Source organism: Heterodontus francisci, chromosome 1, assembly GCF_036365525.1.
Source record: "Heterodontus francisci isolate sHetFra1 chromosome 1, sHetFra1.hap1, whole genome shotgun sequence".
NCBI classification, from domain to species: domain Eukaryota; kingdom Metazoa; phylum Chordata; class Chondrichthyes; order Heterodontiformes; family Heterodontidae; genus Heterodontus; species Heterodontus francisci.
Window position 1 is genome coordinate 29,674,681 of NC_090371.1, and position 72,089 is coordinate 29,746,769.

Genomic DNA, 72,089 nt, shown 5'->3' on the forward strand with positions numbered 1-72,089 from the left:
AAATTGGTGGTGTCCTAAATAGTGAGAAGGAAAACCTTAGATTACAGGATGATATAGATGGGCTGGTAAAATGGGAGGAGCAGTGGCAAATGGAATTTAATCCTGAGAAGTGTGAGGTGATGCATTTTGGGAGGACTAACATGGCAAGGGAATATACAATGGATGGCAGGCCCCTAGGAAGTACAGAGGGTCAAAGGGACCTTGGTGTACTTTTCCATAGATCACTGAAGGCAGCAGCACAAGTAGATAAGGTTCTTAGGAGGGCATATGGGATACTTGCCTTTATTAGCCGAGGCATAGAATATAAGAGAAGGGAGGTTATGATGGATCTGTATAAAACACTAGTTAGGCCATAGCTGGAGTACTGTGCACAGTTCTGGTCGCCACACTACAGTAAGGCTGTGATTGCACTGGAGAGGGTGCAGAGGAGATTCGCCAGGATGTTGCCCGGGGTGGAGCATTTCAGCAATGAAGAGAGACTGGATAGGCTAGGGTTGTTTTCCTTAGAGCAGAGAAGGCTGAGGGGGGACATGGTTGAGGAAATCAAAATTATGAGGGTTAGACTGGAAGAAACTTTTTCCCTTAGCAGAGGGGTCAATAAGCAGGGGGCATAGATTTAAGTTAAGGGGAAGGAGGTTTAGAGGGGATTTGACGAAAAAAAAATTCACTCGGAGAGTGGTTGGAATCTGGAACGCACTGCCTGAAGCGATGGTAGAGGCAGGAACCCTTACAACATTTAAGAATTATTTAAATGAGCACTTGAAACACCATAGCATACAAGGCTACGGACCAAGTGCTGGAAAATGGAATTAGAGTAGTTCGGCATTTGATGGCTCGCACAGACATGATGGGTCTAAGGGCCTCTTCTGTGCTATATGACTCTAACCTGGAATGTGAGCTCCCCCACCTTCAAAGTCTGGTGATCAAAAGTCCGTTGTGGGTTGGGAATGTGTCAGGGAATGGTCCTTTGTCCTTTCTGAGCACTGTTTGTTAATATGCAAATGTCTTGCCAGCCAAGGGTCCACTGTGGGTTGAATGTGTCTGGGAATGGCTGCTTTATCCTTCCAAACACTGTCTGTTAATATGCAAATATCTTTCCAGCCATGGCTGATCTGTTTAACAAGTCCTTTCTTCACTCCAGTAACAGTTTAAAATCAATGTTCATGACAAAATTCATGTGCCTCATTCTTGGCAGGTGGGGCCCTACGTGACACAAGTGATATTTATAGTGGATGTTATCACAGGTCTCAGAGATACATCTAAGTACTTTGCCGTAAACTACTTGGAAGTGACCTTTTACTCAGGTAAGCCTGATGGCCATTCTTTGTAAAAGTAAGATCCCACAAACAGTAAATGATAGTTCACTTGGTATTTGGAATAATACTGCAGATGCTGGAAATCTGAAAAAAGAACAAAAAATGCTGGAAATACTTAGCAGGTCTGGCAGCATCTGTGGAGAGAGAAGCAGGAGAGAAGAGCAGAACTTCTTCAAGGTAGGCATTCCTGGAAGAGAAGTGGCAGTGAATTAAACACTAAAATAAAAGCAAAATACTGCAGATGCTGAAAATCTGACATAAAAATAAAAAGTGCTGGAGAAGCAGCTTCTCTCTTCACAGATGTTGCCAGACCTGCTGAGTATTTCCAGCACTTTTTGTTTTTTGAAAGTATTTGGTGAGTTTGGATGAGAGACGAATGTAGCCCAACACAACAGTAAAGCTTTCTTTTAAGAGTGCTGTGGGAATTTTACATTTCCCCTGAAAAAATAGAAAAGGCAGACAGAATCTCAGTGCAACTTGTGATCCAAAGGACATCATCTCTGAGAATGTGTCATTCCCTCAGTATTGAAATGGAGGGAGAACATATTGGTTTGATGGCAAATGGATGAGTTATTGGCGATTCATCTGGGTGCCTACCTGTGGGTGACAGGCTGGAGGCCTGAACCACACCCAGTGGGTGTCTGCTGCAGCTCGCTAGTTTTCCTATCGTTACAGCTGGTCAGCTGGCGAGGCCTGTTGGGAGGAGGAGTATGTTGGGGCTGTGGGGTTAGTGTGGCGGTGGGGCACAAGAACAAGTCTGTAGAGCTGGACCCCAACAATATCTTACTAAACAAAACTCTAAAATTGTACCTTTTTGGAGAAACTTCTGATGGTCTATTTAAGGGCTACCTGGAACTCACTACCTAACAGCACCATAGGAACACATTCACCACAAGGACTGCAGTGGTTCACAAAGAAGGCACACCACCACCTTCCCAAGGGCAACGGGGGATGGCCAATAAATGCCAACCTTGCCAGCGCAGCCCATATCCTGGGAATGAATTTTTTTTTAAAGTTAGGCCTCTCAATGTCTGGAGAAATGGGAGTAGCATGCACCATGCTTGCTGTACCCATTTCTCTTTGCAACTTGTTTATTAGTTATAAAAATATTGGGCATGTGACTAAAGCTGCCTGACTGGCAGTCAAGAATCACCCAATTAGGTCATGAAGAGTCTGTTCACTTGCCATGAGAAGGTGGTACATCGTGTGTATGGACATGTTGAGTGACTAATGGCAAGAGTGCAGGGCGGGACAGTTGGAGGCAGAAGATCATATGATGACATCTCTAGGAATATGTCCAACAAGAGATGGAACCCTACTTGTGAGTGATGCCCACTTCTCGAAAATGAATTAAAAAGAAAAGTCAAATAGACTGCTGACACTCAATGCCTTGGCTTACACATGGAGAATGGCCATTGGGATCCCTGTAGAGCAAAGAAAATGTAAGTGGAATATCTAAGTTGGCCATTTTATCTGATATCTCTGACAGATGAACTTTGTAATACTGAACTGCTGAGGGTGCAATCAGAGCTAAGCTGCAAACTAGCACGAGCACAAAATCTTGCAAAACGAGCTGGCTGTTTAACCACAAGGTGCAAGGATGACCTTATTTCTGATATAGAACATAGAACATAGAACAGTACAGCACAGTACAGGCCCTTCGGCCCACGATGTTGTGCCGACCCTTTAACCTACTCGAAGATCAAACTACCTACATACCCTTCATTCTACTATCATCCATGTACCTATCCAAGAGTCGCTTAAATGTCCCTAATGTATCTGCTTCTACCACTGCTGGCAGCGCATTCCACGCACCCACCACTCTCTGTGTAAAGAACCTATCTCTGACATCTCCCCGAAACCTTCCTCCAATCACCTTAAAATTATGCCCCCTGGTGATAGCCCTTTCCACCCTGGGAAAAAGTCTCTGGCTATCCACTCTATCTATGCCTCTCATCATCTTGTAAACCTCTATCAAGTCACCTCTCATCCTTCTTCGCTCCAATGAGAAAAGCCCTAGCTCCCTCAAACTTTCTTCATAAGACATGCCCTCCAGTCCAGGCAGCATCCTGGTAAATCTCCTCTGCACCGTCTCTAAAGCTTCCAAATCCTTCCTATAATGAGGCGACCAGAACTGAACACAATATTCCAAGTGTGGTCTAACCAGGGCTTTATAGAGCTGCAGCATAACCTCGCGGTTCTTAAACTCAATCCCCCTGTTAATGAAAGCCAACACACCATACGCCTTCTTAACAACCCTATCAACTTGGGTGGCAACTTTGAGGGATCTATGGACGTGGACCCCAAGATCCCTCTGTTCCTCCACACTGCCAAGAATCCTGTCTTTAAGCCTGTATTCCGCATTCAAATTCAACCTTCCAAAATGAATCACTTCACACTTTTCTTTTTGCAGCAGCGACAGGGAGAGCGAGGTGGCAGCTGGGTAAGTGAGTTTCAATTTATATAAACTTACCTTTTTGTTTCGGCAGTTTCTTTTTGCAGCGGCGACAGGGAGAGCGAGGTGGCAGCTGGGGAAGTAAGTCCTATATATTTGGGCCGTTTCTGAACCCGAGATACTACACCTGTAGTGTCTGCCACCCGCCCTCCTCCTCTAACCAAAAAAAAAAGGACTCGGTGGTGTGTAGATAAGGTAAGGCTTTTTCTATTTCTTTTTTTTTCGTGTGATTGGTAAAAACTTATTGTTCCTTTTTCATTTATCTAAGTTAAGACTAAGTTAAGCTGAAGATTAAAAATGGCAGGAGATCTCAGACCCGTGTTATGCTCCTCTTGCTCAATGTGGGAGCTCAGGGACACGGCTGATGTCCCTGACTCCTTCACGTGCTGGAAGTGTATCCAGCTGCAGCTCTTCTTAGACCGCATGACGGCTCTGGAGCTGCGGATGGACTCACTTTGGAGCATCCGCGATGCTGAGGAGGTCGTGGATAGCACGTTTAGCGAATTGGTCACACCGCAGATTAGGATTGCTGAGGGAGAAAGTAAATGGGTGGCCAAAAGGCAGAGAAAGAGCAGGAAGGCAGCGCAGGTGTCCCCTGCGGTCATCTCCCTCCAAAACAGGTATACCGTTTTAGATACTGTTGAGGGAGATGGATCACTAGGGGAAGGCAGCAGTAGCCAGGTTCATGGTACCGTGGCTGGCTCTGCTGTTCAGAAGAGTGGAAAAAAGAGTGGAAGGGCTATTGTCAAAAGGGGAGTAGATAGGCGGTTCTGTGGTCGAAAACGAGACTCCCGAATGGTATGTTGCCTCGCAGGTGCACGGGTCAGGGATTTCTCTGATCGGCTGCAGAACATTCTGAAGGGGGAGGGTGAACAGCCAGTTGTCGTTGTGCACATAGGTACCAATGATATAGGTAAAAAACGGGTTGAGGTCCTACAAGCAGAATTTAGGGAGTTAGGGGCCAAGTTAAAAGTAGGACCTCAGAGGTAGTAATTTCAGGATTGCTACCAGTGTCACGTGATAGTCAGAGTAGAAATGAAAGAATAGTCAGGATGAATGCTTGAGAGATGATGCAGGAGGGAGGGGTTCAGACGTTTGGGACATTGGGACCGGTTCTGGGGGAGGTGGGACTATTACAAATTGGATGGTCTACACCTGGGCCGGACTGGAACCAATGTTCTTGGAGGTGCTTTTGCTAACGCTGTTGGGGAGGGTTTAAACTAATGTGGCAGGGGGATGGGAACCAAATGAGGAGGTCAGTGGACAGTAAGGAGGTAGTAACTAAAGCCTGTAAGGAACTAGATAATGAAGTCAGCGTGACTAAGGGGAAGAGTAGGCAGGGAGCAGATGATGAAAGCAAAGGGACTGGTGGTCTGAGGTGCATTTGTTTTAATGCAAGAAGTGTAGTAGGTAAGGCAGATGAACCTAGGGCTTGGATCAGTACCTGGGAGTATGATGCTATTGCTATTACTGAGACTTGGTTGAGGGAAGGGCACAATTGGCAACTAAATATCCCAGGATATCGATGCTTCAGGCGGGATAGAGAGGGAGGTAAAAGGGGCGGAGGAGTTGCATTACTGGTCAAAGAGGATATCACAGCTGTGCTGAAGGAGGGCACTATGGAGGACGCGGGCAGTGAGGCAATATGGGCAGAACTCAGAAATAGGAAGGGTGCGGTAACAATGTTGGGGCTGTACTACAAGCCACCCAACAGCGAGCGTGAGATAGAGGTACAAATACGTAAACAGATTATGGAAAGATATAGGAGCAACAGGGTGGTGGTGATAGGAGATTTTAATTTTCCCAACATTGACTGGGATTCACTTAGTGTTGGAGGTCTAGATGGAGCAGAATTTGAAAGGAGCATCCAGGAGGGTTTTCTAGAGCAGTATGTAAATAGTCCAACTCGGGAAGGGGCCATACTGGACCTGGTGTTGGGGAATGAGCCCGGCCAGGTGGTTGAAGTTTCAGTCGAGGACTACTTTGGGAATAGTGATCACAATTCCGTAAGTTTTAGAATACTCATGGACAAAGACGAGAGTGGTCCGAAAGGAAGAGTGCTAAATTGGGGGAAGGCCAACTATACCAAAATTCGGCAGGAGCTGGGGAATGTAGATTGGGAGCAGCTGTTTGAAGATAAATCCACATTTGATATGTGGGAGCCTTTTAAAGAGAGGTTGATTAGCGTGCAGGAGAGACATGTTCCTGTGAAAATGAGGGATAGAAATGGCAAGATTAGGGAACCATGGATGACAGGTGAAATTGTGAGACTAGCTAAGAGGAAAAAGGAAGCATACATAAGGTCTAGGCGAAGCTTTGGAAGAATATTGGGAATGTAGGACCAATCTGAAACGAGGAATTAAGAGGGCTAAAAGGGGTCATGAAATATCTTTAGCAAACAGGGTTAAGGAAAATCCCAAAGCTTTTTATTCATATATAAGGAGCAAGAGGGTAACTAGAGAAAGGAATGGCCCACACAAGGACAAAGGAGGAAAATTATGCGTGGAGTCAGAGAAAATGGGTGAGATTCTAAACGAGTACTTTGCATCGGTATTCACCGAGGAGAGGGACATGACGGATGTTGAGGTTAGGGATAGATGTTTGATTACTCTAGGTCAAGTCGGCATAAGGAGGGAGGAAGTGTTGAGTATTCTAAAAGGCATTAAGGTGGACAAGTCCCCAGGTCCGGATGGGATCTATCCCAGGTTACTGAGGGAAGCGAGAGAGGAAATAGCTGGGGCCTTAAAAGATAACTTTGCAGCATCCTTAAACATGGGTGAGGTCCCGGAGGACTGGAGAATTGCGAATGTTGTCCCCTTGTTTAAGAAGGGTAGCAGCGATAATCCAGGTAATTATAGACCGGTGAGCCTGACGTCAGTGGTAGGGAAGCTGCTGGAGAAGATACTGAGGGATAGGATCTATTCCCATTTGGAAGAAAATGGGCTTATCAGTGATAGGCAACATGGTTTTGTGCAGGGAAGGTCATGTCTTACCAACTTCATAGAATTCTTTGAGGAAGTGACAAAGTTGATTGATGAGGGAAGGGCTGTAGATGTCATATACATGGACTTCAGTAAGGCGTTTGGTAAGGTTCCCCATGGTAGGTTGATGGAGAAAGTGAAGTCGTATGGGGTCCAGGGTGTACTAGCTAGATGGATAAAGAACTGGCTGGGCAACAGGAGACAGAGAGTAGCAGTGGAAGGGAGTTTCTCAAAATGGAGACATGTGACCAGTGGTGTTCCACAGGGATCCGTGCTGGGACCACTGTTGTTTGTGATATACATAAATGATTTGGAGGAAAGTATAGGTGGTCTAATTAGCAAGTTTGCAGACGACACTAAGATTGGTGGAGTAGCAGATAGTGAAGGGGACTGTCAGAGAATACAGCAGAATATAGATAGATTGGAGAGTTGGGCAGAGAAATGGCAGATGGAGTTCAATCCGGGAAAATGCGAGGTGATGCATTTTGGAAGATCCAATTCAAGAGTGAACTATACAATAAATGGAAAAGTCCTGGGGAAAATTGATGGACAGAGAGATTTGGGTGTTCAGGTCCATTGTTCCCTGAAGGTTGCAACGCAGGTCAATAGAGTGGTCAAGAAGGCATACGGCATGCTTTCCTTCATCGGACGGGGTATTGAGTACAAGAGTTGGCAGGTCATGTTACAGTTGTATAAGACTTTGGTTCAGCCACATTTGGAATACTGAGTGCAGTTCTGGTTGCCACATTACCAAAAGGATGTAGATGCTTTGGAGAGGGTGCAAAGGAGGTTCACCAGGATGTTGCCTGGTATGGAGGGCGCTAGCTATGAAGAGACGTTGAGTAGATTAGGATTATTTTCATTAGAAAGACGGAGGTTGAGGTGGGACCTGACTGAGGTGTACAAAATCATGAGAGGTATAGACAGGGTGGATAGCAAGAAGATTTTTCCCAGAGTGGGGGATTCAATTACTAGGGGTCATGAGTTCAAAGTGAGAGGGGAAAAGTTTAGGGGGGATATGTGTGGAAAGTTCTTTACGCAGAGGGTGATGGGTGCCTGGAACGCGTTGCCAGTGGAGGTGGTAGACGCGGGCACGTTGGCGTCTTTTAAGATGTATCTAGACAGATACATGAATGGGCAGGAAGCAAAGAGATACAGACCCTGAGAAAATAGGCGACAGGTTTAGATAGAGGATCTGGATTGGCGCAGGCTTGGAGGACCGAAGGGCCTGTTCCTGTGCTGTAATTTTCTTTGTTCTTTGTTCTTGTTCTTTTCCAGGTTGAACTCCATCTGCCACTTCTCAGCCCAGCTCTGCATCCTATCAATGTCCCGTTGCAACCTACAACAGCCCTCCACACTATCCAAAACTCCAGCAACCTTTGTGTCATTGGCAAACTTACTAACCCAGCCTTCCACTTCCTCATCCAAGTCATTTATAAAAATCACAAAGAGCAGAGGTCCCAGAAAAGATCCCTGCGGTACATCACTGGTCACCGAGCTCCAGGCTGAATACTTTCCATCTACTACCACCCTCTGTCTTCTATGGGCCAGCCAATTTTGTATCCAGACAGCCAAATTTCCCTGTATCCCATGCCTCCTTACTTTCTGAATGAGCCTACCATGGGGAACCTTATCAAATGCCTTGCTAAAATCCATATACACCACATCCATTGCTCTTCCTTCATCAATGTGTTTGTCACATCCTCAAAGAATTCAATGAGGCTTGTGAGGCATGACCTGCCCCTCACAAAGCCGTGCTGACTATCTCTAATCAAACCATGCTTTTCCAAATAATCATAAGTCCTGTCTCTCAGAATCCACTCCAATAATTTCCCCACCACCGACGTAAGACTGACTGGTCTGTAATTCCCAGGGTTATCCCTATTCCCTTTCTGCAACAAGGGAATAACATTTGCCACGCTCCAATCATCTGGTACTACTCCAGTGGACAGTGAGGACGCAAAGATCATCGCCAAAGGTGCGGCAATCTCTTCCCTCGTTTCCTGTAATATCCTTGGGAATATCCCGTCTGGCCCCGGGGACTTATTTATCCTCATGTCTTTCAAAATTTCCAGCACATCCTCCTTCTGAAAATCAACCTGTTCGAGCATATCAGCCTGCTTCATGCTGTCCTCACAAACGACCAGGTCCCTCTCACTAGTGAATACTGAAGCAAAGTATTCATTAAGGACCTCCCCTACCTCCTCTGACCCCAGGCACAAGTTCCCTCCACTATCCCTGATCGGTGCTACCCTCACTCTGGCCATCCTCTTGTTCCTCACATCAGTGTAGAATGCCTTGGGATTTTCCTTAATCCTACGCACCAAGACTTATTCATGTCCCCTTCTAGCTCTCCTACATCCATTCTTCAGTTCCTTCCTGGCTACCTTGTAACCCTCTAGAGCTCTGTCTGATTCTTGCTTCCGCAACCTTAAGTAAGCTTCCTTCTTCCTCTTGACTAGCTGTTCCACATCTCTTGATATGGTGGATGTGACTCAGACAATCATATCAGTTGGAGCGAGACCACAATATCACAGCTGAGATGTCTGACTCCAAAGGTAAGGATATGGACCAGGTGGATTTCACTGAAACTGACTAGCTGCAGAAAAAAAATATAGAGATAGATGTCAGATTGCCAAATCATGACTGTTCAACTGTTAACTTGTGCAAAGGGTATAAAAAGACAGCAATCTCCAGGGTTCACTGTGGCAGCCGACTAAGGGTGTGAGCCTAGTCAGCTACCTGAAGATTACAATAAACGCCCACTGACCTTTCGCAGGTAATTGTATGTCATATCCTTTTCGGAGCAACTGGTGAGGCATTGTACTACAATTTTATCGTGGAATCTCTGTATTGGGTATTAGATTGCAGAACTGCTTATTGAATTGTTAAACAAACCAGACGATTGATTAACTGGAATGACTTGGGTCTACAAAGTCATTGTTTCTTGTAATTCTCGGGGTCGAATTCAATTCGGGATAACAGAATGCATTATAGGCTGACAGCATCCGTGGAGTCATGGTTACCAGTATGTGGACTATTATATTAAATAACATATTTCTTATTTTACTTTTCTCAAGAAGCAATACCTTTTATTATTTATTATATTTGCACACAAAGGCAAAAGCTACCCAGAGATTGTATTTTGTATGCCTTGGTCAGATCACATTATTTACAAAGACAAACAGGCGTCTAAGATAAATGGCTTTTCGGATTATTAATAGCTTCTATCTCGCTGTGCGCTTCATGCACTGTGTCATTTTTTTGCAGCACTGCAGCACACAGCTCACAGAGCCAAGCACGGCTGTAAATGTGTAATTCCAGATTTATATACAAGATGTGCCTTCATATTTCACAAACAATGTCACCTTCTCCTACCAGATTCACGTCTCCACCCCCTAATATTCGTGTAAAATAAGCCCATTTTTTCAGGAAAAAATCTGCAAAACTAGCTACTGTATTACTTGATGCATAAAGTGATGACCGAGATTAATCCGAAGGGATATACCCAAGGATATTACGGGAAACGAGGGAAGAGATTGCTGTGCCTTTGGCGATGATCTTTGCGTCTTCACTGTCCACTGGAGTAGTACCAGATGATTGGAGGGTGGCAAATGTTGTTCCCTTGTTCATGAAAGGGAATAGGGATAACCCTGGGAATTATAGACCAGTCTGTCTTTCGTCGGTAGTGGGCAAATTATTGGACAGGATTCTGAGAGACAGGATTTATGATTATTTGGAAAAGCATGGTTTGATTAGAGACAGTCAGCATGGCTTTGTGAGGGGCAGGTCATGCCTCACAAGCCTTATTGAATTCTTTGAAGATCTGACAAAACACATTGATGAAGGAAGAGCAATGGATGTGGTGTATATGGATTTTAGCAAGGCGTTTGATAAGGTTCCCCATGGTAGGCTCATTCAGAAAGTAAGGAGGCATGGGATACAGGGAAAGTTGGCTGTCTGGATACAAAATTGGCTGGCCCATAGAAGTCAGAGGGTGGTAGTAGATGGAAAGTATTCAGCATGGAACTCGGTGACCAGTGGTGTTCCACAAGGATCTGTTCTGGGATCTCTGCTCTTTGTGATTTTTATAAATGACTTGGATGAGGAAGTGGAAGGCTGGGTTAGCAAGTTTGCCAATGGCACGAAGGTTGCTGGAGTTGTGGATAGTGTGGAAGGCTGTTGTAGGTTGCAACGGGACATTGACAGGATGCAGAGCTGGGCTGAGAAGTGGCAGATGGAGTTCAACCTGGAAAAGTGTGAAGTGATTCATTTTGGAAGGTCGAATTTGAATGCGGAATACAGGCTTAAAGACAGGATTCTTGGTAGTGTGGAGGAACAGAGGGATCTTGGGGTCCATGTCCATTGATCGCTCAAAGTTGCCACCCAAGTTGATAGGGTTGTTAAGAAGGCGTATGGTGTGTTGGCTTTCATTAACAGGGGGATTGAGTTTAAGAGCCGCGAGGTTATGCTGCAGCTCCATAAGGCCCTGGTTCGACCACACTTGGAATATTGTGTTCAGTTCTGGTCGCCTCATTCTTAGAAGCATGTGGAAGCTTTAGAGAGGGTGAGGAGGAGATTTACCAGGATGCTGCCTGGACTGGAGGGCATGTCCTACGAAGAAAGATTGAGGGCTCTAGGGCTTTCCTCATTGGAGCGAAGAAGGATGAGAGGTGACTTGATAGAGGTTTACAAGATGATGAGAGGCATCGATATTGTGGATAGTCAGAGACTTTTTCCCAGGGTGGAAAGGGCTATCACCAGGGGGCATAATTTTAGGGTGGTTGGAGAAAGGTTTCGGGGAGATGTCAGAGGTAGGTTCTTTACACAGAGAGTGGTGGGTGCGTGGAATGCGCTGCCAGCGGTGGTAGTAGAAGCAGATACATGAGGGACATTTTAGCGACTCTTGGATAGGTACATGGATGATAGTAGAATGAAGGGTAGGTAGTTAGTTTGATCTTAGAGTAGGTTAAAGGTTCGGCACAACATCGTCGGCTGAAGGGCCTGTACTGTGCTGTACTGTTCTATGTTCTATGTTCTATGGGAGTGAATATTGCTTAATATAATTCACCAACGTGAAGACTGAAAAACAGAATTAGCTCTGAATTACAATGTTGTGAGCTTTTGTTTGATGGTGAGGAGGGGAGCAGGGGAGAAGAACTCTTTGGAATATGAGGGCAAATAGCGAATCGTGAGAATGTGGAACTCATTGCCACTTCGAGTGGATGAAGGAGATGGCATTGATGCTTTTAAGGGAAGACTTGATGCCTGCATGAGGAAGATGGGAATAGAGGGATATGGGGGGAAGGAGGGAAGAGGTAATCAGTGTGGGAGGAGGCTAGTAAGAAGTAAACTGGCATTGACCAGTTGGGTGAAATCACTTTTTGTTTGTGCTATGGATTCTATAGGCTGGAAATTGGTTCTCCTCACGCCCATCTTACATGCGTAAAATGGGCTTAAAAAGGATCAATTTCAGGGCACAACCTGCTGTGACCGAAGGCAAAACTTGTTGTCCCATTTTTCAGGCATCCGGATCGGCACCCTAGAACAGACCAATATGCCAATGAAGGATCTAAGGCCTGTATAAGGACTGTTTCCAGAAATTAGGCTATCCTGAATGGAACAAGCCTCCTCCAGCCACCTTCACTGTTAAAATACAGCCCATTATGCTATTTCCTATTCTATGATTCCTAGCACCTTAATACAAACATACGAATTAGGAGTAGGAGTAGGCCACTCGGCCCCTCGAGCCTGCTCTGCCATTCAATAAGTTCGTGGCTGAACTGATTACTCCACATTTCCACTTAACCCCCGATAACCTTTAACCCCGTTGCTCATCAAGAATCTATCTACCTCTGCCTTAAAAATATTCAAAGACTCTGCTTACACTGCCTTTTGAGGAAGAGAATTCCAAAGACTCACAACCCTCTGAGAGAAAAAAATTCTCCTCGTCTCTATCTTAAATGGGCGACCCTTTATTTTTAAACAGTGACCCCTAGTTCGAGATTCTCCCGCAAGGGGAAACATCCTTTCCACATCCACCCTATCAAGACCCCTCAGGATCTTATATGTTTCAATCACGTCACCTCTTACTCTTCTAAATTCCAGCGGATACAAGCCGAGCCTGTCCAATCTTTCCTCATTAGACAACCTGCCCATTCCAGGTATTAGTCTCGTAAACTATCTCTGTACTGCCTCCAACACATTTACATCCTGTTGCTCTCCTAACTTCCTTTAGTCTTCTGTCCCTCCTACTCAAGTAGCTTTTTTAAATTTAGCTTGGCATCAACTTATCTTATTTACCTCACCTTCTCTCCTACTCCTTTCAAACTGGGTATTGATTTGCACTCAGGGTCATGATGCTTTACTAAGGGTTTTCAATAAATGAAAAGTGCACAAATAACATTTGACTGCTTTATGGTTCTTCGTTAGTTGAGGTTAGTCTAAAGTTTGAATAAGACTATTACTAAGAAGAGTAGCTTACGTTATTTTTTACAAAAAGAGACTGCAGCTTCAAAACACCAAGGTTGCATTTTCTTGGTGAAGTAATCAGAATCCAAATTTCAGGTTTAGGATTTCCCACACTCCAAAGTAATTGTTCTGAATTCAAAAGAATAGTTGTAAATTCACACAACCATGTTTTTATGAAATATCTCCTCTACTCACACAGCTTCAACACATTTTCTAACCATAACCAATATCAGGTGTTTTTAAGCACTGCTCCTAACCTTTCCCCTCAAAAGAACTGAAAATTTAGTTCCCCAAAATAATTTAAGTTTATATCTCCTGTAACACAAGAACACAAAAAATAAGAGCAGAAGTGGACTATATGGCCCATCGAACCTGCTCCGCCATTCAACAGGACCTTGGGCTTAAATTCCACTTTCCTGCACACTCCCCATATCCCTTGATTCCCTGCAAGAACAAAAATCTATCTATCCCAGCCTTAAATAAATTCAGTGATGGAGCATCCACAACCCTCTGGAGTAGAGAATTCCAAAGATCCACAACCCTTTGAGTGTAGTAATTTCTCCTCATCTCAGTCCTGAATGATTGGCCCCTTATCCTGAGACTGTGTCCCCGTGTTCTCGATTCCCTGACCAGTGGGAACAATCTCTCAGCTTCTGCCCTATCAAGTCCTTTCAGAATATTGTGTGTCTCAATTAGATCACCTCTCCTTCTTGTCAACTCCATAGAATATAGGCCCAATTTACTCAGCCTCTCATCATAGGACAACCCCCTCATCCCAAAGACCAATTTAATAAATTTTCGCTGCACTGTCTCCAGTGCAAGTACAGCCTTTCTTAAAAGTGGAGACCAAAACTGCACACGGTATTCCAGGTGCAGTCTCACCAAAGCCCTGCACAATTTTAGTAAGACTTCTTTATTCCTGTATTCCAATCCCCTTGCATTAAAGGCAAACATGCCATTTGCCTTCCTAATAGCCTGCTGCACCTGCATGTTAACTTTGTGTGTTCCTTATACAAGGACCCCCAAGTATCTCTTAACATCTACACTTACCAGTTTCACACCTTTGAAAAAATATTCTGCTTTTCTATTTCCATGAACAAAGTGAACAACATTATACTCCATTTGCCATCTTGTTGCCCACTCACTTAGCCTGTTTATATCTCTTTGCAGCCTCTCTACATCCTCCCTGTAGCTTACCTTTCCACTGAGCTTTGTATCATCAGCAAACATAGATATGTTACTCTCTGTCTCTTCATCCAAGTCATTAAAATAGAGTACAAATAGCTGATGCCCCAGCATTGATCCTTGCAGCACCCCACTATTTACTGCCTGGCAACTTGAAAATGCCCCATTTATGCACAATCTCTGCTTCCTGTCTGTTAACCAATCCTCTATCCACGCTAATGTATTACCCCCAGCACCATGAGTCCTTACCTTGCCTATTAATATTTTATGTGGCACCTTATAAAATGTCTTTTGAAAATCCAGGTATACTACTGGTATTCTGGCAGTATACAGGTATACTGGTTCCCCTTTATCTATCCTACTAGTTACATACTCAAAAAACTCGCATAAATTTATCAAACAGAATCTCCCTTTCATAAAACCATGCTGACTTGTTCTAATCATACTATGCTTTTCCAAGTGCAATGTTAAGACTTCTTTAACAATAGTTTCCAGCATCTTCCCAATGACTGATGTTAGGCCAACTGGCCTGTAGTTCCCTGTTTTCTCTCTACCTCCCTTCTTGAAAAGATGCGTAACATTTACCAACTTCCAATCTGATGGAACCATTCCTGAATCTAAGGAATTCTCAGAGTCAGAGTCATACAGTACTGAAACAGGCCCTTCGGCCCACCCAGTCTGTGCCGACCAACAATCACCCATTTATACTAATCTTACATTAATCCCATATCCCCTACCACATTCCCACCATTCTCCTACCACTTACCTACACTAGGGGCAATTACAATGGCCAATTTACCTATCAACCTGCAAGTCTTTGGCTGTGGGAGGAAACCCACGCAATCACAGGGAGAACTTGCAAACTCCACACAGGCAGTACCCAGAACCAAACCCGGGTCGCTGGAGCTGTGAGGCTGCGGTGCTAACCACTGCGTCACTGTGCCACCCACAATTCTGGAAAAACATAACCAACACATCTACTATCTCTGCAGTTATCTCTTTTAGAACCCTAGGATGAAAGCCATCTGGTCCTGGGGACTTGTCAGATTTTACTCCCTCAAGATTCTCCAATATTTTTTCTCTGTTAATATCAATAACCTTAATTTTCTCCCCGAGGTTTTATAGCCCCTAGGTTACTGTCTATATATGGTATGGAACTTGTATCTTCTACGGTGAAGACAGAAACACAATATTTGTTCAATGCCTCTATTATTTCTTCATTCTCCATGATGATTTCTCTTGTTTCTGCCTCTAAGGGACCAATGTTTACTTTAGCTACTCTCTTCCTTTTTATGTACTTATAAAAGCTCTTACAATCTACTTTTATATTGCTGGCTAGTTTACTCTCATATTCTATTATTCCCCTTTTTATCAAATTTTTGGTGGCCCTTTGCTGGTTTCTAAAACACTCCCAATCCTCAGACTTGCTATTATTTTTTGCAATATTGTAAACCCCTTCTTTTAGTCTAATATTCTCCTTAACTTCCTGAGTGAGCCACAGATGGGTCTTTCTTGACGAGTTTTGGTTTTTGAATGGAATGCACATTTGTTGAACATTTTGAATTATTTCTTTACATGTTTCCCACTGTTGATTTACCGCCATACCTTCCAGTCTATTTACCCAATTAACCTTAGCCAGTTCTCCCCTCATACCTTCGTAATTGGCTTTGTTTAAGTTTAAGATTCTTGTTTGTGATTGAAATGTGTTACATTTCAATGGAAATGTAACATGAAATTCAATGGTATTGTGATCACTATTTCCCAGTGGATCTTTTACTATGACATTGCTTATTAACCCTGCTTCATTACACAATATGAGATCCAAGATAGCTTTATTCCTCGTCGGTTCTACAATGTATTGCTCAATGAAACTGTCACAAAAGCGTTCTACAAATTCACCTTCTAGGCCACTGTTGCCAATTTGATTGTACCAGTCTATATGCAGATTAAAGTCCCCCACAATTAATACACTCCCTTTTTTACATGCTCTAATAATTTCCCATTTAATGTTCTGTCCAATAATATAACTACTGTTAGGAGGCCTGTAAATTTTTCCCACCAGTGTTTTCTGACTCCTGCTATTCCTAATTTCCACCCAAGCTGATTCTGCTTCATGATCTCCTGAGGCCAAATCCCTTCTTATTAATGTCCTTATGCCATCCTTTACTATCAGAGCTACCCCTCCTCCTTTGCCATTCTGTGTAGCAGCATAAGAGTGTACAGGTCCAAGGAGTCTACTGCAATTCCTTGAACATTCCTAAATTTGAATTGATTAAACAATACTGTATCTCAGCACACCCTCAATCCCATCCTTTGTTAAATAATGATCCAAATACCTGCTTAAATTTGCCATTGCCGAGCCATGCCAAATCATGAAGAGCTAGTGCACAGATATGAAAAACCCATGGCTGGATAGTCTTTATCTCAAGGGAGAAGAATACAAAGGGTGTAACTTATGCTACAGTTGTATAAAGTTCCAGGTAGACCATGTTCAGTTTTTGACACAGTGGCCGGAATCTCCTGCACGCTGAAAAATATCAGATCGGGACCATTTCCAGGTCCCATTCCCACACAGGTTAGAGATGCACCAACAGGAGGAGTCTTCCAAGAAGCAGCCAATTAAGAGCCTACCTCCACATTCACCGTACAGTTAAGGACATTGGGTGGGTTTCCGAGGTGGGAGGTCCAATCAGAGGGTCTGCAGTACCTGATGGCCAGCAGCCATATTGGGCGATAAACCTCTCCACAGGAATGTTCATGGCCCAGGCTCCGTCCTTTGCATTCATGCAGCTTAATAATGCGCCAGTGAGATGAGGGACCGATGCCCATCCAGCCTGCTGCCAGGAGGCCCCTCCCAGTTGCTGTCAGTCTCTCAACTCAGCAGGGGGCTGGTCCCAACACTGGGAAAATCCCAGCGGAATTGGCTCTTGGTCCTAAGTGGGTCATAAATTGACTCTAATTGGCTACCTGCCGCTGCTGGGCGGGTAGCTGCTGCCACTTAGAGCCCACCTCCGACAAGATCGCATGAAAGCGAGAGCTTGTCGGGAACCGACCTGACGCGAGACTTTTGCAGTTTTATCCCGGATCTGTCTCCAAACCCACCTCTGCGAGGCCATGAAAATTCCACCCTGCATCTCAGGAAGGATATATTGACTTTGGAGTGGGTGCCACACAGATTTGCTAGAATGATACCGGGGCTATAAAGGTTACATGGGAACATAGGAAATAGGAGCAGGAGTAGGCTATTCAGCCCCTCGAGCCTGCTCCATCATTCAACTAGATCATGGCTGATCTTCTACTGCAACACTATTTTCCCACACTGTCCGCATATCTGTTGTTATATTTAATATCTAGAAGTCTATCGATCTGTCTTGAACATATTCAATAATTGAGCCTCCACAGATTCCCCACCCTCTGTGTGAAAAAATTCCTCCTCATCTCAGTCCTAAATGGCCTACCTCTTATTCTGAGACTGTCCGCTGGTTCTAGAACCCACAGCCAGGGGAAACATATTTCCTGCATCCACCCTGTTGAGCCCTGTAAGAATTTTGTAAGTCACAATGTGATCACCTCTCATTCTTACATACTCTAGAAAATACAGGACCAGTCTCTTCTATCTCTCCTCATCGGATAATCCTGCCATCCCATGAATCAGTCTGGTGAACCTTTGTCGCACTCCCTCTATGGAAAGTATATCCTTCCTTAAGTAAGGATATAGCTAAGGTTGAATTATGAGCACAGATTGCATAAATCAGTTTTGTATTCTCTCATGTATAGATTACAGAATGTTGCAAGTATATGATAGGCTAGACAAAGACAATTTTTTTCTTCTGGTGGGAAAAGGAGATAATTAAATTAGAGGCAGACCATTCAGGAGTGCAAGCAGGAAGCATGTTAACACACAAAGGTTAGTGGAAATCTGGAATACTCTTTGCCAAAAGGCTGTGGATGCTGTGACAATTGGAGCTTTCAAGGTTGAAATCGATAGATATTTGTTTGGTAGGAGTATCAAGGGATGTGGAGTTAAGTAAATGGGCAGATCTAATCGAATCGCACAGCAAGCTTGAGGAGTTAAATGGCCTAATCCTGTCCCTATGTTCCTGATTTTTTTTTAATTTCCAAAATATACTTTATTCATAAAAATCAGTAAAAAATACATTACCAGTTTCAAGCAGCACCAAGTCAAAAATTACAAACAGTCCAAACAGTCCGTTTCCTTCAATACAATCATGAGTTGCCTTATAACCCTTCCATTTCATTTGTCGTGCCAGATACATTTTTACATTTTACAGCACACAAAATTTTTCCAATACAGTTCGAGGGGTTTCCCATGGATCCAGCCCCTCAGTTCAGCTTGGTGGGGGGACCTTACACATATAGAACACTTAGTAATATTCTAGCAAGCAGCAGAGGCACATGATTGATAGTCATAGCTAATGGGTCTACTCTGGTTAATTGTATTGAAGTTAAATATCTAATTGAGTTCCTCTTCTGTCTGATCTGCAGAAAAACGCATCTTTAACAGATAAACAAATCCCATAGAAGGCAGCTGTTACATTACAGGACTCGCATTTACATTTCCATTGTCATTCCCACTTTCCATCATACTGTGTGTTATTTGTGTAAAAGCCTTTCACAGCTCATAAATGTAGCAGTCGCCAATTAACGATCTATTACTGCAAAATGGTCTTGCTCCAAGCAAGTTCCCATCGCATTTTAGACATCACAGTCAGGATTTTTCTCCACTATATTGTCCAAAATCAGCCAATATAAGCAGTAGATTTTCTTCCTCTGCCTGCACCCACATCCTGCTTCCCGTACCAGCAGAGAAAACAGTCACTTGTCCCTTGACACTACTACCACAGTTAAACTACAGCAGGATGGCCAATGTTCCTAACTCCTGCCACAGTACTCCTGATCCCATGCAAGAACTGTATGTTTTTTGTTCAGCTGACTGTAAGAGGTTGCGTTCCTGTACCCCTTACTACAGTTCTTAGAGTCATAGAGTCATAGAGTTATACAGCACGGAAACAGGCCATTCGGCCCATCATATCTGTGACAGCCATCAAGCACCTATCTATTCTAATCCCATTTTCTAGCACTTGGCCCGTAGCCTTGTACGCTATGACGTTTCAAGTGCTCATCCAAATACCTCTTAAATGTTGTGAGGGTTCCTTACTCTACCTTCAGGCAGTGCGTTACAGATTCCAACCACCCTCTGGGTGAAAATTCTTTTCCTCGGATCCCCTCTAAACCTCCTGCCCCTTACCGTAAATCCATGCCCCCTGGTTATTGATCACTCTGCTAAGAGAAAAAAGTTTCTTCCTATCTATCCTATCAATGCCCCTCATAATTTTGTATACCTCAATCATGTCCCCCTTCAGCCTTCTCTGCTCTAAGCAAAACAACCCTAACATATCCAGTCTCTCTTCATAGCTGACATGCTCCAGCCTAGGCAACATAGGGGAGGCGGTGGCGTAGTGGTATTGTCACTGGACAGTAACCCAGAGACCCAGGGTATTTCTCTGGGGACATGGGTTCAAATCCACCACAGCAGAAGGTGGAATTTGAATTCAATCAATAAATCTGGAATTAAAAGCTAGTCTAATGATGGCCATGAAACAATTGTCGATTGTTGTAAAAACCCATCTGGTTCACTAATGTCCTTTAGGGAAGGAAATCTGCTGTCCTTACCTGGTCTGGTCAATGTGGTTGACTCTTACATGCCCTCTGAAATGGCCTAGCAAGCCACTCAGTTGTATCTACCTGCTACGAAGTCAATAAAAAGGAATGAAACCGGACGGACCACCTGGCATCGACCTAGGCACCGGAAACGACAACGGCAAACCCAGCCCTGTCGACCCTGCAAAGTCCTCCTTTCTAACATCTGGGGGCTTGTGCCAAAGTTGGGAGAGCTGTCCCACAGACTAGTCAAGAAACAGCCTGACATAGTCATACTCACGGAATCATACCTGACAGACAATGTCCCAGACACTGCCATCACCATCCCCAGCTATATCCTGTCTCGCCGGCAGGACAGACCCACCAGAGATGGTGGGAGTGGTATACAGTAGGGAGGGAGTTGCCCTGGGAGTCCTTAACATCGACTCTGGACCCCATGTAGTGTCATGGCATCAGATCAAACATGGACAAGGAAACCTCCTGCTGATTACCACCTATTGCCCTCCCTCAGCTGATGAGTCAGTACTCATCCATGTTGAACAGCACTTGGGGGAAGCACTGAGGGTGGTGAGGGCACAAAATGTACTCTGGGAGGGGACTTCAATGTCCATCACCAAGAGTGGCTCGGCAGCACCACTACTGACCGAGTTGGCCAAGTCCTGAAGGACATATCTGCTAGACTGGGTATGCGGCAGGTGGTGAGGGAACCAACAAGAGGGGAAAACATACTTGACCTTGTCCTCACCAATCTGCCTGCCGCAGTACATCTGTATTGACAGTGTTGGTAGGAGTGGAGACAAAGTCCCACCTTCACATTGAGGATACCATCCATCGCATTGTGTGGCACCACCACCTTGCTAAATGGGATAGATTACAGACAGATCTAGCAATGCAAAACTGGGCATCCATGAGGCGCTGTGGGCTATCAGCAGCAGCAGCAGAATTGTACTCAACCACAATCTGTAACCTCTTGGCCCGGCAAATCCCCCACTCTACCATTACCATCAAGCCAGGGGACCAACCCTGGTTCAATGAAGAGTGCAGGAGGGCATGCCAGGAGCAGCACCAGGCAGACCTCAAAATGAGGTGTCAACCTGGTGAAACCACAACACAGGACTATCTGCGTGCCAAACTGCATAAGCAGCATGCAATACACTGAGCTAAACGATCCCATAACCAACGGATCAGATCTAAGCTCTGCAGTCCTGCCACATCCAGCCGTGAATGGTGGTGGACAATTAAACAACTAACTGGAGGAGGTGGCTCCACAAATATCCCCATCCTCAATGATGGGGGAGCTCAGCACACCAGTGCAAAAGATAAGGCTGAAGCATTTGCAACAATCTTCAGCTAGAAGTGCCGAGCTGATGATCCATCTCAGCCATCTCCTGAAGTCCCCAGCATCACAGATGCCAGACTTCAGCCAATTTGATTCACTCCGCGTGATATCAAGAAACGACGGAAAGCACTGGATATGGCAATAGCTATGGGCCCTGACAATATTCCCAGGTATGTCCTGTACACAAAAAGCAGGACAAGTCCAACCCGGCCAAGTACCGCCCCATCAGCCTACTCAATCATCAGTAAAATGATGGAAAGTGTCATGAACAGTGCCATCAAGCGGCACTTGCTTTGCAATAACCTGCTCAGTGACGCTCAGTTTGGGTTCCGCCAGGGCCACTCAGCTACTAACCTCATTACAGCCTTGGTTCAAACTTGGACAAAAGAGCTGAACTCAAGAGGTGAGGTGCGAGTGACTGCCCTTGACATCAAGGCAACATTTGACCGAGTATGCCATCAAGGAGCCTGAGCAAAACTGAGGTCAATGGGAATCAGGGGGAAAACTCTCCGCTGGCTGGAGTCATACCTAACGCAAAGGAAGATGGTTGTGGTTGTTGGAGGTCAATCATCTGAGCTCCAGGACATCACTGCAGGAGTTCCTCAGGTAGTGTCCTAGGCCCAACCATCTTCAGCTGCTTCATCAATGACCTTCCTTCAATCATAAGGTCAGAAGTGGGGATGTTCGCTGATGATCGCACAATGTTCAGCACCTTTCGTGACTCCTCAGATACTGAAGCAGTCCGTGTAGAAATGCAGCAAGACCTGGACAATATCCAGGCTTGGGCTGATAAGTGGCAAGTAACATTCGTGCCACACAAGTGCCAGGCAATGACCATCTCCAACAAGAGAGAATCTAACCATCTCCCCATGACATTCAATGGCATTACCATCGCTGAATCCCCCACTATCAACATCTTAGGGACTACCATTGACCAGAAACTGAACTGGAGTAGCCATATAAATACTGTGGCTACAAGAGCAGGTCAAAGGCTAGGAATCCTGATGCAAGTAACTCACCTGCTGACTCCCCAAAGCCTGTCCACAATCTACAAGGCACAAGTCAGGAGTGTGATGGAATACTCTCCACTTGCCTGGATGGGTGTAGCTCCAACAACACTCAAGAAGCTCGACACCATCCAGGACAAAGCAGCCCGCTTGATTGGCACCCCATCTACAAATATTCACTCCCTCCATCACCGACGCACAGTGGCAGCAGTGTGTACCATCTACAAGATGCACTGCAGCAATGCACCAAGGCTCCTTAGACAGCACCTTCCAAACCTGCGACCTCTACCAACTGGAAGGACAAGGGCAGCAAATGCATGGGAACACCATCACCTGCAAGTTCCCTTTCAAGTCATACACCATCCTGACTTGGAACTATATCGCTGTTCCTTCACTGTCACTGGGTCAAAATTCTGGAACTCCCTCCCTCGATATCATCCTGTAATCTAAGGCTTTCCTCCTCACTATTTACGACATGGTGGAATACTACCTAGAACTGTACTCCAGGGAAAATGTTGTCACTGAGACCGCCCTCAATGCATGACTGTCTCTGCCAGTCATGGATGAGCTGGATGTACAGCCAACAAAATCGGAACTCAGTGATGCCATTGATTCTCCAGCCAGCAGAAAAGCCCCTGGGAAGGACGGCTTTTCCTTTGAAATCATCAAGAGTGCCAAGCCTGCTATACTTTCAGCACTCTACCAACTGCTTTGCCTGTGCTGGGACGAGGGAGCAGTACCACAGGACATGCGCAATGCCAATATCATCACCCTCGATAAGAACAAGGTTGACCGCGGTGACTGCAACAACTACCGTGCAATCTCCCTGCACAGCATAGTGGGGAAAGTCTTCGCTTGAGTCGCTCTAAACAGGCTCCAGAAGCTGTCTGAGTGTGTCTATCCTGAGGCACAGTGTGGCTTTCGAGCAGAGACATCCACCATTGACATGCGGTTCTCCCATCGACAGCTACAGAAGAAATGCCTTGAACAACAGATGCCCCTCTACATTGCTTTCATTGATCCCACCAAAGCCTTTGACCTCGTCAGCAGACATGGTCTCTTCAGACTAGTAGAAAAGATTGGATACCCACCAAAGCTACTAAGTATCATCACCTCATTCCATGACAATATGAAAGGCACAATTCAGCATAGCGGCGCCTCATCAGACCCCTTTCCTATCCTGAGTGGTGTGAAACAGGGCTGTGTTCTCGCACCGACACTGTTTGGGATCTTCTTCTCCCTGCTGCTCTCACATGCGTTCACGTCATCAGAAGAAGGAATTTTCCTCCACAGAAGATCAGATGGCAGGTTGTTCAACCTTGCCTGTCTACGAGCGAAGGCCAAAGTGCGGAAAGCCCTCATCAGGGAACTCCTCTTTGCTGACGATGCTGCATTAACATCTCACACTGAAGAGTGTCTGCAGAGACTCATCGACAGGATTGCAGCTGCCTGCACCGAATTTGGCCTAACCATCAGCCTCAAGAAGACGAACATCATGGGATAGGACGTCAGAAATGCCCCATCCATAAATATCGGCGACCACACTCTGGAAGTGGTTCAAGAGCTCACCTACCTAGGCTCAACTATCACCAGTCACCTGTCTCTCGATGCAGAATTCAACAAGCGCATGGGAAAGGCTTCCACTGCTATGTCCAGACTGGCCAAGAGAGTGTGGGAAAATGGCGCACTGACACGAAACACAAAAGTCCGCGTGTATCAAGCCTGAGTCCTCAGTACCTTGCTCTACGGCAGCGAGGCCTGGACAACGTATGTCAGCCAAGAGCGACGTCTCAATTCATTCCATCTTCGCTGCCTCTGGGGAATACTTGGCATCAGGTGGCAGGACCACATCTCCAACACAGAAGTCCTCGAGGCGGCCAACATCCCCAGCATATACACCCTGCTAAGCCAGTGGCGCCTGAGATGGCTTGACCATGTGAGCCTCATGGAAGATGGCAGGATCCCCAAGGACACATTGTACAGCGAGCTCGTCACTGGTATCAGACCCACCGGTCGCCCTTGTCTCCGCTTTAAAGACGTCTGCAAATGCGACATGAAGTCCTGTGACATTGATCACAAGTCGTGGGAGTCAGTTGTCAGCGATCGCCAGAGCTGGCGGGCAACCATAAAGGTGGAGCTAAAGCCTGGCGAGTCGAAGAGACTTAGCAGTTGGCAGGAAAAAAGACAGAAGCGCAAGGGGAGAGCCAACTGCGTAACAGCCCTGACAACCAATTTTATCTGCAGCACCTGTGGAAGAGTCTGTCACTCTAGAATTGGCCTTTATAGCCACTCCAGACGCTGCTTCACAAACCACTGACCACCTCCAAGCGCTTACCCATTGTCTCTCGAGACAAGGAGGCCAAAGAAGAAGAAGAAGCATTTACGACACCACCAATTTTCATGTCATCTGCGAACTTACTGATCATACCTCCAATATTCACATCCAAATCATTGATGTACACTACAATCAGCAAGGGTCCCAGCACCAATTCCTGTGGTGCACCACTGGTCACAGGCTTCCACTCGCAAAAACAACCCTTGACCATCACTCTCTGCCTCCTGCCAGTAAACCAATTTTGGATCCAAATTACCCCATGGGCTCTTACCTTCTTAACCAATCTCCCATGCGGGACCTTATCAAAAGCCTTACTGAAGTCCATATAAACTACATCAACTGCCTTACCCTCATCTACACAGCTAATCACCTCCTGGAAAATTCAATCAAGTTTGTTAGACATGATGTCCCTCTGACAAAGCAATGTTGACGATCCCTGATTAATCCCTGCCTCTCCAAGTGGAGATTAATCCTGTCCCTCAGAATTTTTTCCAATAGTTTCCCTACCACTGATGTTAGACTCCCTACCACTGATGTTAGACTCACTGGTCTGTAATTACCTGGTTTATCCATATTCTTGAATAATGGTACCACATTCGCTGTCCTCCAGTCCACTGGTACCTCTCCTGTGGCCAGAGAGGATTTGAAAATTTGTGTCAGTGCCCCTGCTATCTCCTCCCTTGCCTCACATAACAGTCTGAGATATATCTCATCTGGGCCTTGGAATTTATCCACTTTTAAGCCTGATAAAACCGTTAATACCTCATCCCTTTCAATGCTAATTTGTTTGATTATATCACACTCCTCCTCCCTGATCGCTACACCTACATCATCCTTCTCCAGAGTGAACACAGATGAAAAATAATCTTTTAAAACTGCACCTATGTCCTCCAGCTCCACATACAGATTGCCTCTTTGGTCCCGAATGGGCCCTACTCTTTCCCTGGTTATCCTCTTACCCTTAATACACTTATAAAATACTTTGGGATTTTCCTTTATCTTGCCCACCAGTATTTTTTCATGTCCCCTCTTCGCTCTCCTAATTACTTTTTTAAGTACCCCCTACACTTTCTATCCTCCTCTTGGGCCTCTGCTGTTTTCAGCACTTTGAATCTGCCATAAACCTTCTATTATTCCCTTATCCAATCCTCTATATCCCTTGACATCTCGGGTTCACAGAACGTGTTGGTCCTTCCCTTCACCTTTACGGAAACATGTTGGCTCTGAACTCTCACTATTTCTTTTTTGAATGACTCCCACTGGTCTGATGTAGACTTTCCTACAAGTAGCTGTTCCCAGTCAACTTTGGCCAGATCCTGTTTCATCATATTGAAATTGGCCTTCCCCCAATTCAGTACCTTTATTTCTGGGCCATCTTTGTCCTTTTCCATAACTACCTAAAATCTTACAGAGTTATGGTCACTATCCCCAAAATGTCCCCCCACTGACACTTCTACCACTTGTCCAACTTCATTAGGTCCAGATTAAGTCCAGAACAGCTCCTTCCCTTGTACGACTTTCTACGTGCTGGCTCAAAAAGCTCTCCTGTATGCATTTTAAGAATTCCGCCCCCTTTAAGCTTTTTGCACTAAAAGTATCCCAGTTAATATTGGGGAAGTTGAAATCCCCTACTATTATTACCCTATTATTTTTACACCTGTCTGAGATTTGCCTCCATATCTGCTCCTCTATCTCTCCCGACTGTTTGGAGGCCTGTAGTATACGCCCAGCCAAGTGATAGCCCCCTTTTCGTTTTTAAATTCGACCCATAAGGCCTCATTTGAGGAACCTTCTAAGATATCATCCCTCCTTGCTACAGTAATTGACTCCTTGATCAACAGTGCAATGCCACCTCCTCTTTTACACCCTCCCTGTCATGCCTGAAGATTCTACACCCTGGACTATGAGCTGCCCTTCCCTCAACCATGTCTCTGTGACAGCAATAATATCATATTCACATGTGTCAATCAATGCCCTCAATTCATCTGCCTTACTAGCATTAAAACAGATGCAATCCTTGCATTATTCGCTTGTGCCTTAACAGGTCTATATTTGCTCTGCCTTCCAGACTGACTCAGTCTCTCTTTTATATTTGACTGTGCATCACCCCTTACTGTACCTCCAATCTGTATCCCATCCCCCTGCCAAATTAGTTTAAAACTCTCCCCAACAGCAAACCTCCCAGCAAGGGTGTTGGTCCTGTTCCGGTTCAGGTGCAACTCATCCAATTTGTACAGGTCCCACCTTCGCCAGAAACAGACCCAATGATCCAGGAAACTAAAGCCCTCCTTCCTTCACCATCTTTTCAGCCACACATTCATCTGCACTAACCTTCTATTCCTATACTCGCTAGCAAGTGGCACCGGGAGTAATCCAGAGATTACAACCTTAGAGGTCTTTCTTTTTAATCTACCTAGCTCCCTAAATTCTTGTTGCGGGACCTCATCCCTCTTTCCACCTATGTCGTTGATACCAATGTGAACCACGACCTCTGACTGTTCACCCTCCCCCTTCAGAATGTTCAGCAGTTGCTCCATGACATCCTTGACCTTTGCACCAGGGAGGCAACATACCATAATAAAAGCAAAATACTGCGGATGCTGGAAATCTGAAACAAAAACAAGAAATGCTGGATTCACTCAGCAGGTCTGGCAGCATCTGTGGAAAGAGAAGCAGAGTTAACGTTTCGGGTCAGTGACCCTTCTTCGGAACTGACAAATATTAGAAAAGTCACAGATTATAAACAAGTGAGGTGGGGGTTGGGCAAGAGATAACAAAGGAGAAGGTGCAGATTGGACCAGGCCACATAGCTGACCAAAAGGTCACGGAGCAAAGGTAAACAATATGTTAATGGTGTGTTGAAAGACAAAGCATTAGTACAGATTAGGTGTGAATATACTGAATATTGAACAGCAGCAAGTGCAAACCCCGTCCCAGGGCACCTTCCCTTGCAATCGCAGGAGGTGTAATACCTGCCCATTTACCTCCTCTCTCCTCACTATCCCAGGCCCCAAACACTCCTTTCAGGTGAAGCAGCGATTTACTTGTACTTCTTTCAATGTAGTATACTGTATTCGCTGCTCACAGTGTGGTCTCCTCTACATTGGGGAGACCAAGCGCAGACTGGGTGACCGCTTTGCGGAACATCTCCGCTCAGTCCGCAAGCAGGACCCTGAGCTTCCGGTTGCTTGCCATTTCAACACTCCCCCCTGCTCCCATGCTCACATCTCTGTCCTGGGATTGCTGCAGTGTTCCAGTGAACATCAACGCAAGCTCGAGGAACAGCATCTCATCTACCGATTAGGCACACTACAGCCTGCCGGACTGATCATTGAGTTCAATAATTTCAGAGCATGACAGCCCCCCACTTTACTTTCATTTTTAGTCATTTTTAGTTATTTTTTCTTCCTTCTTTTTTTTACATTCCTTTTTACATTTTTTACAATTTTTTTTGCATTTATTTCATTTCATCTTAGTTTGTTCAGTTTGCTTACCCACTGTTTTTTTCAGGTTGTTTTTCTTCAGGTTTGCACTTGCTGCTGTTCAATATTCAGTATATTCACACCTAATCTGTACTGTGCAGCACCTGTGGAAGAGCCTGTCACTCCAGAATTGGCCTTTATAGCCACTCCAGGCGCTGCTTCACAAACCACTGACCACCTCCAGGCGCGTATCCATTGTCTCTCGAGATAAGGAGGCCCAAAAGAAATCTGTACTAATGCTTTGTCTTTCAACACACCATTAACATATTGTTTGCCTTTGCTCCGTGACCTTTTGGTCAGCTATGTGGCCTGGTCCAATCTGCACCTTCTCCTTTGTTATCTCTTGCCCAACCCCCACCTCACTTGTTTATAATCTGTGACTTTTCTAATATTTGTCAGTTCCAAAGAAGGGTCGCTGACCCGAAACGTTAACTCTGCTTCTCTTTCCACAGATGCTGCCAGACCTGCTGAGTGAATCCAGCATTTCTTGTTTTTGAGGCAACATACCATCCTGGAGTCACATTTGTGGCCACAGAAACGCCTATCTGTACCCCTTACTATGCAGTCCTCAATCACGATCGACCTGCCACTCTTCTTCCTCCCTTCCTGTGCAGCTGAGCCACCCATGGGGCTATGAATTTGGCTCTTGCTGCTTTGCCCTGAGCCATCGCTCCCAACAAAATCCAAAGCAGTATATCAGTTAGAGAAGGGGATGGCCACAGGGGACTCCTGCACTACCTGCCTTCCTCTACTCTGCCTGCTGGTCAGCCATTCCCTTCCTGCCTTTGCAGCGCTTGCCTGCGGTGTGACCACCTTGCTAAACATGCTATCCACGACGGCCTCAGCATCGCGGATGCTCCACAATGAATCCACCCGCAGCTCCAGCTCCATAATGCGGGTAGTCAGTAGCTGCAGCTGGATACACTTCCTGCACACATGGTTGTCAGGGACACTGGAAGCGTCCCTGAATTCCCACATAGCACAGGAGGAGCATATCACGGGTGCGAGCTCTCCTGCTATGACTTACCTTTAGATTGCTTTGATACTTCCTTTGATTAAAAAATGCTAATTACGCTAGGGCCTTGTTCTACTCCAGGCACTACCACTACAATCTAATAAGCTTTATTACCACCAGTAAACTTTACTAATACTAATAAAACCTTACAATTACTGATTGATTACCTGAATTTTGAAAGATTAATGAGAAAAATAAGAAAATACTCGCCAACCAATCACTTACCTATTTCCCTGTGATGCCACTTTTTATTTTTTTCTCCGAATGTGATGCGCTCACAGACTGAACCCCAGCCCCAGCTCTCGGACTGCTCTCCTCTCAGTCCGCTCTCCTCTCGTGCTGTTTTGAAGCTCTCAGACCGCTCTCCTCTCCCGCGGTTTTGAAGCTCTCGAACCACTCTCCACTCCAGCTGTTTTGAAGCTCTCAGACGGCTCTCCTCTCCCACTACTTTGAAGCTCTCGGACCGCTCTCCTCTCCCGCTGTTTTGAAGCTCTCGGACCACTCTCCACTCCTGCTGTTTTGAAGCTCTTGGACCGCTCTCCTCTCGCGCTGTTTTGAAGCTCTCAGACTGCTCTCCTCTCCCACTGTTTTGAAGCTCTTGGACTGCTCTCCTCTCCCGCTGTTTTGAAGCTCTCGGACCGCTCTCCTCTCCCGCTGTTTTGAAGCTCTCGGACCACTCTCTGCTCCCGCTGTTTTGAAGCTCTCGGAACGCTCTCCTCTCCCGCTGTTTTGAAGCTCTCGGACCGCTCTCCTCTCCCGCTGTTTTGAAGCTCTCGGACCGCTCTCCTCTCCTGCTGTTTTGAAGCTCTCGGACCACTCTCCTCTCCCGCTGTTTTGAAGCTCTCGGACCGCTCTCCTCTCCCGCAGTTTTGAAGCTCTCGGACCACTCTCCGCTCTCGCTGTTTTGAAGCTCTCGGACCGCTCTCCTCTCCCGCTGTTTTGAAGCTCTCGGACCGCTCTCCTCTCCCACTGTTTTGAAGCTCTCTTTTGAAGTTCTTGGACTTTAGGAATTACACAAACAAAATTGTGCACAACGCAGCAGAGCCAACGTTTCAGGTCAGTGACCCTTCTTCAGAACTGTCATGTTGTTTAAAACAAAACCTCCTGCTGTTTGAGGCAATGCAGTAACCACTTGGCTCTGAAGTTGCTGGAAGGTGTGAACGTCTCATCTCTCTGCTCCAGAGGGATGAATCACAATTACAATGGCCAGACTCCAGTACCATTGTCCATGATGCTGGCCTTAATTATCATATCAATGGCATGTCCCTTGTCCCATTGTGCAGGGTAATCAGTCTCTTAATTACATTAGCCAATGGTAGGTGTTGGCTTTTCCTTCAGTACCAAAAAGCTTGGCTTTTTGTATTGTAATCCAAACATGAGGTCAAAGCATGTCTGTGTGTCTGAATTTTATAGTCTATGTAGTCCATGTAGTATTTAGATGAGCTCTTGAAATGCCATAGCATACAAGGCTACGGGCCAAGTGCTGGAAAATGGGATTAGAATGGTTAGGCACTTGATGGCCAGCACAGATACGATGGGCCAAAGGACCTGTTTCTGTGCTGTATAACTCTATGACTCTATAAATTTTCCCAGTTGAAGGGATTCTGATCCTACATCTCCCCCCTTTAATATCTCTTTTATTCTAGAGATATTATTTCCGATGAATCTTTTGCCTTGATGAGTGTATTGTAGGTTCCAGCCAAATCTTACATTTCTTTAAACAGTCTTTCTTTAAAGGTCTATACATTCGCATCCATCATCCCAATCCCTCTCAAACAATCTTTCCGATTTCTCCTTTTTTACTTTTTGTTTTAACTTACATGATAACACATATAATATTACAATCAATTGTGCAATTACTAGTGAACAAAGAACAAAGAACAAAGAAAATTACAGCACAGGAACAGGCCCTTCGGCCCTCCAAGCCTACGCCGATCCAAATCCTCTATCTAAACCTGTCGCCTATTTTCTAAGGGTCTGTATCTCTTTGCTTCCTGCCCATTCATGTATCTGTCTAGATACATCTTAAAAGACGCTATCATGCCCGCGTCTACCACCTCTGCTGGTAATGCGTTCCATGCACCCATCACCCTCTGCGTAAAGAACTTTCCACACATATCCCCCCTAAACTTTTCCCCTCTCACTTTGAACTCATGACCCCTAGTAATTGAATCCCCCACTCTGGGAAAAAGCTTCTTGCTATCCACCCTGTCTATACCTCTCATGATTTTGTACACCTCAATCAGGTCCCACCTCAACCTCCGTCTTTCTAATGAAAATAATCCTAATCTACTCAACGTCTCTTCATAGCTAGCGCCCTCCATACCAGGCAACATCCTGGTGAACCTCCTCTGCACCCTCTCCAAAGCATCTACATCCTTTTGGTAATGTGGCAACCAGAACTGCACGCAGTATTCCAAATGTGGCCGAACCAAAGTCCTATACAACTGTAACATGACCTGCCAACTCTTGTACTCAATACCCCGTCCGATGAAGGAAAGCATGCCGTATGCCTTCTTGACCACTCTATTGACCTGCGTTGCCACCTTCAGGGAACAATGGACCTGAACACCCAAATCTCTCTGTACATCAATTTTCCCCAGGACTTTTTCATTTATTGTATAGTTCACTCTTGAATTGGATCTTCCAAAATGCATCACCTCGCATTTGCCCTGATTGAACTCCATCTGCCATTTCTCTGCCCAACTCTCCAATCTATCTATATTCTGCTGTATTCTCTGACAGTCCCCTTCAGTATCTGCTACTCCACCAATCTTAGTGTCGTCTGAAAACTTGCTAATCAGACCACCTATACTTTCCTACAAATCATTTATGTATATCACAAACAACAGTGGTCCCAGCACGGATCCCTGTGGAACACCACTGGTCACACGTCTCCATTTTGAGAAACTCCCTTCCACTGCTACTCTCTGTCTCCTGTTGCCCAGCCAGTTCTTTATCCATCTAGCTAGTACACCTTGGACCCCATGCGCCTTCACTTTCTCCATCAGCCTACCATGGGGAACCTTATCAAACGCCTTACTGAAGTCCATGTATATGACATCTACAGCCCTTCCCTCATCAATCAACTTTGTCACTTCCTCAAAGAATTCTATTAAGTTGGTAAGACATGACCTTCCCTGCACAAAACCATGTTGCCTATCACTGATAAGCCCATTTTCTTCCAGATGGGAATAGATCCTATCCCTCAGTATCTTCTCCAGCAGCTTCCCTACCACTGACGTCAGGCTCACCGGTCTATAATTACCTGGATTTTCCCTGCTATCCTTCTTAAGCAAGGGGACAACATTAGCAATTCTCCAGTCCTCCGGGACCTCACCCGTGTTTAAGGATGTTGCAAAGATATCTGTTAAGGCCCCAACTATTTCCTCTCTCGCTTCCCACAGTAACCTGGGATAGATCCCATCCAGACCTGGGGACTTGTCCACCTTAATGCCTTTTAGTATACCCAACACTTCTTCCCTCCTTATGCCAACTTGACCTAGAGTAATCAAACATCTGTCCCTAACCTCAACATCCGTCATGTTCCTCTCCTCGGTGAATACCGATGCAAAGTACTCGTTTAGAATCTCACCCATTTTCTCTGACTCCACGCATAACTTTCCTCCTTTGTCCTTGAGTGGGCCAATCCTTTCTCTAGTTACCCTCTTGCTCCTTATATATGAATAAAAGGCTTTGGGATTTTCCTTAACCCTGTTTGCTAAAGATATTTCATGACCCCTTTTAGCCCTCTTAATTCCTCATTTCAGATTGCGCCTACAATCCCGATATTCTTTCAAAGCTTCGTCTTTCTTCAGCTGCCTAGACCTTATGTGTGCTTCCTTTTTCCTCTTAGCTAGTCTCACAATTTCACCTGTCATCCATGGTTCCCTAATCTTGCCATTTCTACCCCTCATTTTCACAGGAACATGTCTCTCCTGCACGCTAATCAACCTCTCTTTAAAAGCCTCCCACATATCAAAAGTGGATTTACCTTCAAACAGCTGCTCCCAATCGACATTCCCCAGCTCCTGCCGAATTTTGGTATAGTTGGCCTTCCCCCAATTTAGCACTCTTCCTTTAGGACCACTCTCGTCTTTGTCCATGAGTATTCTAAAACTTACGGAATTGTGATCACTATTCCCAAAGTAGTCCCCTACTGAAACGTCAACCACCTGGCCCGGCTCATTTCCCAACACCAGGTCCAGTATGGCCCCTTCCCGAGTTGGACTATTTACATACTGCTCTAGAAAACCCTCCTGGATGCTCCTTACAAATTCTGCTCCATCTAGACCTCTAACATTAAGTGAATCCCAGTCAATGTTGGGAAAATTAAAATCTCCTATCACCACCACCCTGTTGCTCCTACAGCTTTCCATAATCTGTTTACATATTTGTACCTCTATCTCACGCTCGCTGTTGGGAGGCCTGTAGTACAGCCCCAACATTGTTACCGCACCCTTCCTATTTCTGAGTTCTGCCCATATTGCCTCACAGCTCGAGTCCTCCATAGTGCCTTCCTTCAGCACAGCTGTGATATCCTCTTTGACCAGTAATGCAACTCCTCCACCCCTTTTACCTCCCTCTCTATCCCGCCTGAAGCATCGGTATCCTGGGATATTTAGTTGCCAATCATGCCCTTCCCTTAACCAAGTCTCAGTAATAGCAATAACATCATACTCCCAGGTACTAATCCAAGCCCTAAGTTCATCTGCCTTACCTACTACGCTTCTTGCATTAAAACAAATACACCTCAGTCTACCAGTCCCTTTGCTTTCATCATCTGCTCCCTGCCTACTCTTTCCCTTAGTCACGCTGACTTCATTATCTAGTTCCTTACAGGCTTTAGTTACTACAGCCTTACTCTCCACTGACCTCATTTGGTTCCCATCCCCCTGCCACATTAGTTTAAACCCTCCCCAACAGCGTTAGCAAAAGCACCCCCAAGGACATTGGTTCCAGTCCGGCCCAGGTGTAGACCGTCCAATTTGTAATAGTCTCACCTCCCCCAGAACCGGTTCCAATGTCCCAAAAATCTGAACCCCTCCCTCCTGCACCATCTCTCAAGCCACGCATTCATCCTGACTATTCATTCATTTCTACTCTGACTATCACGTGGCACTGGTAGCAATCCTGAGATTACTACCTCTGAGGTCCTACTTTTTAACTTGGCTCCTAACTCCCTAAATTCTGCTTGTAGGACCTCATCCCGTTTTTTACCTATATCATTGGTGCCTATGTGCCCAATGACAACTGGCTGTTCACCCTCCCCCTTCAGAATGTTCTGCAGCCGATCTGAGACATCCCTGACCCGTGCACCTGGGAGGCAACATACCATTCGGGAGTCTCGTTTTCGACCACAGAACCGCCTATCTACTCGCCTTACAATCGAATCCCCTATGACTATAGCCCTTCCACTCTTTTTCCCACCCTTCTGAACAGCAGAGCCAGCCGCGGTGCCATGAACCTGGCTACTGCTGCCTTCCCCTGGTGAGCCATCTCCCTCAACAGTATCCAAAACGGTATACCTGTCGTGGAGGGAGATGACCGCAGAGGACACCTGCGCTGCCTTCCTGCACTTTCTCTGCCTTTTGGTCACCCATTCCCTTTCTCCCTCAGCAATCCTAATCTGCGGTGTGAAGCAATTCGAATCCAGGAAGGGATTTCGATATTAAACCCAATATCCCACATAGGTGGGGTAGTTATTTCCCTGATCAGTGACTTGAAGTGTTCTGATGAAGTGTCACTGACCTGAAACGTTAACTCTGCTTCTCTCTCCACAGATGCTGCCAGACCTGCTGAGTATTTCCAGCATTTCTTGTTTTTATTGCTTATTTCCATTACTGTCCTCATTTAACATTGTGAACACCCCCCTCCCCCCACTTTAACCCAAAAGTAATAAAACTTAAGACTACAAAATCACAATTTCAGAGAACAAACTTAAAACATACATCCTGCACACAAAACCTTCATTTCACATACACATTCTCTCACTGGAAGCTTCCCACTTGTATTCTCCATGCACACACATTAAACTTTATCAACTTAAATCAATTAACAGAGCACGTTTTATAAAGAAACAAAAGAAAATAACTTAAGTTCTGGGTTCTAAGGTCTTCTTTCTTCAAGGTTCCCTTTTGAAGCAATTGTAAGTAGGAACTCAAGAAAAGGTGAACTCTCACAGTACAACTTCAGACAAAATTTAAACCTAACAGAAGCCTCACACAGCATGGGAGAGGACCCCCTATATCTCTCTAACTCTCAGAACAATCAACATAACCGTTTTTATTTTACAGCCGAACATCCATGTTATCATAACTTCTGATGAAGGGTCACTGACCTGAAACATTAACTCTGCTTCTCTCTCCACAGATGCTGCAGACCTGCTGAGTATTTCCAGCATCTCTTGTTTTTATTTCAGATTTCCAGCATCTGTAGTATTTTGCTTTTATTTTAGTGTTTAATTCACTGCCACTTCTCTTCCAGGAATGCCTATCTTGAAGAAGTTCTGCTCTTCTCTCCAACAGGATTTTTGTTTGTCTCTTTTACCTTGTTCACCTTCATTACTTTCTATTTCCCTCCTGGTGTTTGATAAGGTGTCTACCAAAACTCATTTTCACAGCCACATCTCCTTCCTCAGTGACTGTCTCTGGCTCCAACTTATTCCATGTGGATTCCAACTGAAGCTTCATCCTTCATGTTTTGAATCTGCCCAGGATTACAGGTATCCCCGAGAAATACATCATTCCTCGGACTGCTGTTCTCGCTGCATCCTGAGATCCACACTCAGTGCCCTGTGCCGCCACATGTACACACTGGACCTCTCTCTCCAGAAGCACCGCCTCACCTTATCTCAAAGCTGTTCTCCTCTGCAGTTTCATTTCATCCTTCATCTTATCCGACCAGTTCTGATGAAGGATCACTGACTTGAAATGTTAACTTTGTTTATCTCTCCACAGATGCTGCCAGACCTGCTGAGTATTTCCAGCATTTCTTGTTTTTATATCTTAATATCTTCATCAATGAACCTCCTTCAATCATAAGGTCAGAAGTGGGGATGTTTGCTGATGATTTCACAATGTTCAGCACCATTCATGACTCCTCAGATACTGAAGCAGTCCGTGTAGAAATGCAGCAAGATCTGGACAATATCCAGGCTTGGGCTGATAAGTGGCAAGTAACATTCGCGCCACACAAGTGCCAGGCAATGACCATCTCCAACAAGAGAGAATCTAACCATCTCCCCTTGACATTCAACAGCATTAGCATCGCTGAATGCCCCACTATCAACATCTTAGGGGCTACCATTGACCAGAAACTGAACTAGAGTAGCCATATAAATACCGTGGCTACAAGAGCAGGTCAGAGGCTAGGAATCCTGCGGCGAGTAACTCACCTCCTGACTCCCCAAAGCCTGTCCACCATCTACAAGGCACAAGTCAGGAGTGCGATGGAATACTCTCCACTTGCCTGGATGGGTGCAGCTCCAACAACACTCAAGAAGCTTGACACCATCCAGGACAAAGCAGCCCGCTTAATTGGCACCCCATCTACAAACATTCACTCCCTCCACCACCGACGCACAGTGGCAGCAGTGTGTACCATCTACAAGATGCACTGCAGCAATGCACCAAGGCTCCTTAGACAGCACCTTCCAAACCTGTGACCTCTACCAACTACAAGGACAAGGGCAGCAAATACATGGGAATACCACCACCTGCAAGTTCCCCTCCAAGTCACACACCATCCTGACTTGGAACTATATCACCATTCCTTCACTGTCGCTGGGTCAAAATCCTGGAACTCCCTTCCTAACAGCACTGTGGGTCTACCTACCCCAAATGGACTGCAGCAGTTCAAGAAGGCAGCTCACCACCACCTTCTCAAGGGCAATTAGGGATGGGCAATAAATGCTGGCCTGGCCTGCGTCACCCACTTTCCATGAATGAATTTTAAAAAAAGAAAAAAAATTACATTAGCCAATGATGGCTTTTCCTTTGGTACCATTGTTCCATTGAAAGCACTCAGTCAATGTTTGAATTCCTTTTGATGAGCCACTAACCGGAATTGTAGACCACCCCAGCGAGCCGGATGGTGGCAGGTGGGGGTGGGTGGCAGGGGATGTGGGTGTGGGGGGTTTGGTGGCGTAAAGTTGAGCGTGAGGCTCCAAAAGGCCTTCCCAACCTGCTCTCGCCTCCGCCCCACTTTATGTGAGCCAGGTGGGGCAAGAAACGGGCTGCCTGCCCCAAGTCAATCAAGGTCCTTAAGTGGCCGCTTAAGGGCCTTCGCCTGCCTCCACGGGGATTTTACACATGGCAAGCGGGCATCCGGGAGACAGGAAAAGCCACCCAGTGAAAGCTGGCAGCCTCTCAGCGCCCCAGGGATGGGCCGATTGGGGGCCGCCCCCGCTTTCCCAACCACCCCTAGGACACGAGACGCCCTACCTCCCCCCACATGACCACCCTTACCTTCCCGGGACCCTACCGATTACCCCGGCGAGGCAACCCTAACTTACTTTCAGTCCTGGCTCCATGTCCTCGGTTGGGCTGCAGTCCTGGGACTAAAAGCTGCAGGCCCAATGATTGGCCAGCAGTTCAGTAAGGCAGGACTTCCTCCCTCAAGCGGGTGGAAGTCCCGCCTCAGAACAATTAAAGCTCATGGACCTGTAAAATGCGGCACAGATCCCCGGGCTGGGCGGAAGCGGGTTCGCCACTGACTTTTACGTCAGTGGCCAGCTCCCGTCCGCCCAACATACAATCCAGCCTACTGTCTTTCCTGATTGTCAAAATTAACAGTTTTCTGCCCAGCCTGTGCTGCTGGCTGCAGCTTGGCTTTTTGTATTGTAATCCAAACATGGGGTCAAAGCATGTCTGTGTTTCTGAATTTTACAGTCCATAAATTTTCTCAGTTGGAGGGGATTCCAATCCTACATGACCCCCCTTAGCTCTGCGTAATGGAGATTAATGTCCGATTAGAGCTGGACTGAAACCACTTGAACTCACCAGAACTTAATAAGATGGTGAATTGCCTTCCAGGAACAGGGTTGTGACTTTTAGGTGTTGATTGAGGGATAACTGCTATCCTGGCAGACCTAACCAGAGCCTCCTAAACATAACTTCCACTGCTTTGTATTCCAGAGTGCTGCACTATCAAAGCTATTGTCTTTCTGATGCAGTGTTAAACCTAGGCCCCGTCTGCCCTCTCGGGTGGACATAATAGATCCGATGCCACTATTTTGAAGAAAAGCTGGACAGTCCTCCCCAGTGTCTCGGCAATATTTATCCTTCAACCAACATTATACCAACAGCAAAAACAGATGATCCTGGTCATTTATTTTTGGAGCTGTTTGTCGGAGCTTGCTGTGCACAATTTGCTTGCTGTGTTTCCTACATTATAACAGTGACTACACTTCATTGACCTGTCAAGCGCATCGCGATAACCTGAGGTTGTGAAAGGCACTCGATATATATATGAGTCATTCTTTCTCTTTTTACTGTGGAAGGAGTTCTGCTTCACATGCTGCCTCTTTCATATCTGACCTCGTGGTACTGATATTGTCAAAGATTTGAAATGGAAAAATACATGCTGTGCAGCACTGCCATCAGTCATCCTGAGAGGCATACATATTCACAAACAAATGAATAAATTTCAAAATGCACGTTTGAAGCCTCCAGTCAACTGTAGCCTGGCATAAGAATAAACAAGATTTTCACAACACAATTTGGACCAAATTGACTCGGAAGCCATAAAATGATTTGTCACAAACAGTATGCTTAAACTTAAGTGACTGGACAGAATCAGAGAATGGTGAAAAAAAACCATCCAGCCTGAAAAACAGGATCTGAGTTTATGATTGCACCTTTTACTGGAGCTGAGCAAACGAGCTGGTCTTCCTCATGAGTGACAATAACTGCATGAGACAGGCACCTTTCCAGCTTCCAATGCACAGTGTAACAGCCACTAACACCAGTGCTAAACTTAAAAATGTTCCCAGGAGCCTGGATCAGTTGTGCTCATGGTTTAGACACCTACGCATCAGAAAGCCTTCACATCCGTTCACTTGGCAGCAGTTGCTGCACAGAAACGAGTAAGTGGGTTTATAGAATCATAGAATTATACAGCACAGAAAGGGAACATTCAGCCCATCACGCCTGTGCCAGCTCTTTGAAAGATCTATTCAAGTGGGCCCACTCCCCTGCTCCTTCCCCATAGCCCTCTAATTTTCTCCCCTTTAAGTATTTATCCAATTCCTGTTTAAAGGTTACTATTGAATCAGTTTCCCAGGTGAGTTATCATGCCTTCTGGTCTCCAATTGCACCTAACAGTCGCACCACATTGATTTATAAAAACATTTAAATTAAAGCATGGAAGGAGGCCACTCAGCCCATCACTCAGTGTCAGTGTTGCCCTTCAACTGCAGTGATCTGCTACTCTCAAGGACAATTAGGGATGGGTAATAAATGCTGGCCTTGCCAGCGTCACCCACACCCAATGAACTAATAAAAAGAATGCTGATTTTCATTGCCTTTTCCTCATACATCTGATATTTTTCATTTCAAATACTTATCCAATTCCCTTTGTTACGACTGAGGCGGAAGGAGTCCATTGTCTTTCTCGAGTTCCACTTCTCCACGGGTCACAACATACATTTAAATATTTACCTAGTTACCAATATTTCCAATTATACACTCTAATTTTATTTCAAAATAAACAACAAAATGATTAATTTATTATAAAACAAGACTTATTCAGTAAAGATGCAAAGCATTGACACACAGATTGAAATATGAAAGTTCCCATAAATTAACACAACACACACACGCACACACACAGAAACACACAGGTTAAATAAAAAATAAAGACATTTCCTTTGCAGAGATCTCTTTCCAAAAAAGACAAAAAACTACTTTGCCCAAATAATTGCTAATTCTTGAAGGAGAAGATATGGAATGATATCGGTTGTCCCTTTATTCTGGCGCCCCAAATACGCATAGACAGCTGTCACTGGGATCTTTTTGGAACAGTTCTCTTCAGACAATGCCAAGTCTGGCAGTCTTTCCAGGTGAAATGCAGCATCAGGGGTTTCAGCTATCACACACTGGATTCTCAGGGTTTCCCAGAGAGGTGAGAAAGAATGAACTGGTGTCTTCTCTCTTAGCGGGCTGACCCCCAACTGACTCAAAACAATATGCAAAACGAAACCAACTCTTGACTACCATAAATCTGGACATGTCACTTCTCTGCAAACAACTCCCCCTAGTCACCAAGGCTTTTGCTGTTTACTTAGCTGAAGACATGTGACTTCCAGTAAATGTGTTTCTAAACCTAGTCCCAAAGTACTTCCAGTGACTTAAAAAAATAGCATCTATGTAATCTCTTCAGTCCTCCAAAGGAATCCATTTCCACAGTTTTAAAACATGAGTTTTCCCCCCAAAAAATTAAAAAAAGAAGCATTTCCATAACACATTTTAAATAGTGCTAGTCTGTGCCTCAGTAGCCATTTATAGATAGAATCATAGAATGGTAACAGCACAGTAAGAGGTGATTCGGCCCATCATGCCAGTGATGGCTCTTTGAAAGTTGGTGGTGGATGTTAGTGAAAGTTGGTGCTTCCACCATCCTTTCAGTCCATTCCAGATCACAACGACTCGCTGCATAAAAATATTTCCCTCATTTCACCTCTAGATCTTTTGCCTGTGTCCTCTGGATAATGACCTTCAGCCACCAGAAACAGTTTCTCCTTATTTACTGTGTCAAAACCCTTCATGATTTTGAACACCTCTATCAAATCTCCCCTTAACCTTCTCTATTATAAACAAATGTAAGTACTTGTTTTTAATTTTTACATGGTGGGAGAGTAGTCTGAATTGGGTTGTGAGATTTCTTACCTCATCTCACACATTGAGCTTACCAAGCCAACCAGAAGCCATTCCCACTCCAAGCAGTAACTGCGTCCACAGTCCTCAAACTGCTTCTCCTCCTCACTGTTACTGCCTAAACCATATTCCTGGTGACTTCCTTACCTGCATCAGGTAACACCCTGCAAGGGCAGTGATAGGCTCTTAGCTCAGACCTTACCCAAGGTATTGGCAATGAGTGGTTCGTGCAAAGCATGTGACCTTTACAGTGAACTTCCCAACATTGTAGTGTTCTAATACAAAGAAAACTGTAAAAGCTGGAAACCTGAAAACAGAAATAGAAATACATAATGGGTCTGTTAGCATCTGTAAAGAGAATGGACAGGTTATCATGTTCTGATCAACACTCACACCTGGAAAGCTAACTTGTCTTTTCTCTTTAGTGATTTGGACAGACTTGCTCTCTCCTATGTAAAAAGCCAGGGCATTCCACGGTTACAGTTATAGCTAATTAGATCATTAGAAATTTTAATGTTTACAAATCAACATAGGACCAAATCTCCTTTTCTAATTTAAATAACCTCTACCATCAAAACGACTCTTGCATGTTTGTGCAGGATCAGAACTCAATATTCTCCCCTTCTCTCCTAAAGAGAGTGAGTACAGTTCTTCTGGGATGGTATGATATGGCCACTCAAGGGGAAAACTTAGAAATACTTCACCATGGAGATCATCAAAGCCAAGCCTGAAGCTGTCCAAACATATGACTATCTTTCGCCATTATTCACTGATTAGTTAACAGGAAGTGAGGATGCTTCCTCAAGCTACAGACACTGAAATAATTTGAGTAGAGCCACGAGTGTTACAACTGATGAGGTGTAGGTCAGCATTCAAACGTGGGCAGCTCCTGGTCTGGACAGGTCTAAAGAGTACAGCCCCAGCTTCTAGAGTCTCTCCACATAACTGAAGTACTGTGCACAGCCCTGTGTTTATCTTCATTAAAATTCATCTCCACACTGCTCAACTCATTGTGAGTGGGGGCGAGATAACTGCAAGCACATTAACAATGGTACACAGGAAGCTATGTGAATATTTGGCAGTGGGCTGCAGAACATTAATTAAATGAACGGGCTATATACGAGTTCAAATTTAGCACACAGCAAACAACATTGGAACAATAGTACAGAAGCAAAATACTGCAGATGCTGCAAAACTGAAATAAAAACTGAAAATGCTGGAAATAGCGGGTTGGCAGCATCTGTGGAGAGAGAAAGAATAGTAATTGCATTGGGTGGGTGCAGTGAATTAGAGAGTGGCCTTTAGCAGTTTAGAGGTGGGTTTAAATCCAGCCCACATTCATCAAATGTTTCTCATTCAGCTGGCTGTAAGGGTTTCACAGCTGCTAAACTGGACACAAAGGAACCAGATGGGAAGAGCATAATGAGTTTGTAACTCCAGAGCACAGTGGGAGGTTAGAACTAGGATGCATCACCAGGCCTGAGTTAAAGGATGTTTACTTTACTTTGCATGATCTCCCACTGCCCCGAGAATGCCTAAATTAGGAAATTGTTCCAACCAACATGAACATCCCTCACCCTGACAAGCAGAAACTCACAAGAAAGATTGAGCACCCGCATAGCGTTCGGTTGGATTCCTGGCTGAGGTCGGGTTCAACAAGCTTGCAAATACGCTTGATGAATGTTGCGGGTTTTCACTTAAATTCATTATATCCCTAAAAGCTGCCATGGGAAATTTCGAAAACAGTGCTCCTGGCTCAAAGCCAAGCAAACTGAGCTGAGGGTAAGACTTTGCCAGTGTATTAGTGCACTAATGAGGAAACCTCCTTACCTTGCCAGATGCTGAACTGACATTCCTAACCTGGTTACCAAACAAAGAGCTTGTCTCTTGCACCTGCCTTACAGGTTCGAAGGCTCAAGGGAATCTGACAACATTTCTTAACATAACTGTGACCAACTATCCATTTTCAGGTTTCCTGACAGGTGAATAGAATGGTTGGACCAGAATTTTTCCAATTTTATTTAGAGATACAGCACTGAAACAGGCCCTTCAGCCCACCGAGTCTGTGCCAACCAACGACCACCCATTTATACTAACCCTACAGTAATCCCATATTCCCTACCACCTACCTACACTAGGGGCAATTTACAATGGCCAATTTACCTATCAACCTGCAAGTCTTTGGCTGTAGGAGGAAACTGGAGCACCCGGCGAAAACCCACGCAATCATAGGGAGAACTTGCAAACTCCGCATAAAATCAAACCCGGGTCCCTGGAGTTGTGAGGCTGCGGTGCTAACCACTGCACCACTGTGCCGCCCATCAAAATAGGGGTTTTTGGATATTATTTAATTCAGAATTGTAGGTGAAGAAACATCGCCCTTAATTTGGAGAAATGAGGGAATACTTGCCTTTGAAGTGAGTGAGAGTGTGGAAGAAAAGAAGAAAGAATGAAAGAAAGAAATTGCATTTATATTGCCTTTCATAGCCTCAGAGTGTCCCAAGGCCATTGAGATTTTTTTTGGAGTGTAGTCATTGTTATAATATTGACAAATGCAGCAGCCATATTTTGTACAGCAGGACAAATGGCCATGCGATAAATGACCGGGTAACCTTTTCTCAGTAATGTTGATTGACGGCTCAATGCTAGGCTCAACACAGAGAATTCTCCTGCCCTTCTTCTTTGAATATTTCCATGGCATCTTTTATAATCTCCTTGAGTGCACCTTGGTTTAAAGTTTCCTTCAGAGCACGGCACCTCTGACAGTACAGTACTCCTTCAGTACTGCACTAACATGTCAGCCTAGATCATGCGCTCCAGTCTCTGGAGTGGTGCTTGGGTTTTAAAAGCCAATAGACGGTAGAGGGACGGGTGCGCCAAGATATGAAAGCAGTTCCACATTAAATTGCTTCTGGGAATAAATGATGGAGATGGTGAAATTGGCCTTGAGGAGGAAGAGTGTGCATTTGAAGTATCAGAGGAACAACAGAGGATAGTTCAGAGGATACTAGACCACAGCAGTAGTATAGAGTAGAGAGAAGCATGGAAATACTCGGATCTTTAAATTTAATATTAAAGTAATATTTGAAGAAGATAATTGGCATCTATATAAAAACTTACCAGATACATTTTCCAAAGATTTTCACATCCAATTAATTGCAGTCACGTTTATTTGTCGACAATCAGGCATCCATTTTTGTGCACAGCAAGATCCCACAAGCAGCAATGAGATGAATGACCAGTTAATTTGTTTTAGTTGCCATTGGATGAAGGCAGGGCACTGGGAGCATTCCCTACTCATATTCAGCCATGGTGTGAGGTGCTATGTGTCAGCTGTGACTCAGTGGGTAGCACTTTTTCCTCCTGTCTCTGAAGGCTGTGGGTTTAAGGTCCATCCAGGGATTTTGAGTGCCTGCCATTCTAATGGAGTGCTGCACTGTTGGAGGTGCAGTTGCTTGGATGAGATGTTAAACCAAGGCCCTGACAGTTCTATTAGGTGGATGTAAAAGATTCCACGATGCTATTTTGAAGAGCAGGGGACATGCCCCCACCACCACACACATTCCTGCAATAGTACTGAAGACATGTTCTCCAGAAATTTCCACACCCCGAGCCAAGCTCTTCCAGTAGAGCTACAACACTGGCACCTACCCGGCAATGTGGAAAATTGCCCAGGTATGTTCTGTACACAAAAAGCAGGACAAGTCCAACCTGGCCAATTACCACCCCATCAGACTACTCTCAATCATCAGTAAAGTGATGGAAGGTGTCATCAACAGTGCCATCAAGCGACACTTGCTGAGCAATAACTGCTCAGTGACGCTCAGTTTAGGTTTTGTCAGGGCCACTCAGCTCCTGACCTCATTACAGCCTTGGTTCAAACATGGACAAAAGAGCTGAGCTCAAGAGGTGAGGTGAGAGTGACTGCCCTTGACATCAAGGCAGCATTTGACCGAGTATGCCATCAAGGAGCCCTAGCAAAACTGAAGTCAATGGGAATCAGGGGGAAAGCTCTCCGCTGGTTGGAGTCATACCTAGCACAAAAGAAGATGGTTGTGGTTGTTGAAGATCAATCATCACAGCTCCAGAACATCACTGCAGGAGTTCCTCAGGGTAGTGTCCTCGGCCCAACCATCTTCAGCTGCTTCATCAATGACCTTCCTTCAATCATAAGGTGAGAAGGGGGATGTTCGCTGATGATTGCACAATGTTCAGCACGATTCACGACTCCTCAGCTTCTGAAGCAGTCTGTATAGAAATGCAGCAAGACCTAGACAGTATCCAGGCTTGGGTTGATAAGTGGCAAGTAACATTCGCGCCACACAAGTGCCAGGCAATGACCATCTTCAACAAGAGAGAATTTAACCATCTCCCCTTGACATTCAATGGCATTACCATCGCTGAATCCCCCACTATCAATATCCTGGTGTTACCATTGACCAGAAACTGAACTGGAGAGCCATATAAGATCATAAGATCATAAGAACTAGGAGCAGGAATAGGCCGTCCAGCCCCTCGAGCCTGCTCCGCCATTCAATAAGATCATGGCTGATCTTTTCGTGGACTCAGATCCACTTACCCGCACTCCCACTGTATCCCTTAATTCCTTTATTGTTCAAAAAGATATCTACCTTAGCTTTAAAGACGTTTACTGAAGAAGCGTCAACTACTTCGCTGGGCAAGGAATTCCATAGATTAACAACTCTCTGGGTGAAGAAGTTCCTTCTTAATTCAGTCCTAAATCTGCTCCCTCTAATCTTGAGGCTATGCCCTCTTGTTCTAGCTTCACCTACCAGTGGAAACATCCTCTCTACTTGTATCTTATCTATTCCCTTAATGATTTTATATGTTTCTATAAGATCCCCCCTCATTCTTCTGAACGCCAATGAATATAATCCCAATCTACTCAGTCTCTCCTCATAAGCCAACTCCCTCAACTCCATAATCAACCTAGTGAACCTCCTCTGCACCCTCTCCAGTGCCAGTATATCCTTTCTCAAGTAAGGAGACCAAAACTGCACACAGTACTCCAGGTGCGGCCTCACCAGTACCTTATACAGCTGCAACATAACCTCTCTGGTTTTAAACTCAATCCCTTTAACAATGAAGGACAAAATTCCATTTGCCTTCCTAATTACTTGCTGTACCTGCAGACCAACCTTCTGCGATTCATGCACAAGGACACCTAGGTCCCTCTGCATAGCAGCATGCTGCAACTTTTTACCATTCAAGTAATAATCCTTTTTCCTGTTACTCCTACCGAAATGAATGACTTCACATTTATTAACATTGTATTCCATCTGCCAGACCTTTGCCCACTCACTCAATGTATCTATGTTCCTCTGCAAAGTTTCACAGTCATCTGCACACTTTGCTCTGCCACTCATCTTAGTGCCATCTGCAAACTTTGACACCCTACACGTGGTCCCCAACTCCAAATCATCTATATAAATTGTAAATAATTGCGGTCCCAACACCGACCCCTGAGGCACACCACTAGTGACTGATTGCCAACCAGAATAGCACTCCTTTATCCCCACTCTCTGCTTCCTGTTAGTCAACCAATCCTCTATCCATGCTAATACTTTACCTCTGACGCCATGCATCCTTATCTTATGCAGCAGTCTCTTGTGCGGCACCTTGTCGAAGGCCTTTTGGAAATCTAGGTACTCCACATTCACTGGGTCCCCATTGTCCACCTTGCTCGTAATGTCATCATAGAATACCAAAAGATTTGTCAAGCATGACCTGCCCTTCATGAACCCATACTGTGTCTGCCCAACGGGACAATTTCTATCGAGATGCCCTGCTATTTCTTCCTTGATAATAGACTCAAGCATCTTCCCCACTACAGAGGTTAAGCTAATCGGTCTATAATTCCCCATCTTTTGTCTACCTCCCTTTTTAAACAGTGGCGTCACACCTGCTGTTTTCCAATCAACTGGGACTACCCCAGAGTCCAGTGAATTTTGGAAAATTACCGTCAGTGCACCTGCTATTTCTCCCGCCATCTCTTTTAGTACCCTGGGATGCATTCCATCAGGGCCAGGAGACTTATCAATCCTTAGCTCCATTAGCTTGCCCAACACTACCTCTTCCGTAATAATGATTGTTCCCAGGTCCTCACCTACGTTCGTCTCTTTGTCAATTACTGGCATGTTATTAATGTCCCCCACTGAGAAGACCGATACAAAATACCTGTTCAATGCCTCGGCCATTTCATCATATCCCATAACTAAATTCCCCTTCTCATCCTCGAAAGGACCAACGTTTACTTTGGCCACTCTTTTTCGTTTTATATATTTATAGAAACTTTTGCTATCTGTCTTTATATTCTGTGCTAGTTTTTTCTCATGTTCCATCTTACTATTCTTTATAGCTCTTTTTGTAGCTTTCTGTTGACCTTTAAAGTTTTCCCAATCTTCTAGTTTCATGCTGCTTTTGGCCACTTTGTATGCCTTCTTTTTCAATTTGATAGCCTCCCTTATTTCCTTAGACACCCATGGCAGATTACCCCTTTTCTTCCAGTCCTTCCTTTTCACTGGAATATACTTTTGCTGAGCACTTTGAAAAATTGCTTTGAAAGTCCTCCACTGCTCGTCAACTGTCCCACTGTAAAATCTTTGTTCCCAGTCCACTTTAGCCAAGTCCTCCCTCATTCTATTGTAGAATACAGTGGTTGCAAGAGCAGGTCAGAGGCTAGGAATCCTGAGGCGAGTAACTCACCTTCTGACTCCCCAAATCCTGTCCACCATTGACAAGGCATAAGTCAGGAGTGTGATGGAATACTCTCCTCTTGCCTGGATGGGTGCAGCTCCAACAACACTCAAGAAGCTCGACACCATCCAGTACAAAGCAGCCCGCTTGATTGGCACCCCACATTCACTCCCTCCACCACCGACGCACAGTGGCAGCAATGTTTACCATCTACAAGATACACTGCAGCAAAGCACCAAGGTTCCTTCGACAGCACCTTCCAAACCCGCGACCTCTACCAACTAGAAGGACAAGGGTAGCAAATGCATGGGAACACCACCACCTGCAAGTTCCCCTCCAAGCCACACACCACCCTGACTTGGAACTATATCGCCGTTCCTTCACTGTTGCTGGGTCAAAATCCTGGAATGCCCTCCCTAACAGCACTGTGGGTGTACCTACCTCACGTGGACTGCAGCGGTTCAAGAAGGCAGCTCACCACCACCTTCTCAAGGGCAGTTAGGGATGGGCAATAAATGCTGGCCTAGCCAGGGATGCCCACATCCCATGAATGAATGAAAAAAAACACCCCACTACCTCCCCCCAACCCTGTGTGCTGGCTGATATTTATCTTTCATTCTACATCACCAAAACAGGTTACCTAGTCATTATCACATTGCTGTTTGCGGGAGCTTGATGTGCACAAATTGGCTGCAGCATTTCCTACATTACAACATAGGCTACACTTCAAAAGTACCCCATTGGGGCATCCTGAGGTTATGAAAGAAGCTATAGAAATGCAAGTCTTTCCTTCATCAAATATTGCTGTGGGATCTTTAACTTCCACCTGAACCACTGGAACAAGTGGACTGGGTCTTGGTTTAATGCCTCAATGTAGTACTCATGCAGCCTGCACTGGAGTGTCAGCTGGATTTGTAGTTAAATCAGTTATTAATTAATGAATGGATGTGATCAGAGTTGCCAGGCAGCTATGTAAAGGTTCTGCTTATTTTTCTCTACAGTTCTGCATTGGGGAATAATTTCCATCAGGAAGCATTTAATCATATGGTAACCACCGTTTAGCATATTAAATGAATGATATTTATGATATTAATTAAAGATGAGTCATAGTTAAAAGCTGGTGCATCATCAGTCATGTTCTGAAGTGCAGATTTGCTCACATTTACTCCACACTGCCTGCGACTGCGACTGCAATGAACTTATCATTTTCTACACAAAGATAATTAATAATGCTGTGCTATCACAAGTTTATTAGCTGCAATCAGCCAATGATATCTGAATAAAAAATAAAAACATAAGTAATAGGAGTAGGAGTAGACCATACGGCCCTTCCCACCTGCTCCCCATATCCCTTGATTTCCTGTCTGTCTCAGCCTTAAATATACTCAACAATGCAGCATCTACAGTCCTCTGGGGTAGAGAATTCCAAAGTTTCACTATCCTTTGAGTGAAGAAATTTCTCCTCAAATGATTGCCCCCTTATCCTGAAACTGTGCCCCCGTGTTCTCGATTCCCCAACCAGGGGAAACCCCTCTCAGTGTCTACCCTGTCAAACCCATTCAGAATCTTGTATGTTTCATGACATCACCTCTCATTCTTCTAAACTGCAGAGAGTGTAGACCCAATTTACTCGCCCTCTCATCGCAGGAACCAATCTAGTGAACATTTGCTATACCACCCCCAAGGCAAGTATATGCTTCCTCAGATTTGGAGACCAAAACTGCACACACTACTCCAGGCTTGGTCTCACTAATGCCCTATACAATTGTGGCAAGACTTCCTTATTCTTGTACTCCAATCATTTTGCAATAAAGATCAACATGTCATTTGCCTTCCTCATTGCTTGCTGTGCCTGCATCCTAACATTCTGTAAAATCAAAGCAAAATACTACGGATGCTGGAAATCTGAAATAAAAACAGCAAGTGCTGGAAATACTCAGCAGGTCTGACAGTATCTGTGGAGAGAGAAGCGGAGTTAACATTTCAGGTCTGTGACCTTTCTGTTTTTATTGCTAACTTTCTGTGTTCCTTGCATGGGTCCTTTTGAACATCAACATTTGAAAGTTTCATACCTTTTAAAAAATATTCTGCTTTTCTACTCTCACTACCAAAGTGAATAGCCTCACACATCCCCATGTTATACTCTATCTCCCAAATTGTTGCCCACTCACCTAGCTTTAACCTAGCTTAAAAGCATGGTTTCAATATATGTACAACGCCTTAAAGAAATTCAAGCAAGAAAACAGTAAATGCTGGAAATACTCAGCAGTTTGGCAGCATCTGTGAAGAAATTCAAGTGAGAGGTTACAACACTTTGATGAGAGAGGTTGAGCATTTAAATTCAGCAAGAACTTTGCATACACATACTTACACTGTACCTTATCTTATCTTTGGTAAACTAAAAGCAGCCATATTTAATTTCAATGCTGTATCAATGTATTTCAGGTGCTGCCATTCCCCAACGTGGACTTTGCAGACAACATCTCAGATGGATGAGTTAAATCACAAGATAATGTGTATCCACATTCATCCATCCAGAAGGACCCTACAGTTCCCCATCATATTGCAACATCCAGTTGGTTCTGAAATTAATCTAGGGCTTTCTCCTCCATCCAGTCCATCCAGTAGTTTATTCCACACATTGACCCCTCTTCTGTGTGAAGAAGAATTTCCTGATATCGGTCCTAACTTTACATTTTATGAGTTTAGACCTGTGACCACTTTTGCAATTCAAAGTAAAATTTAGAATTTAGTGTTTCCATTCCCATAACTATCTTACAAGAACACCTCTCAGGTGTCTCGTTTCCGGGCGGAAAATTCTCCATTCTTTCTGCGTACATCAGTTGGGCTGAATGGCCTGTTTCTGTGCTGTAAATTCTATGTAAAACATAGCAATGTTTTAATTGTTTCAATATATATGGTATGATTTTCCAGTTGGGGTATCATCTTCTGGATTGATGTAAGACAATTGGCAATATATCAGTTGTTTCTGTTTGGTCTGGTGCCTTTCTGTCCAGGAAGATAACAAAGTAGATTGATTCAGCAAATTTGTGGCATGATTTATACATCAATTGTGTACAGTAGAGACTGAACACTGTATATTAACATAATGCAAGAGTTGTATGAGGTAGAGACAACACTCTCAGTATGCCAAAGGAAATATAAGCCAGGTTTCAGTTTGGCTTACTTGGTAGCAGACTCGCCTCAGAGTCAAACGATTACGGTTTTAACCCAAGTCCAGGATTGAAAGACTTTTGTGTGTAGTCCATTTCAGTGCAGGACGACTGCAAGAGGAGCTGTCTTTCAGCCAAATTGTTGAACCAAAGTACTGTCTGCCTCTTGGCTAGATCTAAATGATCCCATGGCACTATTTGACCAGAAGCAGGGGAACTATCCGAGTAGTATCCCAGCTGAGACCAACATTAGTAAATTAACCAGTCAATGATCTCAAACAGAAAATGCTGGAAACACTTAACAGGTCAGGCAGCATCCACAGACTGTGAAACAGTATGTTTAAGGTCGATAACCTTTCACCAGAACACATCAATGATCTCCATTTGCTGTTTGGGGAACCTTTCTGCAGTATTACCTTGCCTAACAGTACGTGCGAAAAAGCAATCCATTCATTTTAGGAGGTGCTGAGGATGTGCTAAGCTGTCATATAAATGCAAGACCCCAGAAATGGAGTGAATAGAGGAATTGGTGCCCTAATTTCCATGGATGGATGGGGACTGCAATTTTGAATGGAATCCAGATCTGCTGGCTTCCATCCCATTTCTAAACGGAACTAATATTATGTTCGGTGGGGTAGGCGGGGTGTGCAGGTTATTGGCCAATAAAATAGGTTATTTCTTCTGCCCCGCCCTGTTATATCAAATAAGCAGTTAGGGAGTGTTCTGTGGCTTCTTAGGAATTTCACAAGAGGTCAGTGGAAGCTATGTCTGCTGACAGTAGGTATAAGTCCAATTCTGACTGTAAAGTGGATACAGAATATGCAAAGCCGAGAAAGATCAACTACCATTTCTAGGCATCCCCTCTGTCTCCTGACTACAACTGGAAAAAATTTTCTTTGGTCCAACCCAAACCTCAGGTTCCCAGTCTCACAACCGCAGTATTCTGCCTCCTCCCCTGTCTCCATTAGTTCGGTGCCTCTGTTCGTTGATCTGGGTGTAGCTATCCACTTGAATTATTTAAGTCTGGTTACAGTAGCCTCGTGGTTATGACACTGGACGAGCAATTGAGGTTGGGCAGTTCACATCCCATGGCAATTTGGGAAATTGAATTCAGATGTGAATCCAATTAGATGTTCATAGTTGGAAATCTAAGGTGTTCAGATCTTCCTCAGGGGCAGTGAATCTAGCACTAGGAAACAAATGAAAGATTTATTCTCATAGGTTTTGGCATTCAGGACATCCAGAAAACCCTTCATTATTTTAGAAAAATGCCATTTTATCTCTTAACATTCTTTGTTCCAGTGAAAATAGCCCCATTATCCCAAGTCCCTCCTTGTATTTATTGTTTCCCATTCCTGGCATCATCCCCGTCGAGAACTTAAATAATAAAATTAGAAGTAAGTTCATTTGTGCTTCCCCAAAACAGAGAAAAGATCACGTCACAGCACAGAACCATAGAAAAATGACAGCTCAGAAGGAGGCCATTCAGCCCATCGTGTCTGCACCGGCTGAAAAAACTCGCCACCCAATCTAATCCAACCTTCCAGTACCTGGTCCATAGCCTTGCCAGCTATAGGACTTCAGGTGCAGGTCCAGGAACCTTTTAAATGAGTTGAGGGTTTCTGACTCCACCACCGTTCCTGACAGTGAATTCCAGACACCCACCGCCATCTGGGTGAAAAAGATTTTCCTCATGTCCCCTCTAATCCTTCTACCAATCACCTTAAATCTGTGCGCCCCCTGGTAATTGATCTCTCCACTAGAGGAAACAGTTCCTTCCTGTCTACTCTATCTCGGCCCCTCATAATTTTGTACACCTCAATTAAGTCACCCCTCAGCCTCCTGTGTTCCAAGGAAAACAACCCTAGCCGATCCAATCTTTCCTCATAGCTGCATCTTTCAAGCCCTGGAAACATTCTTATAAATCTTCTCTGTACTCGCTCCAGAGCAATTATGTCCATCCTGTAATGTGGTGACCAGAATGGTATGCAATACTCCAGCTGTGACCTAACCAACATTTTATACAGTTCCAGCATTACATCCCTGCTTTTGTATTCTACACCTCGGCCAATAAAGGAAAGCATTCCAAATGCCTTCTTTACCGCTTTATCCACCTGTCCTGCCACCTTCAGTGACCTGTGGACATGCAGTCTAAGGTCTCTCACTTCTTCTACCTTTCTCAATATCCTCCCATTTATTGTGCATTCCCTTGCTTTGTTTGCCCTCCCCAAATGCATTACCTCACACTTCTTTGGATTAAATTCCATTTGCCACTTTTCCGCCCACCCAACCAAACCATTGATATCATTCTAGAGTCTACAGCTATTCTCTTCACTATCAACTACACAGACAAATTTTGTGTCATCAGCAAATTTCCCAATCATGCCTCCCACATGTAAGTCCAAATCATTAATATATACCACAAACAACAAAGAACCCAACACTGAGCCCTGTGGAATGCCACTGGAAACAGCTTTCCATTCACAAAAACATCCATCAAAACATTGGGCTGGATTTTATGGGCCCGCTGATGTGGGGTCAGAGGCGGGGGTGCCCATAAAATCACCACGGGTGGTGGGGCGGCGAAGGGCCATCACCTCTGCATCGCCAAGTGATTTGCCAGGGATGGGATAGGCCGATGACAGTCAATTGAGGCCACTTAAGGGCCTCTTCCAGCTGCCACTGGGATGTAACCAGTGGCGGAGGGTGCCTCTGCTATGCAGGAAGAGTGCCTTGTAAAATGAGGCGTACTCCCTGCAGGCTTGTTGGGGGGGGGAAGGTTCCCTCCTCTGTGGGCAATATGTGGCCCACGGAGGACCCCCGCTGGCAAAGCTTACAACTCCATGGACCCCATTCCCCTTGTACTTCATGTTGATCCTCCCATCTCAACTCGCCTGGGCCTTCCAGAATGGTCCCAGCCACCCAGCCTCACTTACCTGAGGTCGGGGATTCCAACGCCCGGCCTGGGTCCAAGGTCTCGACAGTACCCAGAGTGGTCCCCACTCCTGGTGACGCTGTTGATACTGCTGAGCTACTGGTCCTGGGATTGACCAGCAGTTCTTGGAGGCGGTATCCCCGTCCCTTTAAAGAGACGGGGATCCCGGCATGTGACACTTAGGCTTGAAAACACCGGAGGATCGCTGCGGGGGGCACCAAAAGGCCGAGGTGGGCATTCCCCACCACCCCCCACCCCATCTTTTGGCTTGGTGCCAGGAGCTCTGTCTTCTCCACAAAATCCAGCCCATTGTTACAAACTTGTGAGTAATGATAGGGTGATCCACTGATTATACAGTAAATCTTAGCTGTACCTCATTGGGTCACCTCTGAGTCACAAAATTGTGGGTCCATATTCCACTCCAGTGTCTTGAGCTTAAAATCTAAGCTGACACTCCAGTACAGTACCAAGGGAATGCTACACTGTCAAAGGTGGCAGCTTTTGGATGAGACATTATTACTGCCCTCTTAGTTGAACATAAATGACCCCACAGTGCCTCTTTGAAGAAGAGCAAGAGAGTTAGCCCCAGCGTCCTGGTTGTGGGACTTCTGGAGTGCAAATTGGCTGCTGTGAGTCCTACATTACAACCGTGACTACACTTCAAAAAAGTGATACGTTGGCTGTAAAACACTTTGGTATATCCTGTGGTTGTGAAAGATGCCACATAAATGCAAGTGTTTCTTTCACTAATACAAAAGCAAAATACTTCAGATGCTGGAAATCTGAAACAAAAACAGAAAATGCTGGAAATACTCAGCAGGTCAGGACGCATCTGTGGAGAGAGAAACAGAGTTAACGGTTCAGGTCTGTGACCTGTAAACCGTGGCGCGGAGTCAACTCCCCCTTATCCCCTTAATTCCCTATACCCACTTGATCCTGGCTGTCACGTGGGACTAAGTCCTCTTAATTCAGACTCAGGCTGGGTGTTTGGGATATCAGGTTACAGGAGAGCCACCCTCCAGCTGATTCCACAGCAACAGTTAATGGCTGAGTACAAAGAGGAGGAACTCAGTCCTTTCTTCAACTATCAATTTACTTTATTCACGTTGTTGTACAATGTAAGAATAAGGCTTATACACTTAGTTAGACAAAAGCATGCAACTCCAACTGAGTATACAGTCAATAACAAAACTAGCTAGAATTCATAAGCACAGTACCTTGTACCTTGCTCTACGGCAGCGAGGCCTGGACAACGTATGCCAGCCAAGAGCGACGTCTCAATTCATTCCATCTTCGCTGCCTTCGGAGAATACTTGGCATCAGGTGGCAGGACTATATCTCCAACACAGAAGTCCTTGAAGCGGCCAACACCCCCAGCTTATACACACTACTGAGTCAGCGGCGCTTGAGATGGCTTGGCCATGTGAGCCGCATGGAAGATGGCAGGATCCCCAAAGACACATTGTACAGCGAGCTCGCCACTGGTATCAGACCCACCGGCCGTCCATGTCTCCGCTATAAAGACGTCTGCAAATGCGACATGAAATCGTGTGACATTGATCACAAGTCGTGGGAGTCAGTTGCCAGCATTCGCCAGAGCTGGCGGGCAGCCATAAAGACAGGGCTAAATTGTGGCGAGTCGAAGAGACTTAGTAGTTGGCAGGAAAAAAGACAGAGGCGCAAGGGGAGAGCCAACTGTGCAACAGCCCCGACAAACAAATTTCTCTGCAGCACCTGTGGAAGAGCCTGTCACTCCAGAATTGGCCTTTATTGCCACTCCAGGCGCTGCTTCACAAACCACTGACCACCTCCAGGCGCATATCCATTGTCTCTCGAGATAAGGAGGCCCAAAAGAAAAAAAAAGAACCCACTAGGTTCCTCTGACCTTTCCCTGACCTAGTCACAGAAAACAAAGGATATTACCCCAAAAAGGGAGAGTTAACGCTGGCCAGGCATTCCGTTCTCTCTCTCTCTTCTACGTCGTCGCCGCGTCGCTCACGCAGGGTCTTCCGCTTCCACGATGGTTGATCTCCGGAGTTTTCGCTGGCTCTATGCCCCTGGTAATTATAGACCTGTGAGCCTTACTTCGGTTGTGGGTAAAATGTTGGAAAAGGTTATAAGAGACAGGATTTATAATCATCTAGAAAAGAATAAGTTCATTAGCGATAGCACGGTTTTGTGAAGGGTAGGTCGTGCCTCACAAACCTTATTGAGTTTTTCGAGAAGGTGACCAAACAGGTGGATGAGGGTAAAGCCGTGGATGTGGTGTATATGGATTTCAGTAAGGCGTTTGATAAGGTTCCCCACGGTAGGCTATTGCAGAAAATACGGAAGTATGGGGTTGAAGGTGATTTAGAGCTTTGGATCAGAAATTGGCTAGCTGAAAGAAGACAGAGGGTGGTGGTTGATGGCAAATGTTCATCCTGGAGTTTAGTTACTAGTGGTGTACCGCAAGGATCTGTTTTGGGGTCACTGCTGTTTGTCATTTTAAAAAATGACCTGTAAGAGGGTGTAGAAGGGTGGGTTAGTAAATTTGCGGATGACACTAAGGTCGGTGGAGTTGTGGATAGTGCCGAAGGATGTTGTAGGGTACAGAGGGACATAGATAGGCTGCAGAGCTGGGCTGAGAGATGGCAAATGGAGTTTAATGCGGAAAAGTGTGAGGTGATTCACTTTGGAAGGAGTAACAGGAATGCAGAGTACTGGGCTTAGGGGAAGATTCTTGGTAGTGTAGATGAACAGAGAGATCTTGGTGTCCAGGTACATAAATCCCTGAAGGTTGCTACCCAGGTTAATAGGGCTGTTAAGAAGGCATATGGTGTGTTAGCTTTTATTAGTAGGGGGATCGAGTTTCGGAGCCACGAGGTCATGCTGCAGTTGTACAAAACTCTGGTGAGACCGCACCTGGAGTATTGCGTGCAGTTCTGGTCACCGCATTATGGGAAGGATGTGGAAGCTTTGGAAAGGGTGCAGAGGAGATTTACTAGGATGTTGCCTGGTATGGAGGGAAGGTCTTACGAGTAAAGGCTGAGGGGCTTGAGGTTGTTTTCGTTGGAGAGGAGGAGGAGGAGAGGTGACTTAATAGAGACATAAGAGATAATCAGAGGGTTAGATAGGGTGGATAGTGAGAGTCTTTTTCCTCGGATGGTGATGGCAAACACGAGGGGACATAGCTTTAAGTTGAGGGGTGATAGATATAGGACAGATGTCAGAGGTAGTTTCTTTACTCAGAGAGTAGTAGGGGCGTGGAACACCCTGCCTACAGCAGTAGTAGTACCCGCCAACTTTAAGGGCATTTAAGTGGTCATTGGATAGACATATGGATGAAAATGGAATAGTGTAGGTCAGATGGTTTCACAGGTCGGCGCAACATCGAGGGCCGAAGGGCCTGTACTGCGCTGTAATGTTCTAATTCTAATTCAAAAAGCTCTCTTCTTATCCTCCCTCTTATCTCTCCAAATCTGAGCTGTCTCTTTCCAGTTGGCTTAAGCTTGCTCACCTCGTTCACAGCTTCTCTTAATTGGCCCAGGCCCAAAGACCCCGGTATCACACCGTGTCCAAATAAGGCTGTTTTCCTGTGATCGATCCTTTGTCTTGTCTCATAAAGTAATTAGTTCAAACTGTTTTTTACCAGCACAGGCCAGTGTCCGAGCTCCAGGTTACTACAGGTCAAACAATCCCAGCAGTTTGTAACTGTTTCTGTATTTCCCGCAGCCCCTGGCCAACAGACCTTTCAGGATCTGAAATGTTAACTCTGCTTTTCTCTTCACAGACGCTCTGTGACCTGCTGAGTACTTCCAGCATTTTCTGTTTTTTGTGTCTTTCATTAACTCTGTTGATTCAATGAGGATGAAACTCAAATTGACTTAAAGGATCAAACATCAAAAGTTGGAATTATGACCTGCTTCTAAAATTAATCCCAATAGAGATTTTATGTACTTTTTGTTTTACTTCTGATTCTTGAAATCGTACATGAAGATCCACACAACTGGTGGAATTTAATAGTTATTATGTACTAATACTGCTACATAGACTTCTGCTCAATTCAGCTTTGTGTCACAACATCAAGTATTTATTATTGCTAAAAGGCTGATATGGTGGAGTGGCTTGGATTTGACACTTTTCATCTGTCAGTAACTGAACTTGAGTTTCAAGTGTTACTGTTATAGAAGATCAGGAGATTGCATTTGTGACAAGAGCCATTTTATCTGCACTAATATTGTGGCACTTACACTATTGATCTGATAATACCTGGGAATTTAGCTCCATGGGTACCTATTAAGGAAACGTTGTCGATCCAAAATTGTGGTTCTGAAAGCAACTAATGACAGAGGAATGAAGGAAAATTTTAAACAATTTGTGAGAAGATATGACAGTTGACCTGATGAAGCAGCATTCTGATGTATCAACATGCTATACCTTGGAGTCACACTATGCTGAGAAAACCCAGTGATACACTTGATATCAGTCTAGCCAGATAATGGAAGACACTGAGTTGAGCTGAGCTGTTTCTTCATGGGATTAAGAAAAAAAAAATCAAGCTGGATTTTTCCCTTGCCCATCAGGTATAAAATGTCACTGTAATGGTGTGCGGAGAATAGCATGTAAGCAAAGAATTATCTGTGCAGGATGGTGTAACAAAATTGTTGCACAGGGAAAGGTGTGCAGAGAATGAACATAGGAACAAAGCGACATTCAAAGGCCATTCAGCCCCTTGAATATATTGCATCATTCAAATAGGTCATGGCTAATCTGTATTTCAACTCCATTGACCTGCATTGGTTCCATAATCCCTTAATAACCTTACCTAACAAAAATCTATTGATTTCAGTCCAGAAATTTTTAATTGATGCAGAATTCACAGCCTTTTGGTGAAGAAAGTTCCAGATTTTCACTACCCTTCCTGTTTTTCCAGATTTAATAAATGTTCTCTGCTCCTGAACAATTTCTCTCTATCTACACTGTCAAATCCCTTAATCATTTTAAATGTCTCAATTATATCACTCTTCAACCTTCTTAATTCAAGAGAATACAAGCCACGTTTATGCAACCTGTCTTTATAGCTTAGCCTTTAAGGGGTAGTGATCTCAAGCTGATGCATCAGCTCTATACCCCTTCCAAGGCCAATACTTTCTTTACGAGGTTCATTGCCCATAACTGAATGCAAGACTCATGATGGTGTCTGAGTGTGTTTTCCCAGAGGCTCCACTATGGGTGGCCAACAGCTGTATTCTTGGAGCTGATCACTAGCTTCGGGATTAATAGCTGGGTCTCCATGCTCTACACGAAACCCTAACGCAAACGGGAACCGGACTTTACTATATTCTCAGCCATTGCATACGAGCACCCTGGTAGACAGGGCAGTGGACCGAGTATTTCTTGGTGTCTGACCATCGGCTTTCTTCGTTTTAAAGTGAGCATCTGAATCATCTGTAGCAGGGCTAGGCTGTGAACCTACCCTCTGGGTGTGCCTGTACTTGTACCATCCTGTCACCCTGCCCTAACTCCAATGATTCACCATGTGAGGAACACCTCCTCCAGCCTACCCTCTAAAGCATGTGTGGCGCCAGTCACAGTGCAAGTGGTTTCTGGGGTCAGGTCGAGTGATGGTGCATGTACAGACAGGCTGCCCTCCTCTTCTTCAGATCCATTAGGGGCCTTGATAGAGAGAGGCAAGGGTTAGTTTCCAGTGCCAATTGAAAGCAGCTGGAATTTGTCATATAGTGTTCATAGGGTGAGATAGATGTTAGAAGGAATAAAGAGTGTGAGGTGTGAAGAAATTAACATTTTGCTCGCCATGGCAATGACTTAGCCCCTGTTTGTTAGGTCAAGGATCTGCTCCTTTAGTGGGGAAAGGATGTGTTGGTGGCTTCAGTCTCCTCTGGTCACTGCTTGCTCTCTCATGCTGTGTGCCACCTTCTCCTGCAAGGAAGAAGCAAGTTTGTAGTTGTAACTTTGGCAATCATTTTGGGAATGTACTTGTTGGGGTTGTGTGCAAGATTTTGACGTTTGGGGAAGTGAACTTTCTTAGAGTGCTAAGAGTAGAAGATGCAGAGTGTATGAGTAGGAGGAGAAGGGAATGGAGTGAAGGTAGAAGCTGGAAGGGAAGTGGGGTAATGCAGCTTTTTTTATTCATTCACAACTGTAGGCCCATCCCTAATTGACCTTGAGAAGGGGGTGGTGAGCCACTTTTTGAATACAACTGAGTGGCTTGCAAGACCATTTCGGAGAGCAGTTAAGTGTCTGACACATTACTGTGGGTCTGGTGTCACGCATAGGCCAGGTCAGGTAAGGACAGTAGATTTCTTTCCCTAAAGGGACATTAGAGAACCAGATGTTTTTTTACAGCAATCCAGTAGTTTCATAGCAACCATCACTGATACTAGTTCTTTTTTTTTTCCAAGTTATATAGTTATTTAATTAACTGGGCTTAAATTCCCCAGCTGTCTTGGCAGGATATGAATTTATATATTCAGCTCATTAGGCTGGGCCTCTAGATTACTAGTCCAGTAACATAACCACCATGTTACGGTATCCACAGTTTTGTGAGCATTGGGGCTAAAGGTGGGAGCAGAGAGTAATTGAGCTGAGAGCTCAGATTCTTACATTGCCAACCCCAGTGCAGCATGAAACTTCTTTCAGTTTTCCAGCTATGTTCTGGAAGCCAAGCTCCTCGCATTCACCTCATCAGCCAAGTCTTCCCACTGCCTTTAGAGGTGTTGTCTGGAGGGCTTTCTGTCTCTTGAGGTGGGTAGGGTGTCAAGATCTCCCTCCTCCTGCCAAACCCCTCCACAAAACCTCCAAAGCTGCCTCGGAGAATCTGAATGCCCTATCTGCCACTCTCACAGGCATTTTTGCCATTAGAAAACATTTCTTGTTGACTACAGCCTCACCTTTACGAGATGCAGACTGCCCTTAACTGGTGTCAGTGGGCCCAATTTCCAAGCTCACAAACCGTGTCCAGCCAATAATACGGCTAGCGTTGGTTTTACATCTGCCTAATTAGAATGACCTCCCAGCATGAATTTTACATGATCACAGGATCACCGTGAGCAGATGTGTACAGCATGCATGCCATACGCCTACACATCCATTTTGGGTGCAATTGGAATTCTATTCTGTTTACCACACAAGAACACATAGGAAAACATACCAAGGCACTTCACAGGGGCATTATAAAGCAAGATTTGGCACCGAGGCACTTAAGACAGTATCAGGCCAGATGAACAAAAACCTGATCAAAAGGGTAAATTTTAAGAAGTGTCATAAAGGAGGAAAGAGAAGTAGAGAGGCAGTAAAGTTTTGGAAGGGAATTCCAGAGCTTAGTGCCTAGGTAGCTGAAGGTGCAGCCATCAATTAAAATCAGGGTTGCTCAAGTGGCCAGAATTAGATGAGCATAGATATCACGGAGGGTTATGGGGCTGGAGGAGATTATAGAGATAAGGAGTGGCAAGGGATTTGAAAACAAGGATGAGAATTTTTAAATGAAGATATTGCTTAACCAGGAGCTGTAGGTCAGTGGGCAGGAGGGTGATAGGAGAACAGGACTTGGTGTGATTAAAGACACAGGCAGCAGAGCGTTGGATGACCTCAAGTTTACAGAAGGTAGAATGTGGAACACCACCCAGGTGAGCATTGGAATAGTCAAGTCTGGAGGTAACAAAGGCATGAATGAGGGTTTCAGCAGCAGATGGACTGAAACAGGGGCCAAGTCAAGCGATGTTATGGGTGGAAATAGGCAGTCTTAGTGATAGTGCAAATATGCGGTTGGAATCTCATCTCGGGGTCAAGTATGATCCTGAGGTTGCGACCAGATTGGTTTAGCCTCAGACTGTTGTCAAGGAGAGGGATGGAGTCAGTAGCTAGGAAACAGAGTTTGAATTGGGGACCAAAGACAATGGCTTTGTCCTTCCCAATATTTAATCGGAGGAAATTTCTGCTCATCCTGTTCTGGATGTCAGACAAGCAGTCTGATAATTTAGCAACAGTGGCAGGGTTGAAAGAGATGGTGGTTAGGCAGAGCTGGGTGTCGTCAGCATAAATGTGAAAACTAACCCTGTGTTTTCGGATGATGTCGCCAACCATGTAGAGAAAAAATAGGAGGGGGAGCCAAGGATAGATCCTTGGGAGACACCAGAGGTAACAGTGCAAGTGTGGGGCAAGAAGCCATTGCATTTGATACGCTTGCTATGATTAGACATCCAAGAATGGAACCAAGTACAGTGTCACCCAGCTGGACGACAGGGGGGAGGTATTGGAGGAGGATGGTGTGGTCAAGAAGGATGAGAAGGAATAATTTACCTTTGTCATACAATGTCAGTTATGACTTTGATAACAGTCTTTCTGCGGGATAGGTGGCCAAAAGCTTCGTCACAGAAGTGGGTTTTTAGGACCAACCTAAATGAAGAGCAAGAGGTTGAGAAGCAGGGAGGGTATTTCAGAGCTTAGGGCCTAGGTAGCTAAAGTTAAGAATCTGGAGAAGATTTACTTTATCAGAACTCACTGAAATGCAACCTCGGATCTTTTGCCCTGAAGTAGTGAGGGTCACAGATATCAAGGTGTAGAAGACATATAATGTAAAATACTTCAGTAGCCCTTATTTGTATTTATAATTCCCTTCACAAAACAGCAATCAAAAAGCAAGTAGGGCCTTGGCTAACATGATAGCTTGACTAATTAGCAGTAGAGTAACGAGTTCCAGTGTGCTAAGAGTCAAGCAATAAAGAGAAAAATCAGTTAGCTGTAGTGTTCGAAACATCAGGCAAAAAAAGAAAGATCATTTTAATGATGCATTATCTCCCAAATAAGGGAAGGTTAATTGGACAGTACAGATCTGAGATAACTTAAGAGAATGAATAGTTAGCTCATTCTGGTCACAAAGACAAATTGAAATAAGTTTTGAAGAGGCATTGGCTGAATGATAACCATGAGCCTTCATATCGCCCTGTCAACTGCTGCTGATTTATTTTTTAAGAGGCTGCAGGCCACTTTGGCACAATGTCAGAAGTGCGTGATGTGAATGATCCTTTTCCTTGATGTGACTCATTATCGTTGTTTCATTGCCATTGTTTCTTTATCATTCGAAATGTGAGCAGATCCACAAAGAAGTGTCAACAGTTAAAGAATAAAATAGCGAATTTTACACTCTTCAGAAACGCCAGTGCTAAGAAACAGAATACTTTCCATTTCAGACACGCAGCATCAAGCACACCCAGGTTCAATATGGCATGATTGTTAGCTGCTTCTTCTATTCTCCCCAACAATACGCCTTAGGTTCAGCTTGAGAGACTCACTAATAACTTATTAATAACTCGCCAGTAACTTGAGAAACCTGACATAATGTGAGATTTGCAGGGCTATGGACAAAGAGCAGGGGAGTGGGACTAATTTTTTTTATATTCATTCATGGGCTGTGGGCATTGCTGGAAAGGGCAGCATTTATTGCCCATCCCTAATTGCTCTTGAGAAGGTGGTGATGAGCCGCCTTCTTGAACTGCTGCAGTCCATGCGGGGTAGATACACCCACAGTGCTGTGAGGGAGTTCCAGGATTTTGAACCAGCGACAGTGAATGGTGATATAGTTCCAAGTCAGGATGGTGTGTGACTTGGAGGGGAACTTGCAGGTGCTGGTGTTCCCATGCATTTGCTGCCATTGTCCTTTTAGTTGGTAGAGGTTTGGAAGGTGCTGTCTAAGGAGCCTTGGTGTGTTGCTGCAGTGCATCTTGTAGACGGTACACGCTGCTGTCATTATGCGTCAGTAGTGGAGGGAGCATTTAAAATCAACTGAAGAAAGATAACATATTTATATGAATAGAAAACATCTCTTTTAAACATGCAGTTACTTTATGATATAATCTTCATGTTCTCCATTTTGAAGATTTTATTGACTATAATTACTTATGTACATGAGCATTTCATCTGGCATTGAAGATTGTCGTTTAAGACTTATGTTTGGCTTCTCCAAAGTTGAAGAAAGAATTTGGTTTTATGTAGCATCTCATTACTTTTTTTCAGAAACATCACAAAGTTCCTGTTGCTATGTGAGTAAAAGCATGTACACAACAATCTCCCACAAAATAGTTAACAGAAGTACAAACAAAAGTGGAATGAGCAGTTAATCTCTTTTAGTGATATTGGTTGAAGATGCAATATTTACCAATGCGCTAGGTAAACTCTTCTTCAAATAGCACTGTGGGATCTTTGACATCTACCTCATCAGAGGAGCTGCATCTCTGAAAACACAGCATTTGCACTGAACTATCAATACATATTAGAGTAGAATTTGAACCTACAGCCTTTCTGGCTGAGAAAGACGAACTGAGCTGAGCTAACACAGTAGTGCAGACCAGAAAGGTGTCAAGTTTGATTCCCTGGTCCATGTTATGTAATACTCTCAGCTTGGACAGTAGTGCGTGTGTTGCAGTGAATGTCTAGTCCTGAGTTAGGAAGGACAAAATTGGGCAGAGGTTCCATTCTTAACGATCTGACCCCTGCTCGAAATTCATGCAAATGGGCACTGGGAATTGGGTGAGGGAGTGATTGAGCTCTGCTGTGCATGCCTTCATGAGGGAGTATCTTGTTGATACATTGGGTAATCACACTGGCTCAGCCTGCAGAGACCGAGTAATATAACACATGCTTATTTGTAACTATTACAGCTAAAATGTAGGGGTGCAGTAAACACCCGAGACATTCTCAATGGAAGCAATTTTACTTTTGCCAGAGATAAAATGACTTGAACCAAGCTGTGGCTGAGGTGTTTCTTGACAATAGAATAAAGTCCCAACCACTGGTTGTAAGAAATAGAAGAAAGACTTGATTATAATGTCTCTCACAACGTAGGAACAGGAGTAGTTTATTCGCTCCTTGAGTCTGTTCATCATTCAATTAGATCATGGCTGATCTGTACCTCAGCTCCATTTACCTAAATGTGTGAAAATGCCCTGCTGTGTTTCCAACATTATAACAGTGGCGACACTTCAAAAGTAATTCGTCGGCTGCAAAATGCTCTGGAATGTCCTGAAGTTGTGAAAGCCAGTATAAAAATGCAAGTCTTTCTTCAAAACAGAACCTATACTCTCCAGTGTGAAAGTGCATTTCATTACAACCGTGAACATAGACAATGTTGAGACAGCTGAATGTCTTGAGCAGATTTATTTTCATGAAAATGTAAATACACAACTCATATATATTTTACACACATCAAGGGAGTCATCTATACTATAAATTCAGATTTTAACAGCTCCATGTGAAATTACTGCCACCAGCAGTTTATCCAAACGGAGGGCTGATAGCCTGCACCAATTATGAAAGAGAGTTTGGAGAAGGGGAAAATCAGGGAAAGGAGACAAGATAAAAGCAACAATAAATACATTAATACTACTTAGCAACAAAAGCACCTCAAATATAGTAAACTGTTCCCCTCAGCACGTCACAAGGAGAGAACATCTAGCAGCAGAAATGTAGGAAGATAGGAACAAGAGGAGGCCATTCAGCCCCTCAAGCCTGTTCCACCTTTCAATTAGATTATGGCTGATCTGTATCTTAATTCCATCTATACATTTTAGTTCCGTAACTATTAACAACCTTGCCTAACAATACTCTATCAATCTCATTTTTGAAATTTTCAGTTGACTCCTCGCCTCAACATCATTTTTGGGACAGATTTTCCCGACCTTTTGTGTGAAGAAGTGCTTCCTGATATCACTCTTCAATAGCCTATCTCTAATTTTAAGGTTATGTTTCCTTGTCCTGGACTCACCAAGCAGAGGAAATAGTTTCTCTCTAGATATCCTATCAACTCCTTTAATTATGTCATGAAAATGTGCTATGTAGAATGATGATTTTAATCCACCAGCTGTAAACCTGAATTAAATTTTAAAAAGAAAAGAAACAAATAAAAAGTAACTCGATGTTAGCAGCTAAAAATGGCCATCCTAATTTGCATCACTGTACTGAGCATTTCAATCCATTGAAGAGGAGATGATTATTCTGCACAGACCCATCAAGAACAATGACTTGGAGAATCTGAGTGACCTACCTTTCCTGTTCCCATTATCAAGGCATCAAGGCCATCACCTGAATATTAAATGGGCGGAGACAAACCACTCAAACCTAATCACTTTAACAATGGGACCCTGGTTGTAAGAAGGGCATTCCTCGACATGGACTGATTAAGTTGCAAGGGGAATACACACTCTTAACCACCATACATGAATCACTGGGTGACAGTCATGTGACAGACCCACCATCTGTGGGCTTAAGTTGGTGTTTTCTCTGCAGCAATTAGACAAGCAGCTAGACACTGACAAGAAAAGACCCAAGTGGGGTCCCTCCTCCCTCTTTTTCTCTCCAATCCACCTTGCAAGCTTTGAACCCTGCCTGCTGACTGTGACCACCCAGGCATATCCTGCTGCAGACAGAGATTCCGGGAAGGAAATCAGACATATTGCTGTCTCCCAGAGAACCACTGAATCAGCAAACCACATCTTCAAACCGGAAGCTTCAGGACCACAAAAAGAAAGTCGCGTAACCACCAAATTCAGCCTGAAGCCAGTCAAGTCACCAATATCCACAGACTGTATGCTCCTTTTATTTCCATGGACTCTAATTCAACAAATGTATCGTTACCCACTCTGAAACATATTTGTGTGTGTGTGAATTTCGAGTGTATGTGTGTGTGTGAAAGTTAGAGGATATTTTATTACTTTACTTAGATCAGTTTAAGTACAATAAAGCTAACCTCTTCCTTTGCTAAACTCAAGAAAACCTGCCCAATTGGTTCTTTTTATGATCATCACATGTAAACAGTGAAACACTCACTGAATTGGAAAGTATATCCATTTCAGAAAGAAATAAACCTTTTGTGGTCAAACAAGGAGAGAGAAAAGAGAGGAGCCCTTTGACCTCTCCACACCACATCTTAACAATTATCTTAGACACCTCAGTAGCTGAGGGGTGAAGTAAAGAAGAAATCAAAGGTTTGGAAACAGAAGTAGGTTTTTAGGAGATTTTTGAATAGAGGAATTATTCCATTGAAGAACTGGATTTAAATTACAGAAAAATGGAGGATAAAAGGCAAAGGTGCAGAATTACCCATTTGGAGGTGTAATGCATTCTACACAGCTGAGAGACACCATATTATCGGGACCGTGTTTAAAATGCCTGGGTGAAGGTGGTTGAGTGAGTGAGGTTTTTTTAAATTCATTCATGGGATGTAGGCGTCACTGGCCAGGCCAGCATTTATTGCACATCCCTAATGGCCCTTGAGAAGGTGGTGGTGAGCTGCCTTCTTGAATCGCTGCAGTCCATTTGGGGTAGGTACACCCACAGTGCTGTTAGGAAGGGAGTTCCAGGATTTTGACCCAGCGACAGTGAAGGAACGGCGATATAGTTCCAAGTCAGGATGATGTGTGACTTGGAGGGGAACTTGTGAGTGGTGGTGTTCCCATGTATTTGCTGCCCTTGTCTTTCTAGTTTGTACAGGTCATGGGTTTGGAAGGTGCTGTCTAAGGAGCCTTGGTGCATTGCTGTAGTGCATCTTGTAGATGGTACACACTGCTGCCACTGTGCGTCGGTGGTGGAGGGAGTGAATGTTTGTAGATGGGGTGCCAATCAAGCTTTGTCCTGGATGGTGTCGAGCTTCTTGAGTGCTGTTGGAGCTGCACCCATCCAGGCAAGTGGAGAGTATTCCATCACACTCCTGACTTGTGCCTTGTATATGGTGGACAGGTTTTGGGGAGTCAGGAGGTGAGTTACCCGCTGCAGGATTCCTGGCCGCTGACCTGCTTTTGTAGCCACGGTATTTATATGGATACTCCAGTTCAGTTTCTGGTCAATGGCAAGCGATCCCAGAACAAACAGATCAGATCTAAGTTCTGCAGTTCTGCCTCATCCAGTTGTGAATGGTGTTGGACAATTAAACAACTAACAGGAGGAGGAGGCTCGATAAATACCTGCATCTTCAATGATGGGGGAGCCCAGCACATCAGTGCAAAAGCCAAGGCTGAAGTATTTACATCCATCTTCAGCCAGAATTGCCGAGTGGATGATCCATCTCGGCCCACGCCTGAGGTCCCCAGCATCACAGATGCCAGTCTTCAGCCAATTCAATTCACTCCATGTGATATCAAGAAATGGTTGAAGACATTGGATACTGCAAAGGCTATGGGCCCTGACAACATTCCGGCAGTAGGACTGAAGATCTGTGCTCCAGAACTAGCTGCGCCCCTAGTTAAGCTGTCCCAGTACAGCTCCAACATTGGCATCTACCTGGCAATGTGAAAAATTGCTCAGCTATGTCCTGTGCACAAAATGCAGGACAAATCCAACCCAGCCAATTCCCACCCTATCAGTCTACTCTTGATCATCAGCAAAGTGATGGAAGGTTTCATCGACAGTGCTGTCAAGCAGCACTTGCTTAGCAATAACCTGTTCACTTATACTCAGTCTGGATTCCATCAGGGTCACTCAACTCCAACAGGCTCATTACGGTCCAAACATGGACAAAAGAGCTGAACAAGAGGTGAGGTGAGAGTGAGGCAAGTAACCCACCTCCTCACTCCCCAAAGTCTCTCCACCATCTGAAAGCTACCATATACAAGATGCACTGAGAAAATCGCCAAGGCTCCTTTGAAAGCACCTTCCAAACCCACAACCTCTACCATCTAGGAGGACAAAGGCAACAGATAGTAGAAGCAGATACATTAGGGACATTTAAGCGACTCTTGGATAGGCACATGGATGATAGTAGAATGAAGGGTAGGTAGTTAGTTTGATCTTAGAGTAGGTTAAAGGTTCGGTACAACATCATGGGCCGAAGGGCCTGTACTGTGCTGTACTGTTATATGTTCTATGTTCTATGTTCTATGTTCTAGATACATGGGGAGCAACACCACCAGGAGTTAGGAGTGTAATGGAATAATCTCCACTTGCCTGGATGGGTGCAGCTCATACAACACTCAAGAAGCTTCACACTATGCAGAACAAAGCAGCCTGCTTGATTGGCACCCCATTTAACACCTTAGCAATTCACTCCCTTCACCGCTCAATGGCAGTAGTGTGTACCATATACAAGATGCAGAGCAGCAACTCATCAAAACTCCTTCGACAGCACCTTCCAAACCTGTGCTCACTCCCACCTAGAAGGATAAGGGTAGCAGATGCATGGGAACACCACCACCAGCAAGTTCTTCTCCAAGCCACACACCATCCTGACTTGGAGCTATATCGCCATTCCATCAATGTTGCTGGGTCACGATCCTGGAACTCCCTTCCTATTAGCACTGTGGGTGTACCAACACCGCAAGGACTACAGCAGTTCAAGATAGCAGCTCACCACCACCTTCTCAAGGACAATTAGGGATGGACAATAAATACTGGCCTCGCCAGCAATGCCCACATCCAATGGAAGAATAAAAAAAAATAGTGAGCATGGGATAGAGGGTTTCACTTGTCACTGGAGGCAGAAAGATATGCTGAAACTATCATTATGAGCTTTCTTCCTCATTAAACCTTATGCAGCAAATAAAAGCCAGGCCAGCCAGTCTGCCGGTGAGACGTCAGAATAACATTGTGTCTGGTTAAGCCAGCCAATGGCACACTCTGTGGATAAGCAACTAATTAATAACCTTAGTGTCACGCTCACTGGATAAGGTAGTTCATTACTGAGCATATTCAGTGGCACACTCTCTGGGGAAGTCAACTTATTCCCACTGGATAAGATGAGTGAGATTTTTGAGTGATGGTCCTTCTGAAAAAGTTGGGTAAATGTTGACTTTGTGCAGTTAGTGTTAAGCGGGTGATTATGAGTTGGCAGCTCACTTTACATCTCTCCTGATTCATATTTCCATCAACTTCAGCCAACTCGCTACCACTTGCTTTACGCCATTGCAGATAGGCAAGATCTGCCCCGGTCAGTCCATCAGTGAACCTCCAAAGTGGTCCATGATGTCCTCAGAACTTGAGTGAGGTTGAGTCAAGTTTAGTAGAAGGTATGAGGCAAAGACAGAGAGAAACAAGGACTGCAGCAACTGAACATAAAGGCTTCTCTTTCATTCTGTCTGTTTTAGTTTTACTTTGCTAATATGTGTGTTCTACAGAAGCCTCTAGAGTATACAGTGAACAGTGCAATTGCAATTACAATACACTACAATATGTTGTCACAACATGGTAGCTTGTTCCTGAGTAACTGTCCCTCTGAACTAACCCACATTTTGTTGAGTTTCCTGACTGCTGCTGTTTGGGCAGTTTTGACTATTGTTGCTATTAGTTTCTCGGATCAGTCTGACAGCACTGGTGAAGGATCAGAAGTGGCCTATCTTGTCTAGTTCATTTATGACTAATATTATTACCTGATCATGTTAAAAATGTTCTTATTTGTCTTTGCAACGATTAAGGAATTTGGTAGGATAGATGTCGAAAAACTATTTCCTCTGGTGGGGGAATTCAGAACAAAAGGGCGTAATCATAAAATTGGAGCTTGGTCATTTTGTAGTGAAATCAGAAAGCACTTCTTCACACATCATAGTGGTAATCTGGAACTCTCTCCCCACAAGGCTGTGGATGATGGGTCAAATGACATTTTTGAGACTGAGATTGTTAGATGTTTGTTCGATACGGGTGTCAAGGGATGTGGTACAAAGCGGGGCAAATGCTTTGAAGTACGGATTAGCCATGATCTAACTGAATGGTGGAACAGGCTTGAGGGATTGAATGGCCTACTCCTGATCCATGTTCCAGCTGTATTATTTGTGAATATGGCACAGGAACATCTTTTATATTGTATTTATATATTTTATAAAAAAGGGAAATTTATAAAAGAAATATAGCCTAAGTACAAAATAGATTTCTCAGCTTTTGAATTCATTTTATCAGATCTCTATAAATTTATGCTGCAGTTTTTTTTTTCTGGTTTGGGAGAATACCTACTAGATGCATGTTTTTATATTGCTCAAGAGTTGCAAATTTTTCCAGCAGAAACCATCAAATAATGAATATGTGAAAGATCCCTTGGCTCTATTCATAGAAGGACAGGGGAATTTTCGCAGTGCTCTGGACAACATTTATCCTTCAACCTAATCCACTAAAAAGAACAGATGATCTGTTCATTCATCTCATTACTGTTTGTAGGACCTTGCTGTATCCATTTGATTGCCATGACTCCCTACATTACAACAGTGACTGCACTGCAAAAGTGCTTCACTGTCTACGAGGTACTTCTGGACATCCTGACATCATGAAAGAAGCTTGCTGGTTTCGGAAAGTTTTGAGCGCTGAGCTTGTTTCGCAGCTACTGGTTTTTATAACATTTGACTTCTTGCTTAATAAATTGCCAAGAAAGGCCCAGCATTTCCAAATCAAACTATTAGAGGCAGGGGAAAGGAGAAATCAATTTTACAACTGCCAGTTATTCTTTATGATTCTTTATGGCAATTTACCATAATGTCTAGGAAGGTGGACAAGGAACTGACACAGGAGTCCAGTGCGCAAATGAACTGGGATCCCATCAAAAGACTTGCATTGGATTGGCATGAAGGACAGGATTGCAAGTGCAGACAGAATAAGGAAGATAAATGTCTCTAATAAACTGTCTAACAGATGTTCTCTAAATGATGAAAGGTTTTGAAAGGGTAGACACTGAAAGATTGTTTTTACTAGTTGAAGCATTGTTATCAAGGGGAGGATTCTCACCAGTAAAGAATGTGTTTCACCCAGAGGCTTATTAGAACATGTATGCTTTCACTGTGGGTCACAATTGAGGGAGAGACTATGTCATCATTCTTAAAGGAACTGGATAAGTACTTGAAATGAAAGATTATAAAGCGATTTTTATAAAAGATGAATGATATGCAATTAGAGCAGGTAGATACAGTTCAAGATCAAGCACTAACAAAAAAGTGACGGGATGAATGACCTCCTTCCATTATATGACTTTGATTTGCATATATCCTGTTTTTCAAACTTGTGAAGAACTTGTTCAGGAATTCTTGTTTGCTAATGACCATGGCCTTGTTTCCCATAAAGAAGAAGACCTCCAAGTCATCATGGGCCATTTCTAAAATTCTTGTAAGAAACTTGGTATCACTATCAGTCTGAAGAAGACAGAAGTTATACAGCCTG